The sequence below is a fragment of the Arachis hypogaea genome, chromosome 19, assembly GCF_003086295.3.
Source record: "Arachis hypogaea cultivar Tifrunner chromosome 19, arahy.Tifrunner.gnm2.J5K5, whole genome shotgun sequence".
In the NCBI taxonomy this organism is placed as follows: Eukaryota; Viridiplantae; Streptophyta; class Magnoliopsida; order Fabales; family Fabaceae; genus Arachis; species Arachis hypogaea.
In genome coordinates this window covers 88,949,417-89,021,505 of record NC_092054.1, presented here as the reverse complement: position 1 = coordinate 89,021,505, position 72,089 = coordinate 88,949,417, and the positions used below count along the sequence as shown (strand labels likewise).

Genomic DNA, 72,089 nt, shown 5'->3' with positions numbered 1-72,089 from the left:
GGATTGAAGGGGAATCCAGCCCCTGAGGGGAACTTTGACCTTTTCATTTTTGCTAGTTTTCATATCTTTGTAATTGAATTCAGAGCTATGACTCACTAAACCCCCTTTCATTGGGTTAGGGAGCTCTATTGTAATTCAATGAATCAATAATAGTTTATCTTCTTCTTCAATCTTTTCTCTTGAATTTTGTTAGAAAGCTTCTCGATCTAATTCCATTGGGTAGTTGTCTTGGGAAAGAAACTACCCATAATTGGAATCCTTCGGAACCTTGGGAAAGGAATGGAGGATTCATGCTAGAGAAGCTTTCTCACAGTGAATTGGATTGGGGTTTGGATGGATATTGTGACATGTAATCCTACCAAATTGTGGTTCATGAAACTGTGTGGTATAATCAGTGATCGAGCATCATCTCTTCTTATGAACATTTAAACCAAGGGATTGGGAATTTGTTTGTTTTTAGAGAGAATTGGTGAGCCAAGGGATTGGGATCCAATCATATAAGATTGCCAAGCAAAATTCAATGAACGCATTGGTTGAGGAAGAGATAAACATGTTTTGATTCGGAGATCTCAATATCTCCTATAACCCAATGAATTCCCCATTTCTGATTTCCACTTTCTCTTTACATTCTGCAACTCAATTCATGCAATCACCCCCATTCCCTTTTAATTTCAGCAATTTAGCTTCTGCTCTTTAATTCATGCAATTTAAGATTCCGCCATTTAATTTTCTTGCCATTTACGTTTCCCGCCAATTTTACATTCCGCAATTCTCATCTAAATCTTGATTCCGCTCAACTAGAACATACTTCTAATCCGAATTGCTCACTCAACCAATCCTTGTGGGATTCGACCTCACTCTATTGTGAGTTTTTACTTGACGATAACCGGTGCACTTGCTGGAAGGAATTTTGCCGATCGTGCAATTTCCTAAATCGTAGCATAACTAGTTTATGCGCATCACGTGGCACGCCAGAAGCTGGGCGTGGCATGCCGGTACAACTTTCTAGAGAGCAACAATGAAGGCCACCAAAGGGGTGTGGCAGGCCTAACCCATCACTTGAGCCATGGGCGTGCCACTTGGTATCGAAGAAGTGGCACACCAACTTGAAAATCACCTGGGCGTGCCACTTGAGGAGCCAAGTGTGGCACACTATGCTAAGAAGGCAACAAATGAATGGACGTGCCACTTGAGCAGTATGGCGTGGCACCCTAGTACAAAATTTCAGAGAAGATGTTGAAGGCTAAAAAGGCTGGGCGTGCCACTTGAGATTGAAGGCGTGGCACGCCAGCTTTAAAAATCACTTGGGCGTGCCACTTGAGCATCTGGGCGTGGCACGCAAAGGTAAAAAGAAGGCCAAAGCAAAGGCTGGGCATGCCACTTGGTGTCGAAGGCGTGGCACCCCAGCTCAAGATTCTCACTTGGGCGTGCCAGTTGAATGCTGGGCGTGGCACGCCAACTACTAGAACCAAGGCAAATGAAGGCGCACGCCATCATCACCAATCAACCAGGAGAAGACCTGGGCGTGACACTTGAGTTCTGGGCGTGGCACGCCAAGTAAAGGAGCCAGGCACATGATGGGCGTGGCACGTCAGACCTTGGGCGAGCCATGCTAGTTAAACTTTCCAGAGAGATAGATCAAGTACATAGCATGGGCGTTGATGACAAGTCATCTTAGCCTAGTTTCACTAGTCTTTTCTTTTGTTTTCAATTGATTTTATGCACTTTCTTGAACCATAAGTAAGCCAATTGGGTAGAATTTCATGTTTCCGTGATTCAATCAACCATAGATAAATTAATGCATTTTCATGAGATTTTGTGCTATAATTGTCATATATTATGAAAAAAACACAATCTCATGATTTGGAGCATAGCTTTGATTATTCTGATTGATTGATGATAGGTGAAAAGAGTTTTGAAGAAGGTTGAAGAAAGAAGGAATGGCTAGGAGCAAGAGAGAACAAAAAGCTTGAGCCAAAGCTTGCCTCAAGCTTTAGCTCAAACTTTTGGAAGAGTTGAAAACACCCTGTATGGAGCAAAAGCTTGCGCCAACGTTTGCCTCAAGCTTTTTGGCAAACGTTGGCACCACAAAACAAACACCCTGGAGGAAAAAGCTTGCGCCAACGTTTGCCTCAAGCTTTTTGGCAAACGTTGGCGCCACACACCAACACCCTGGAGGAGAAAAGCTTGCGCCAACGTTTGCCTCAAGCTTTTTGGCAAACGTTGGCGCCACACATGCATACAAGGTGATCCATGTTTGGCTTAAAGTTTGACCTCAAACTTTAGCTCAAACGTGGATAGCAGCAAAAGGGGGTGGCTGGTATAAAAAGCTTGAGCCAAAGTTTACCTCAAACTTTGACTCAAGCTTTTGTGCTTTATGTCCCGATTCACAATGGGTTTCTCTCCAACTCCAAGTACAATCAACAGAGGCTTTTATCAACCCAATTCCATCAAGAGCAAAGGCCCAATTCAAGGCTTGAAGACCATTTGAAGAAAGTGTATAAATAGCTTAGGATTTAAGTTTTCCGGGAGCTTTTCTTTTAGAATTCTTAGAACACTTAGAGAGAGAGCTCACCTTTACATTTTAGTTGTTGTTTTTTAGAATTCAAGAGAATTAGGAAGGAGAATTGATCTCTCTTCTTCCTTGTTCTTGCTCAGCACTCTTTACTTTTCTTGCTTTGGATCTTGGGTGGAGAATTGAAGAACTTCTGTTTCAATCTCACCTTGAGATCTTATTTAATTTTCTGCATAATTGAATTTCCATCTCTGTTAATTGCTTCTTCTTCTACTACTTCTGCAATTTACTTTTCTTTATTTCCTTTGCAATTGTTCTTGCTAGATCTAGGAAGGCAGTGAGATCAAGACTTGGCTATCTAGTCTCTTGAGTCCTGAGATCTACAGCTTTCAATTTCAATTTCCTTGTTTCATTGCTACACCAAGCTTATTTTCATTTTCATTCAAGATCCGGTTTAATTGAGTCCATCTGTTACATTTCTGTTTGTTAAATCTTACTTTCTCTTGTTTAATATATGCAAATCCAATTCCCAATTCCCTTTACGATTCAAGTTATTTAAATTTCTTGCATCTTAAGATTCTGCAATTTACATTTCTTGCAATCTAAGTTTCTGCAATTTAATTTCTTGTTCTTTAAGATTGAGCACTTTTATTTTCTGCCCTCTTTAATTTCTTGTCAATTGTCCCTCTCCCTTTTAAATTTCATGCAATTTAGCTTCTGTCAAATACAAACCACTCAAATCAACTGTTGATTCGCTAGACTAAGTCATCCACTAAACTAAAATTGCTCAATCCTTCAATCCCTGTGGGATCGACCTCACTCCCGTGAGTTTTATTACTTGATGCGACCCGGTGCACTTGCCGGTTAGTTTCGTGTTGGATCGTTTTCCACACATCAGGCGTGGCACGCCAGACCCTTGGTTCAAATTTCCAGAAGCTGAAAAGAAGAAGGAAAAGGCCTGGGCGTGCCACTTGGGCTCGAAGGCGTGGCATGCCAGGCTATCCAAGGCTTTAAAAAGGCCTGGGTGTGCCACTTGGGCTCAAAGGTGTGGCACGGCAGGGTGGTCAATGAAGGGAGACGTGCCACTTGAGGATTGGGCGTGGCACGCCAAGGCAGAATCAGAGCAAGGCGTGGCACGCCACTGAAGTGCCAGCCACACGCCAGCTGTGAGATCACATTTATTGAGTTTCTTTTCCCTCCAAAAATGTAATTTTCTTTTCAATTTTGTATTTTTCTTTAATTGCTAGTGCTAGGAGTAGTATAAATACCCCTTGAAAGTACTGAAGAAGGGGTTAAGCAGTTGAGCTATTAGTTGAAGCATAGTTAAAATCACTTTTTCCATTTCTTACTTTTTCTTGAAGCTTTGAGTAGCTAAATTCCTTTTCATTGAGAGAGGGAGCTCTGTTGTACTTGATGGGTTAATGATAGTGAATTTCTTTTTCTCTTTATCTTCTCTTTGATTTTCTAGAAGGAATTTCGTTCTTCATACTAGTGTTCAATCACCTTGGAAAAGGGGTTGATTGCAAAATGGGTTTCATGGGAACCTTGGGAAAGGAAACATGAAACCATGCTAAAAATCCCTTCTCATACTTGAGTAGGATATGGATTTTGGTGTTTGGATATGGTAACATAAAATCCTCCCTCTACTTGGACCTATGATGATGTGTGGTGTAATCAGGGACCAAGTATATCTCTGTTCATGAGCAATTAGACCAAGAAATTGGCTATTGATCAAGATCTGAGAGATTGAGTTACCAAGGGATTGGGGCTCAATCAATCATGATTCCCAAGAGGTCAATGAGTTGCATGATTGAAGAGGATATGAGCTAGATTTAATCCAAAGAGAGAACATCTCCTGATCTCAATGAATTCCCCTATTCTTATCTTCCACTTTCTTTATAGCTTTCTTTACATTCTGCAATTCTCCGTCCCCATTTACAATTAAGTCATTTAAGCTTCTGCTCTTTACTTTGTTCTCATTTCCAATTCTGCCATTTAATTCTTTCATTTACTTTTGAGTCATTTATATTTCTGCACATTTAGAATTCTGCAATCACAATCTATTTGCTTAGCTTAACTAATTCAGCAATTGATTAAAATTGCTCGAATCTACCAATCTCTGTGGATACGATCCCACTCCACTGTAGGTTATTACTTGACAATAATTTTGGTGCGCTTTCCAAAAGAACGGATTCACCATTTTTTTATATGGGGGGTGAATTCGGCTCATCAAGTTTTATGGCACTGTTGCCGGGAATTGGTTTGAATTTGACAATGATTAAATTGATTGGGAGAGCTAGATTAAGCATTTTTTTTACTTTGTTATTTTTTTTAGCTCTTCATTTTTCTGTCCACTCTGTTTTCTTTGTTTTTACTTTGATTATTTTAGCTATTCATTATTCAAATTTCCATTCTTCGAACTGTTTGATTAATTGCATCAACCAAGTTAACCATTAATCTTAACTATAGTGATTTTTTCGCTTGTCCTCTACTTGCTGTTTGATGAATGTATGACAGGTAGAAGGGGAGAAACTTCATCCTTTTTTGATAGTGAACCTGAGAGAACCTTCCTTAGATTAAGGAGGGAAGCAAGAGGCAAAGGCATAGTTGGAGAGGAACTAGTGGAGGAAGATCTGAGGACCACCATGGATGACGAAGTGCAAGACAATGTTGGAGGGGATGCCGGAAATCATGTTGGGCAAGAGAGGAGAGTCTTAGGCTCCTACATCAACCCAAATCCAGGAAATTGTGGCAGCAACATCCTCAAACCAACAATCCATGCTAACAACTTTGAGTTGAAACCTCAACTCATCACACTCGTTCAGAATAATTGTTCATATGGAGGAGGAGCTCAAGAGGACCCAAACAAACATCTCACTATATTTTTGAGGATTTGTGATACTGTAAGGTCTAATGGTGTGCACCTTGACACCTACAAGCTACTTTTGTTCCCTTTCTCACTCAGAGATAAGGAAGCAAAGTGGTTAGAAACATTTTCCAAGGAGAGCCTAACCATATGAGATGATGTTGTAAACAAATTTCTAGCAAGATTCTACCCTCCACAGAGAGTCAACTGGCTAGAGCTGAGGTGTAAACTTTCAGACAATAAGATGGTGAAACACTTTATGAGGCCTAGGAGAGGTTCAAAGATTTGACGAGAAAATGCCCACTGGATATGTTCAATGAGTGGGTGCAACTACACATCTTCTATGAAGGGCTGTCATATGAGTCAAAGCAAGTAGTAGATCATTCTTCTGGAGGCTCGCTCAACAAGAAGAAAACCATTGAAGAAGCCATAGATGTCATAGAGACTGTTGCTGAGAATGAGTACTTCTATGTGTCAGAAAGAACTCAAAAGAAAGGAGTAATAGAGCTCAACTCAATGGATGCCTTGCTGGCCCAAAACAAATTGATCACTACTGCACAACTAGCAGCCTTGACCAAGAAGATGGAGAGTAACCAAGTCTCAGCCATCCAAGCCCAAGCCCCTCAACAAGAAGGAGAAGCACCAGAGGTTGAAGGTGAATGGGAGCAAGCTAATTATGTGAACAATTCTAGACCACCATATGATCCAAACTCCAAGACATACAATCCAAGTTGGAAGAACTACCTAAATTTTGGGTGGGGAAACAAACAAAACCACAATTAAGATCATACCAAGCCATACCAAGCCAATCAATACCACAATCATAACCCCAACCATCAATCAAAAAATAACAGACCCTACCACAATGCACAAAACACATCATATTATTCCACTCAATAAATACACAATAACCACCATCAAGACACATCAACCTCAACCATGCAACCATGTGAGATCAAGAGTAACTTTGAGAGAGTAGAAGCTGCAATAGCACAACTGTCATCACAGCTGACAGGAGCTATTTCCACTCTTTTACAAAGGCAAACACAAGCTGACAAGAGGATAGATGCCAACCAAGAAGAGTACAGATTAAATTTGAAGAATCAAAGAGCAGCTATTTCAAAATTTGAAGCACAAGTAGAGATTCTATCCAAGTAAATTCCTATGTCTATACATACATTTCCCAGTGATACCATGGCTAACCCAAGAGGGGAGTGCAAGGCCATCACACTTAAAAGTGGAAAGTTATAGAAGAAGCAACCCCAAGCTAGAGCAACCAAGAAAAAGGAGCTACAGAAAAGCCTAAAAACAAAAATGAAGAAGAGACCCCTACCTCATCATCACCGAAGCCAGTCTTGAAGCCTTATGTGCCAAAGGCACCATATCTACAAAGACTGAGGAAGGATGGGAAGGATGGCCAGTTCTCTAGATTCTTAGAGATCTTCAAGAAGCTCCAAATCAATATACCATTTGCTGAGGCATTGGAGCAAATGCCACTCTATGCAAAATTTCTGAAGGAGCTCATGACAAGAAAAAGAAATTGGGGAGAAAAAGAGACAATAGTGCTAACTGAGGAGTGTAGTGCCATAATACAAAAGAAGCAATCCCAAAAAATGAAAGACCCAGGGAGTTTTCAAATCCCCTGCATCATAGGGGATATCAACATCAAGAAAGCCTTGTGTGACTTAGGGGCCAGCATCAATCTCATGTCCCTAACCATGATGAAGAGGATGAAGATTGAGGAAGCCAAGCCAACAAGAATGGCACTCCAGTTGGCTGACAGAACATTCAAGTTCCCACATGGGGTAGTGGAAGACTTGTTGGTGAAGGTGGGAGAGTTTATTTTCCCAGCTGACTTTGTTGTGCTAGATATGGAGGAAGAGACTAGCACATCAATCATCATAGGAAGGCCATTCGTAGCTACTGCTGGAGCCATCATTGATGTTCATAAAGGGGAACTAGTCTTGAGATTACATGAAGAGAAGATGGTCTTCAATGTCTTCAAGGCAATGAGTTACCCCAAGGAATCCATAGGAGAATGCATGATGGTAGACACCATAGAATAGATATTTCAAAGAGTTTTGGAAGAAGAACAATGTGGAGAAACTATGGAGTTAGAGCAGCAAGCATTAAGTGGAGAACTACCACAAGGAACCATGAAGAATTCAATCATGTTGAACCCTAAAGACAGCAAGGAAGCGGATGCACCAAAGCTAGAGCTGAAGACCTTACCACCAAGCTTGAAATATGCATATTTGGATGACAACAACACCTATCCAGTGATCATCAATTCAAGCTTGAGTGAGGAGCAAGAAGAGGAACTTATCCAAGTAATGAAACAACATAAGCATGCCATAGGCTGGACACTTGCAGACTTAAAAGGAATCAGTCCTTCAATGTGCATGCACAAGATACTACTTGAAGAAGGTGCTAAGCCCTCAAGATAGCAACAAAGAAGGCTGAATCCAACCATGAATGAAGTGGTCCAAAAAGAAGTATTAAAGTTGTGGCAAGCAGGGGTGATCTACCCCATGTCAGACAGCCCTTGGATAAGCCCTGTGCAAGTAGTTCCAAAGAAAGGAGGGTTCACTGTTGTACCGAATGAGAAGAATGAGATGATACCCACAAGAACGGTGACTGGTTGGTGCATGTGCATCGATTATAGGAAGCTTAATAAGGCCACCAGGAAAGATCACTTACCCCTACCTTTCATGGATCAGATGCTTGAAAGATTGGCAGAACATGAGTATTATTGCTTCTTGGACGGTTATTCTGGCTACAACCAAATTGTTGTAGACCCCAAGGACCAAGAAAAAACTTCATTTACTTGTCCATATGGTGTCTTTGCTTATAGGAGAATGCTCTTTGGATTGTGCAATGCACCTGCAACATTCCAAAGGTGCATGCTCTTCATATTTTCAGACATGATTGAAAGATTCATTGAAGTGTTTATGGATGACTTCTTTGTATTTGGCAACTTATATTCTAATTGCTTACACCACTTAGCCTTGGTGTAAAGAGATTCCAAGAGACCAACCTTATTTTGAACTGGGAGAAATGTCATTTCATGGTTACAAAGGGGGTGGTCCTTGGTCACATGATCTCTAAAAGGGGCATAGAGGTGGACTAGGCTAAAGTGGAGGTGATTGAAAAGTTACCCCCACCTTGTAATGTCAAGGCAATTAGAAGTTTTCTAGGACATGCTGGCTTCTACAGGAGGTTCATTAAAGACTTTTCCAAGGTTGCCAAACCTTTAAGCAACCTACTTGTCTCTAATGTACCTTTTGTTTTTGACAATGAATGCATGCTAGCCTTTGAAGAACTTAAAAACAAACTCTCCTCTGCACCTATCATAGCACCACCATGCTAGAATTTACCTTTTGAATTGATGTGTGATGCATCATATTTTGCTGTGGGTGCTGTTTTAGGACAAAGGAAGGACAAATTGGTGCATTTCATGTATTATGCTAGCAAAGTTCTTAATGAGAATCAACGAAACTATACCACTACAGAGAAAGAATTACTTGCCATAGTCTTTACTTTTGATAAATTTAGATCATATTTTATTGGCTCTAAAGTAATTGTATTCACTGATCATATAGCACTCAAATACTTGCTCACCAAATAAGAGTCCAAGCCCAGACTAATAAGATGGATCCTGCTGCTCCAAGAGTTCGACATTGAAATTAAAGATAGGAGAGGAGTAGAGAACAAAGTGGCTGACCACCTCTCAAGAATCCCACAAAAAGAAGATGGGGCACACCAAGTTGCAGTGAATGAAAATTTTCCTGATGAGCAGTTGATGATGATTCAAGAGGCCCCTTGGTTCGCTGATATAGCCAACTTCAAGGCTATTAGGGAACTACCAACTAACATCAACAAAGTTGTAATGAGATTTTTGAGGAAGAACATCTTCAGCAGATTTGGAGTTCCTAGAGCCCTCATCAGTGATGGAGGGACTCACTTCTGCAATAGACAACTTGAAGCACTCCTCTCTACGTATAGAGTCAAGCACAAGGTGGCAACTCCATACCACCCACAGACCAACGGGAAAGCAGAGATTTCAAATAGAGAGCTTAAAAGAATTCTTGAAAAAACTGTTGGAAGCTCAAGAAAGGATTGGTCTAAGAAGCTGGATGATGCATTATGGGCCTAAAGGATAGCCTTCAAAACAGGGAGATAAATAATAGAGGCTGGGCACTCTTGTGCAACGTACCAAGGAAGGTGGTGGAAAGCTTGGTGAGAGAGTTGTATGCTAATGCCATGCCTCAGCCAGGACAACCCTATGGCTATCTTAGCTATGTTAGGGAGAAGTCCATTGATTACAGCCCCACTAACATAGAGAGGACGCTGATAGTGAAGCAGACAACCTCCACCCAAAGCTATGAGGAAAGAATGAAGCAACAAGACCCAGGATTTGATGAGATCCTAAATGAGATATGTGTGTTGAATGTGCAATGGATAAATGAGCCCCCAAGCTAGAGGGTGGCTGGATTTTATGAGGAGGTCCATAATCCCCACATCCAACACTTCAGAGGTGACCAAAGAAAGAGCTGTGCTCATATACAGCATCATGAGAGGTGAAAATGTCAATGTTGGGGAGTTGATTGCCAACAACATCAACAAAATTCTAAAAAGCACCAAGGATAGCTTAAGATTGGCATTCCCCAGCATCATCCAGAGGCTGTGCGATGAAGCAGGGGTGGAAAAAGTTATTGATGAAGTGCTAGTGGAGCAAGAAAAGCCCATAACTGCCAAGAAGATGGCCAAAGTTGTAGCTGTCAACCCACTTCAGAGGGCCAGGGAGCATAGAGCTCATGCCCATGAGCCGCATGTGCAACAACAACAAGAAAAAGAAGAGGCAGAGGAGCAACCACACTTTCTAGCACTCCAACCACCACCATATCAGCAATACCAACAATTCCAGAGGGATTCAATTGGGAGTAAGTACAAGGAGATATACACCAAATGAAGGGAGACCTACACCATCTGAGGAAGGATGTCAACCAACTCAAGGATACTCAACAATAACAATAGAACTAAGTGAACCAGAACATCCAAAAACTCTAAGGGAGTTGGGAGCACATGAGGAAGGAGTAGCAGGAACAGTTCGACTGGGGGGAGGTGCGAAGTGCACTCGACAAAATAGTAGAGCAGGGCAAATGGCAACAGAGGAACCTTGCTAAGTTCAGACATCTCTATGATGCCAGAACTATTTCAAGGAAGCAATATGATATCAACACACAAGCGAAGCTGAATCACTTGTGTAATGCTGTGGCCGCTCTAAACCCAGGATACCAAACATTCATGCAAGGAATGGAGAAGTTGATTGCAAGACAAGAAGAAATTCTGGCCAAGCACAAGGAGGATGAAAGGAACTACATGAGAAGGTTGGGATTTTGGAAGCCCAAAGATGCTAAGGCACAAGAGGGATCTTCCAAAAAGGATGAAGATGACTCCTCCCCTTCCAAGAAGAAAGACAAAGGCAAAGGGCCAATGAACTGAAGTTGAAGCTGCTCAAGGTTGTTAAGTCCCATGGTTGACACTCTCTAATTTCTAAATCATGTTTAAGTTTTTCTCTATGTTTTAAATTTTGTCTTCGAAAAATTGCAACATTAGGATAGTTTATTTTCAATGCTTAGTTTATATATATATATATATATATATATATATATATATATATATATCCTGAAGTCTTTTGTGAGTCCTTTTTAATTTCAAGAAAGAAAATGCAATGTTATTTTAAGTTTTTGCAATATCAATAAAAGCATAGTTTGTTTCTATGAGAGTTGTTGTGAGTTGTTATAAGAACAAGAGTAAAAGAGACTAAGACCAAGAGAGATCATCCAAAAACTAAGAGACAAGGAACCAAGTGTAGAACCTTGAATGAATTAAAAAGAAAGTAAGTCATGAAAGGCAACTAGTCTTAGAAGGTATGACAAGTAAAGGTTAAGGGATGTTCCTTGAATATCTATAAAACCAAGAAGTAGTAAGCAATAAAGACTTAAGACTCTGAACATCAACTACTAGGATGGAAAGAAACATTAAAAAGCTCAAAAGAGTTAGAGAACCTAGTAGATGCTTGTGGTGAAGATGTGTCAAGAAGAGACCTGGGCAAGTAAATTCTTAGGGGTGTTTCAACACCTAGTACCCTAAAGCCAACTGGTTTGGGAGTGCTAATTGAAAGCCTAACTAAAGGGTTGTCTTGAGACAAAACACTTAGAGTTGTGGTCAATAAATAGAAAAGAAAGAACAACCAAAAAAGAACATGAAACAACCCTTGCTACTTCAAGGTGACAATCAATAAAAAGGACCCCTGAAGCTTATACTTGAAAGAACCCTCAAGGATCTAGGAATCTTTGTGACATTGAAACCAAATTATTCATGCATGTGTTAGGCACCTAGTCCTACTCTTAGTCATGTTTGCATCTATTCAAGGTCAAAGTCTCAGATCATAAAAGGGCCACTCACACTAATTTGCTTGGGACAAGCAAAGCTTAAGTATGGTGTTGTGATGACTTGCATCATCTACCCTTTTTTCTTGTATAAAAAGGAACATAAAAGAGCATAATCTGATTAGATCATTGCAATTCATGCATTATTTGATGAACATTATAAGTACATTACTTTGAAATTAGTTTGTGCTGAATTTCAGGTGAAAAAGACATCAAAAAGGGGAAGAAAACAACAAAATAAGCTGGGCGTGTAAAACTGGCGTGCCACTTGGAGCAAATGCCACAAAATTGTATTAGTGTGGCACGCCAGAAGCTGGGCGTGGCACGCCAGTACAACTTTCCAGAGAACAACAATGAAGGCCACCAAAGGGGCGTGGCATGCCTAACCCACCACTTGAGCCATGGGCGTACCACTTGGTATCGAAGGCGTGGCACGCCAGCTTTAAAATCACCTGGGCGTGCCACTTGAGGAGCCAGGCATGGCCTACCAAGCTAAGAAGGCCACAAATGAATGGGCGTGCCACTTGAGCGGTATGGCATGGCACGCTAGTACAAAATTCCAAAGAAGAGGTTCAAGGCTAAAAAGGCTGGGCGTGGCACGCCGGCTTGAAAAATCACTTAGGCATGCCACTTGAGCATTTGGGTGTGGCACGCCAAGGTACAAAGCAAGCCAAAGCAAAGGCTGGGCGAGCAACTTGGTGTCGAAGGCATGGTACGCCAGCTCAAGATTCTCACCTTGGCGTGCCACTTGAATGCTGGGCGTGGCACGCCAGCTACTAGAACCAAGGCAAATGAAGGCATGGTATGCCAGCTTTAAAAATCACTTGGGCGTGCCACTTGAGTCCTAGGTGTGGCACGCCATCATCACCAATCAACCAAGAGAAGACCTTGGCGTGCCACTTGAGTTCTGGGCGTGGCACGCCAAGCTTGGTTGCCAAGCACATATGGGCGTGGCACGCCAGACCCTAGGCGTGCCACGCTAGTTCAACTTTCCAGAGAGATAGATCAAGCACATAGCATGGGTGTGGCACGCCAGACCCTGGGCGTGGCACGCCAGACCCAATTTCCAGAAGCTGAAAAGAAGAAAGAAAAGGCCTAGGCGTGCCACTTGGGCTCGAAGGCGTGGCACGCCAGGCTATCCAAGGCTTTAAAAAGGCCTGGGCGTGCCATTTGGGCTCGAAGGCATGGCACGCCAGGCTATCCAAGGCTTTAAAAAGGCCTGGGCGTGCCACTTGGGCTCGAAGGCGTGGCACACTAGGCTATCCAAGGCTTTAAAGAACCCTGAGCGTGCCACTTGGGCTCGAAGGCGTGGCACACTAGGCTATCCAAGGCTTTAAAGAACCCTGAGCATGCCACTTGGGCTCGAAGGCGTGGCACGCCAGGGTGGTCAATGAAAGGAGACGTGCCACTTGAGGATTGGGCGTGGCACGCCAAGGAAGAATCAGAGCAAGGCGTGGCACGCCATTGAAGCGCCAGCCACACCCTAGCTGTGAGATCACGTTTATTGAGTTTCTTTTCACTTTTGTATTTTTTCTTTAATTGCTAGTGCTTGGAGTAGTATAAATACCCCTTGAAGGTACTGAAGAAGGGGTTAAGCAGTTGAGCTATTAGTTGAAGCATAGTTAGAATCACTTTTTCCATCTCTTACTTTTTCTTGAAGCTATAGGTAGCTAAATTCCCTCTCATTGAGAGAGGGAGCTCTGTTGTACTTGATGGATTAATGATAGTGAATTTCTTCTTCTCTTCATCTTCTCTTTGATTTGCTAGAAGGAATTTTGTTCTTCATACTAGTGTTCAATCACCTTGGAAAACGGGTTGAATGTAAAATGGGTTTCATGGGAACCTTGGGAAAGGATACATGAAACCATGCTAGAAATCCCTTCTCACACTTGAGTAGGATCTGGGTTTTGGTGTTTAGATATGGTGACATAAAATCCTCCTTTTACTTGGACCTATGATGATGTGTAGTATAATCAGGGACCAATCATATCTCTGTTCATGAGAAATTAGACCAAGGAATTGGCTATTGATCAAGATCTGAGAGATTGAGTCACCAAGGGATTGGGGCTCAATCAATCATGATTGCCAAGAGGTCAATGAGTTGCATGATTGAAGAGGATATGAGCTGGATTTAATCCAAAGAGACAACATCTCCTAATCTCAATGAATTCCCCTATTCTTATCTTCCACTTTCTTTATAGCTTTCTTTACATTCTGCAATTTCCCGTCCCCATTTACAATTAAGTCTTTTAAGCTTCTGCTCTTTACTTTCTTGTCATTTCCAATTATGCCATTTATGCTTTCATTTACTTTTGAGTCATTTATATTTCTGCACATTTACAATTTTGCAATCACAATCTATTTGCTTAGCTTAACTAATTCACCAATTGATTAAAATTGCTCGAATCTACCAATCTCTGTGGATACGATCCCACTCCACTGTGGGTTATTACTTGACGATAATTTTGGTGCGCTTGCTAAGAGAACGGATTCACCATTTTTTTATAGGTGGTGAATTTGGCTCATCATTCAAGCTCCTGTTTGAGTTGTTTAAGGTGATTTTGCTGTTCACGTAGGGCCTCTAAGATTTCTGTGTTTGGAGACTGATGACAAGTCATCTTATGCTAGTTTTACAAGCATTTTTCATTAGTTTCATTAGGTTTTATGCACTTTCTTGCACCATAAGTTAGTAATTGGAATGAATTTTCATGATTATCTTGAATCAATCAAACATCATTCATTTTACACAAAATCATAAGTTTTATGCTAGAATTAATTGATTAATTAAAAGATGCAAAGATCTAGTGATTTTGGTGGGACTTTGATTAGTTGTTTGGTTGCTTGTAGGTGAAGAAATGATGGAAAGAGGAATTTTTGGCACACTTTTGAAGTTTGAGCATGCTTTGGACCTTAGGCCATGCTTTTAAAAGCGTGGCCCATGACATTCAAGCAAGGAGTGCTCAACCAAAGGGAACGTCCATGAACGGAGCGCTCAACCAAAGGGAGCGCTCAGCTAGGCAGCACTCAAAGGAAGCACCAAATGGTGCAGCAAAAAGCAAGGCATAGCATTCAAAGAAGAGAACGCTACGCTGCCTTTCTTTCCCTTTCTCGTGACTCAAAGCTGGAAACTAGACAGGCCAAGGGTAGCGTTCCAAAATGAGAATGCCACGCTCACATTCCCTACCTTTTTCGTGCCTCTCATCAAAGAGGAAGCATGCACAATGAAGAGTAGCGCTAAAAAATTTGAGCGTAGCGCTCCCTTTTGCCAACTTTTTCGTGCCTCAACCAAGGAAAGCAAAGCTCACCCAGGGAAGCAAAGGAATGTAGCGCTCAAAGAGTGAGCAGAACGTTCACAAAATGAATGCTAGGCCAAGGAGCGATTGCAACCAAGGCTCACCAACAAAGAGTGAATGCTAAGTTCACTACACCAAACGGAGCGCTCCCCTGGGAGCTGACCCATGCCTCCAACTCAATTGAACCAAGGCCAACCGGACCCATCTCTCTTCAAATCCAAAAACCAAAAGGCCCACTCCAAGCTATGAAGACCAAAATAGAAAGTGTATAAATAGGAGTTAATTCAATTTGTAAAGGACCTTTAGCTCATTTTTAGTTTTCACTTTTGAATTTTCATTTGGGAATTTGGGAATTGGATTTAGTTTTCTTTCTGTTTTCATTTTCTTTTCTTCTGCAACTTCTGCTATCTGTTCTTGGAATTTAAATTGAGATTGAAGAGCTCCATTGATTCTAAATCTAAGAATCATCTTTTACTTTCCTGCTCAATTGTTCTAAGAATTAGATCTGAGTTTAATTTTGTGTTTTCATTTTCTTTTTCTGCAACTTCTACTTTTGGGTTTTTGAATTAAGATTTAAGAATTCCATTGAATCTGGATCTGAGAATCATCTTTGCTTTTCTTTCATATAGTTTTGGGAATTGGAGAATTAGATCTAAGTTTCATTTACTGTTTTCCTTTTTATTTCTTCTGCAATTACTTTTCTGATTGGTCAAGGGAGCAATTGAGATCTAGATCTGCTTTCTAATCTCTTTGCTCTTCTTTGATCTTCAATTTCTCTTTAAAAATTTCATAATTGAATCAAGTCTTCCTGCTTTTTGTTTCTTCAAGAAATTTTCCTTTCTATTTTGCTACTAAATTGAATCCCTTCATCTAATAGCTTTCTGATTTGCTTCAATTTACATTTTCTTGTCGAATTTTGGATCCTAGCACCCAAATCCCTTTTACTCTTCAAGCAATTTACATTTCTCAGCAATTTAGATTCAGCAATTTACATTTCTTGCACTTTAAGTTTCTGTAATTTACTTTTCTTGCAATTTAAGTTTTAGCTCTTTTACTTTCTTGCTCTTTAAGTTTCTACAAATTTACTTCTTCAGAACCTTTAGATTCAGTCAATTTACCTTCTGCACTTTTAATTTCGTACAATTTAGCTTCTGTTAATCAAAATCACTCAAATCATCAACTATTCGCTTGACTAAATTCATCACCTAAATAAAATTGCTCAATCCATCAATTCCTTTGGGATCGACCTCACTCTTTTGAGTAATTACTACTTGATGCGATCTGGTACACTTGCCAGGGAGTTTTGTGTGGAATCATTTTTCCCTCACCAGAGACTGCTTGTCTCCCTTAGTTTGAGGTGCATCCTTTGATGTGGCATCCGTATTTTTAAGCGGGGTTCTTTCTTCCAAACCCAAGTTGTGATCATAGTCAAGGTTGTCCGCCATGATGATGGGATGACTTCCAGGTTCCCCGGCAACGGCGCTAATGTTCCGAGGGTTACCTGAAACTGAAGGTCGATCTCGGATGAGATCTACTGTGGTGGCCAGAGCTGTCGTGTTCGACTTGTTGTCTTTGGTGGTGCTGCTGATCCTTGATCACCGGAGGGTGGTGGTACCTGCAAGAGGCTTTGATGCTAAAGTTAGCATGGGCTTTAAACAGGTTTTTGTGTAGAATCAGAGTATGAGTTATACCTGGGTGCTCCAGTGTATTTATAGTAGCGGGGAGTGACCTTTCTTCAAGATAAGTTAGTTATCTTATCTTATCTTTGAGTGAAGTCATCTTATCTTTTAAGGGGAACCGCCTTTATCTTTCTAGGCTTTGGCTGCCTTTAGATTGGGCTGTGTCCCTTCGTTTGGGCCTGCTTGGGCTTCTTATGTTGATTTGGCTGAACTCTTTAAAGGAGAGGTCAGGGCCACCCAACCTGAAGAGGTCGGTCACTTTTATCTTTAATCAGTCCGGGTCAGATAACTCGACCCAGGGTATGAACAACGACCATAAGCCTTTTTCATTGACATGTCTGCCATCTCTAGTGAGATTTTTGCAGCTTGTACCTCAAAGATTCCCAACTTCTCCATTACCGAGAGTGGCATAAGGTTTATGCTTGACCCTAGGTCACACAGAGCCGGTGCATGTGGTGTAGGGAATCAGAAAGCGTCCGGTATTTAGCAGCTTCTGAGGTAGTTTCTACTGAACCAAGGCATTGAGTTCCTTGGTGAGAACTGGAGGTTTTTTCTCCAATGGTTCTGTGCCAAACAACTTGGCATTCAGGTTCATCTGAATTCCTAGGTACCAGACAACTTGCTCCCCCTAGTTTCCTCTTCCTCATCAGAGGAGGAGTACTCTTCAGATTCTAAAAATTTTAACCTTGTATTTAAGGGAACTTCAATGGGCTCCTCATGAACCTTTGGTTCCTTTAGTTCTTTAATAGGGAAGTTCTCAGTGGGCTTGCGGTTGCCAACTATTCCCATTGTGGTGTTCAACGCCAGGACTTGTGTTTTTTTGTGCGTTGAATGCCCAGCTTGAATACCTTCACTGGCGTTCAACGCGAGCTTTTGTGCTGCCTTGGCGTTCAACGCCAGTGATGGTGGCTTTTTGGGCGTTGAACACCCAGTAAGGACCTCCTTACTGGCATTCAACGCCAGTGATGGTGGCTTTTTGGGTGTTGAATGCCCAATAAGGACCTCCTTACTGGCGTTCAACGCCAATGATGGTGGCTTGCTGGGCGTTGAACGCCCAGTTAGGTCTTCCTTACTGGCCTTCAACACCAGTAATGGTGCTTCTATGGGCGTTGAACGCCTAGTAAGGACTTCCTTACTGGCGTTCAATGCCAGATTACTCGCTTCAGGTTCGGCCTCAGTGATAGGTGAGGATTTATACCGGTTCAGAATTTAACAAAATAATTTTGTTGTGAGCATAGTCTAAACCGATAATCGATCCTCACATCAAATTTTAAATATTTTGGTTGTCACATGTACAAACCCCAATGAGAATTTAGCAAAGTATTCAAACCTCGGGTCGTGTCACAAGAAATTGCAATGAAGTGATCAATTATTGGCTATGAAGGAATAATGGGGTTTGATTTGTAGTTGGCAAGAAAAGTAAATAACAAGAAAGTAAATAACAAGAACTAATAAAGAATAGGGAAGAACTCTTGGCTAGGCATAGGAATTGAGATCACCCATCCTTGTCTACACACTATGTATTGACAATTATGAGGGACCAACCCATTTAGTCTACTTCTATGCTTGAAGTACGTACAATGTCTACTTCAAGATTGAAGTACGTCAAATAGACTTGATCAACATCAATCCATAAGTCCTAACCTAGCTACTAATTGACTTAGTAGTAGGCTAGTGTCAATGGTTATCAAATTGACCACTAAGGGTTCTCAAATCACAAATTCAATGAGACCCAATGACTCAAGGTCACTCAATTCCCTTATCCTAGGCCAAGAGTAAAGAAAACTACTCTAAAACTAGTGAAAACATTTTAACAAATACCTAGTGTGAAATAAAAGTAAACATCACAAAATGCAAGAATTAATGAGACCCATAACTAACACAAGCAAGAAATCAACAATAGCAAGTAAGGTAAACATCATGAGACAGAGAAATATAAAATTGCATTAAAAGGAAATTAAAATCAACAAGAGTGTATCAACATAAAAATGACATGAAAGGGAAATTAACAAGAACTAGAAGAGCAAATGTGTAATAACAAGGAATTAAAAGGGAAAACTAAATCAAAACAAGAATTGAAACTTGGATCTAGAAAGTTTAACCTAAACAACCCTAAATTCTAGAGAGAAGGGAGCACTTCTCTCTCTAGAATTCTAACCTACAACATGACGAAAACTATACTATGATTGCTCCCCCCTCATTCCCTTGCAATCCTTAGGTTCAAAAGCATCAGAAATTAGTTGGATTTGGGCCTCCTTGAGCTCAGAAATCGCCCCCAGTGTCTTGCCTTTAGTGAAGTCATGTGCAGCTTGTCACGCGTACGCGTCGTATTGCAAAAATACACTTCACGCGTGTGCGTGGGTGATGCGTGCACGTCGCTGGCGAATCTTCTTCTCACGCGTACGCGTGGGTGACACGTGCGCGTGACCTTGAGTTTAGCAAATCCTCATTTCTTCATGAATTCTCCATTTTGGCATGCTTTTTCTTCATTCCTTCAACCCAATATTTTCCTTCTAATCCTGAAATCACGTAACACACATATCAAGGCATCGAATGGAATTAAAGTGAATTAAAATTAGCGATTTAAAGGCCTAAAAAGCATGTTTTTACTCTTAAGCACAAATTAGGAGAAATTCACAAAACCATGCTATTTCGTTGAATAAATGTGAGAAAACTAGATAAAACACTACAAAAAAACATTTGCGACACTTTTAAAGCGTGGTAAAAAGTAAAAAAAGCGTAGTGATAGCTTTTTAACACGCTTTTTGAGCTACGGGCACACTTTTGAAAAGGGTCACAACTGCAAGGGTGCCAGTTGCTCTACCGCCAGGCTTTTGGTGACCTATCGCCACACTATTTTTTGCCACGCTTTTAAAGATCGCCATGCTTTAAAAGCGTTGCAATAGCAAGATATGGATACGCTTTTAAAGCATGCCAATAGAGAGTCATATGGCTATGCTTTTAAAACGTGCCAATAGAGAGATACAGCTACGCTTTTAAAGCATGCCATTAGCAAGACATACAGTTACACTTTTAAAGCGAGGCAATTGATGACTGTTGTACAATATGGCTACGCTTTTAAAGCGTGGCAAAAACTTTGTTCAGTAACGTATAGTTTTTTTTAATCTTTTTTAATCTTTGTAATAAAACCTTAAAAATTAATAGATAATTTTTAAATTTAGACAGTGGCCAATAATTTTAAATCCACTAATCCAACATAAATAAACTTGTCACAAAAAAAATGTTTAATCACATGACAGTATAACAAAATATAAGAAATCAAAATGATAACAACTACACAATGTATTCCTAAGACATGAATTACAATTCCAATAACTTTTCCATCCTATCTAACAATAATTTTGATCAACCTCCTCACATATGTACATCCAATTCACCAAACTAATCATCAGCCTCCACTATGTGCTCAAAGACGTAGAACATGCATCCAGCTTCTTCTTCAGGATTTCAATGGCATTTAGCAACAATTGAGAAGCTTTTATGGCTCTGGTAGTTTTCACAGTAGCTTCTTCTTCAGGATTTTTGGGCTTCCCCGTTGCTTCAGCTTTCTTGATGATGTTTTATGGCTCTAGTAGTTTCCATAGTAGCTTCTTCTTCAGCATTTTCGGGCTTCCCTATTGCCTTAGCTTTCTTGATGACCTCATCATCATAGGTGTATGCCTCAGCATCAACCACCATAACCTATTAAATACTAGTAGTGATAACCAAAAATCAACATGGTATTTGAATGCACTGCTCTTCATCATCATCATCAATAGAAAGTAGATCGAGCATGTCCTCATTCTCAAGCTATAAATAATAAAAATTAATATTAAATAAATGGATAAAGAAATCAAACTTTTAGTTAATTATCATATCAAAGCCAACGCCACACTCTGTCGAATTAAGAATAAACACTATCAAAATTAATAATAAACACTATCTTCAACTGAGAGGTAATAACCACCAGCAAGTTCAGTTTTATTTGAGTTTTAGAGCTTTCTTCATGCTAGAAGAATCCTTGAAGTCGATGTAGGCAAAACTGTAAATTACACCTGGTGTCAATTTGCTAAACTTAAAGCAACACGTAACACAATCATTTTGAGAATCCAACTTGAGAAACAAAAGGATACACAAAAAATAAAATAGCAAATCTTTCACACTAAAAATAAACAAAAAAGAAAAAGGATTTGAAGAAGAAACAAACCATTTAGGACCTCTAGACTCGAAATCTTTTTGGACTGACACCCTCGAGATCTCCCTGCAGGAATCAAAATGCTCATTTAGGCTAGCTCTTATCTGCAACCACAATTTTGGCAGTATTCAAATATGAATTGCAAAAAGAAATACATGCAAGGGAAGCAGCAGCAGACATGATAGAAATAAAATTACCTCTTCTCCAAGAGATTTATCAAAACCCCTTATGTATATAGTTTGACTAGTTTGACGCTGATCACCTTTCTGGAAGGAATTGTTGAAATTGAAACAACCATCTCGACATCCTTAGCCTGTTTCACAAGAGAAAAATACATTTAGTGCACAATCACAAGACAAAGCAAAATAAGTCTTCAAACAACGATATTAAAATACAAATCGAAATACTTACACTTTTCTGAGGAGTTTTAGAAGGTTTTTCTTCTACTTCATCACTGTCATCTGAACTAGAACTGCTTTCTTTTGAAACTTCCACAGGCTGCAGTGTATAGCAAAAGAAATTCAACACAGCAAAATAATAAACAATGGTTCACATAGTACAAAATATTTAAAAAAAAGTACATAATTCAGATATCTAAATTGAGAAATTCAAGTTGAATATAATGGAAGAGAGAACAGTAGCAATTAACACTACATAATGCAAGTAGGAAACTAAGACCTAGAAATAAATGACACAAACAATCAGATGGTGATTACAAAAGAAAAAGATAAATACTGGAAATTCTAATCTAACAAAAACTTATAAACTAAAAAAAATGCCTTGAAAATAATAAAATTACTAGTCATGCTTATTTAATTAAAATGAAACATTATACCAGGAACAAGGGCGAATAAAATAATGAAGCGCTGGCTGAGCTTCTCTCTACGCTTCCTCTCAGCAATTGCCACCTGGGAATAGAACCCATACAAGATGCGGTAACTCAATTCAATTACTTTTCCATCTAACTCAATTTGATCCTCCTAGTTCCTAATTTAGGATATAATTTCACTCACCAATGTTGAATCAAAAGAGATATTACCCGAGACAAAGAACAACTATCCAAATATTTATAACCTGAATTGTCTACAATCAACCTTAATATAATTTGTTATGAGAACAGTACACTACATAGTATATGCATGCTGTTCATACAAAAGTAGGAGGAAATATGGTATATATTAGAAGGAGAAACTGGAAGTAAAGCAATAGAATAAAAGTCAAGGTAATTAACATGCATAACAAGGAATAAGCTTGGCATAATCGAAAATGTTTGAGCAGCATAACAAATACTAACCTCACTCCAAATAAGATCTTAGCACAGTAAACATGGTATAAAGTATAAACTCTACAATGCAAACATTACCCTCTCTGCAGTCTATAATAATTAATGATCACAATAAGCATGCAAAGTAGCTCCAAGTTGGTGAATTGCAATTTGGAAAACTAAAGTTGAGCAACAGTTTGCCGAAATAAGATATAAATTGAGTGATCTCAAAGCATCAAGGGAATGTGTTCCCCCAAGTTCTCCTTCAGCCAGGTGGAAAGACTGGATAGAAAATACTAATCTACTGGAAGATGAATTCGCAATGAAGTATATGATATGCTGGCAATGATGTAGACATCATTTTCAAAGCCTAGAATAGGATTATAACTAACTCGTCCATATGTTTTTTTCCGCCACTGTGAAAAATGGTAGATTTTAGAAATTGTACAGCATTAACAATCTGAGAAAACTAACTGCTTACACCCAATTTCATAAGCAATCCAAGAGGAAAATTACGTAAATCTTGTGAATTGGAAATAGGAAACACAGAAATCAAGTTCCACTTTTTTCCATCTCTCTCAGGAAATTCATCAAACAAATGGCAAGCATAACAATACTGAACCGAAATACAGCTAGAAAACAAGAAAAAATGGATCACAATTAAACAAAGAAATGAACAGTTTTCATCTTCTAAAATCCCTGTATCTTAATTCTAAATTTCTGCTCCCAATAAAGGTCAACAAAATCGCATTGAATTTGTGGCATTTAGAGTAAGAAATGGATGTTAAACTTGAGGGAAGAAGTTCGAGATGTCGAAGGCTTGTGCGATGAGAGGGAGTAAGCGCTTGAGTCGTGGAGGCGAGCTCGTGATAGAATCGCGAGCGAAGCAGAGACAGAGAGCTGGTGGATTCAGCGAGAGGCGCGGCGACGAAGGTGAAGGTGCAGTAGCACCGTAGCGGTGATTGGAGGTGATAGTGACAAAGCTGGGGTGGTTGTCCAGAGGGCCATCACACGAAGCTCAAAGGAGGGTTACGGGTGCTAGAAGAGGGATTGCCGACGGAAGCATCACGCGCGTCGGCGACGTTCTTCGCAGAGTACACAATGAAGAGAGGTTAGGGTTCTTCGATATGATGTTCTTCATCGCGATTAGGGGGTTCTTCGTGAGGCACAATAAAGAGTGGGTTGGGGGAGGCACAATGAAGACAAGGTTAGTGTTAGGAGCAATCATCACTTCGTGCATGGAGGGCTTAGAGTTCTCTGATCTGAATGAGCTAGTGCAATTCAAAGAAGGGGAAAGCTATAGTTTGGAAGAGTAAATGGTGTATTGCAATTGTAACTTAGTAATTTCGAACGGAGCTTTCTAAAAATTTTTTTCTTTGGGGAACCTTTTGGGCACACTTCAATTGGAGGAAATGGCCATGCTTTAAAAGCGTGCCTGTTTTTCTCTATGGCTACGCTTTTTGAGCGTAGAAAAAAAAGCATGGCCAAATCTTGAATCAATTGCCACCCTCATAAAAGCGTGGCCATTGACCCTTTTCGCTACGCTTTTAAAGCTTAGCAAGGAAAAACGTGGCCAAATCTCTATTCAGTCACTACCCTCATAAAAGCGTGGCCATTGACTACTTTTGGCCACGCTTTTAAAGCGTAGCAAGAAAAAAGTGTGGCCATATACCTTTTTTCTTGTAGTGAAATCCCCTAAAATCAACACAAGATAAACCACAAAATTGGAGTTTATCAAACCTCCCCACACTTTAATAAGCATGTCCTCATGCTAAACCAAGAAAGACAAGAAAATGGGTATGAACATTTATTCAATGCAAATAAACTATATGCACCTACCTATATAAATCCAACTAAATACAAGATGCTTCTACCTACTTGGTTAAAAGTAAATCAATCTCCAAGAGCATATATGAACAAGTAGGGCTAAGATCATATAACCATTCATGAATCCCACCAATTCAAATGTAAAAATTGAAGTTCAAATAGACTTGCAAGAAGAAAGCTCATGAAAGCCAGGAACAAGGAATTGAGCATCAAACCCTCACCGGAAGTGTATCCGCTCTAGTCGTTCAAGTGTATATGGTTGATTCACTCAATTCTCTTCAAATCATGCTTTCTAAGATTTATTTTTCATCTAACAATCAACAATTATTCAATGCATGCATACATTTATCATGAGGACTTATTCATAGGTTGTAATGGGGCTAGGCTAAAGGTAGGGATGCATATGGTTAAGTGAGCTTGAAATTGGCATCTTTGATTAACCTAAGCTCTCATCAAACACATATAACAACCTACAACAATTATAATACACCACATAACTACCCATTTATTCCCACTTTTCTCACATACTCATGCATTCTCTTTAATTCACATTCCATATGCATTGTTATTATTACTTTGCTTTGGGGCATATTTGTCCCCTTTTTATTGCTTTTCTTTTTTTCTCTTTTTTTTTTCTTTTGTATATTTTTTTTCTTTTTTATTTTTTCTTTATCATTTTTTTCTTTAAAGTATATACAAACATATTAATGCATATGGTTTTAGGTATTTATGTACCCAATTCCTAAAATCTTCAATAAAAATATAAAAACACACTTTTACCTCAACCAATGTTCCCAAGTTCCCTATACCCAAATGGTACACACCCTCTCTAGCCTAAGCTAATCAAAGATCCAAATTAAGGGACATTTATTTTTCACTTAGGGGTAGTGATGTGCTAAAATTAAGAACAAAAGGGATTAAATAGGGTCAAAATTGGCTAACAATGGTTGATGAAAGGTAGGCCATTTGGGTAAGTAAGCTAAATGAAACGATGGCCTCAATCATATAAATGCATGTATACATGGAATAATGGACATAAAGAATCAAACAAATCAAGGATTACAATCATAGAAAGAGAATAATACACACAAGAATGGAAATAAGTGGTTATATGATGTAACCAAACGATAAGGCTCAAAACTCACATACTTATGTGTTCTTAGCTCAAAAATCATGTTCCAAAGTAAATTCTTCAAGCAAGTTCAACACAAATTTTTTTTTTCAAATTGGTAGGGTGCCTTAAAACAGTTTTCTTGGAAGGGAAATCATCACCTCAACTAAGTAGTCCTATCATAAAAAGAAGTGGTAAAAATATGTACAAATTCTAACTAACATGCAACCTATCATGCAATGCAACAACTAACTAACAAAGAAAATTAAGAATTGGTATTGGAAAAGGAAATTGTTACCCATGGAGGTTTGTCCTCGACCTCCCCACTGATACGTAAAAATTTAATTTCACGTATAACTACCGGCAAGTATATCGGGTCGTATCAAGTAATAAAACTCAGTTAGAGTCAGGTCGATCCCACGAGGATTAAAGGATTAAGCAATCAATAGTTAGTTGATTATCCTAGTTAGACGGTTCATATTGGAGCGATAAATAAACAAGGAATGTAAATGGCTAGAAATTGAAAGAAATCAATATAGTGCAAGGAAAGTAAATGACATGAATATAAAGTGCTGGAAAGTAAAAGTGCAAGAAAGTAAAGAACATAAAAGAAAGTGCAGGAAAATAAAGTACTGGAAAGTAAAAGTACAAGGAAATAAATTGCTAGAAAGTAAAATACTAAAAAGTAAATGATAGAAAGTAAAGGTGGCAAACATAAGGGATTGGAGATGTTGATTTATCTTGAATCAATGGGTCTCATTCGTTCTCAATCATGTAAGATAGATCCATGGCAGACTGAGTAATTAAACCCCAATCTCTTGGTGATTTAATTTCTCTTCACATAATCAATCGCCAACCGCTTGATTTAATTGCTCATGAGAAGAGGTGAAGTTCAATTTCTAATCCAAAAGCCACACAACCCTCAAGACCTCCACTCAAAGAGGTTACATCTCACATACCAGCTAAGAGTGTATTGATCAGGAAGATTATGAGACAAGAGCCTCAAACTGAATTCCATGATCCCACTCTCGAGGCTCACATGAAATTCTAATAGACTCAATCCCTCTCTCAATGGTGATTGAATCTTTGAAGCACAAAAACCCTTTCTTAGATAAACAAATATGATTTCTAATCTCATACTACATAAATCCAAAGACCCCAATAGTAGAGGGGTTATATGTCACGTACTAACTCTAAATCAAGAATCAACTTCATTATGCCAAGAGAGCTTAAACTGAATCCTATAATCCCTCCCTAGAGGTTCACATTAGGATTCTAATATATCCAAGGATCTTTGAAGAACAAAACTCTCTTGCAAGGATTCTAACAGATATCCAAGTATGAACATAGAATGAAGAAGAGAAGGAGAAATAAACATCAATTCAATCAAAATTGAAACAGAGCTCCTTTCCCAAATGCGGAGGGAATTTAAGTGGTCATTGCTCTCAAACAAAAACTAAATTGCATGAAAGTAACAATGAAGATCAAGGATTCAAAACATAAAATGACAATTCAAGATTCATAACTGAAAATTACAAACTAAAAACTAAACTACTACTAAGAAAGAAAAGAAGAGAAAAGGGAGAAGAGTGTGTGAGGGGAGGGGTCCGAAGACCCACTCCCCTTGGAGTCCCAATTCTCAAAATTCCAAATTGGTATTCACTCTCTCCCCCTCTGTCCCGAATCTAGCCTTTTTAATTCTATGAAACTAAGGCCTTTATATAGGCTTTCCTAAATTACAAATTGAAATGAAATTGAAAACAAATTACAATCAAATGAAAATTAACTATTCTAGATGATTCATGTGGCCTTCATTGAGTGATATGAGTGGGCTTGCTTGCTTCTAGTTTAAATGGGCTTGGAATGAGATTAATTGAACTAGAATTCTGCTCCCAGGATAACGTAGTGCTTTTGAGGAGAGTGGAGCGCTGTTGCACCAACGTGTACGCGTCACCCACGCGTGCGCATCGTTCAGCTTTTTGTCACTTGTGATGCGTACACTTCGCCTTTGGCGCTCTTGAGAAAAGCGTAGCGTTCACGCCAAGAGCGCTTTTCCACGCGTACGTGTGGCCCTTCAATATTGCCACTTTCATGCGTAAGCGTTTTCCACACATACGCATCACTCTTCAAAATATATTTTCACGCGTACGCGTCCCATACGCATACGTGTCGCGAGCTAATTTTTCCCACTTCTTATCGCAAGCGCTCTTGGTGAAGAACGGAGCTTCTCCTCTGCGTATGCACCAAACACAGAGTGTTCTTTGAGAAAAATAGAGCGCCAAGCTTCCATGATTTAATCATGGGCTATGCTTTTAAAAGCATGGCCTAAGGTTCCAAAAACTTGCTCCAAGTTCAAAGTGTATCAAAAAATTCTTCTTTTCTTCTTTTGAGCTTAATTTGTGCTTTTTGCTTTTTTTTCTCTATCGTTTTCTATAAAATAGATCAAAATCAAAGAGATGAAAGTAATATATGATTTAAGCATAAAAACACTTAATAATTAAGCACGATTAATTAACTTTTAATGTGAAAAAGCATAGAAAAACCTAACATGATGCGCAGTCATCACCCACACTTAGAAATTTGCACCGTCCTCGGTGAATGCAAAGAAGAGCAAGGTGGATGGGTTGCTACAACTGATGACATCCTTTAAAAGATTGTGCCGATGAACTTGTTTGTTGCCCCTATTTAGAAGCTTTTCCTTTCCCTTTTGGTGGCCAACCTAAAAGGAGAGAAAAAGAAAGAAAATTAAGCCCAAAATAAAGATATCAAAGCAAATAGAACATAGGCGGGGGCTAATGCCAAATAAGAGTAGGGTTCTCAACTACATGGTAGCTACAACATGTAAGTGAGAGAGCAATGTATGCGAATGGCATATCAACTACTACTTGATGCAAGAGCGAAATCAAAGCAAAAGTAAATGGCATGAAAAGAACACTCAGAAGCATCAAGTTCAAGCAAGAATTGACACAAATAAGATTAGTGATAAGTATGAGAGCATTTGGTCCCATCCTAACTCGATGATAATGACGTACAAAAACAAGGAATAATGAGTTAGGAAGGACTAAAGCACTAATCTTGTGTGTGGAACAAATATTACAATTAATGCTAAATAAGTCACGAAGCACCAAAATAATGCGAGAAATTCTCAACAATTGAGTATGAGAATTCAACACCAATGTTGAAATAAGAAACTTAGCAAAGAAAATAAGAACAAGGTATAAAAAAATAAAAATGCAATGAATGAAAATAAGGAAATGCAACACACAAAAGAAAATGAAAAATGAGAAAAAAATGAGAAGTGAAAACTTAAAAAGAGGGAAAAGAAGAAATAAAAAGAAGAAATAAGAAAGAAATGATGAAAAAGGTGAGAAGAAAATAGAAGAGAAGAAAGGGAAGAAAAGAAATAGAAGAAGGGAAGCGAGAAGAAGAAGAAAGAAAGAAGGAGAGAAGAGAGAAGAAGAAGGAACAATAACAGGGCAGCTAAGGTGCGAAGGTCACGCGCATGCATGAATGATGCGCGTGCGCGAAATGCAGAAAGTGGAAGTGACATGTAAGCATCGACCACGCGTACGCATGAGATGTAGAAAAGAGAGGTGATGCGGACGTGTCATTTACGCGTACGCATGGGCGTCAATCATGCTCTCAGCACAAACGCAGCACCACTCTAGCGCAACTCTCTAGTTTTTGTACCAGGAGTCCCAACATTAGCCTTTCGACGCGTACGCGTCGCTCACGCTCACACGTGGGTGTGCGACAAAGACCAGTGACACATACACGTCGCCCACGCTTAGGCGTGGATGCCCTCTTTTTTTTTTTAAAGCATAAAGCAGAAACAGGGCACTCTCCTAACCTACATACATTCTAAAGCACCCAAAATTCAAATTTAACAAAAATCTTTTTAGTTTTTTTTTTTTGAAAAATTTTAAAAGACGAACAACCAAAACTTGCACTTCAAGCAAAATGCAATTCAAAACAACTATTCTAATCAAACATGAATTCAAAAAGAAACCTATCAATCAAACCAATATGTACAAGGGTATAGAAGATAAGAAAAACTACCTATAATGGCAACTTGGTGCGCGCGTACGCAAAACCCACACTATTTCGTACAGCAGCAGTACCAGCAAGTCCACTGGGTCGTCCAAGTAATACCTGAGCGAGTCAGGGTCGATCCCATGAGGATTATGGCTTGAAGCAAGCTATTGTTTTCCTGCAGGTCTTAGTCAGGCAGAATCATAAGAAGTTAACTATTAGGAATTATATGCTAGGAATAGAGTTGAGAGTCGGAGTTGCTTTGTCTTTCTGAAGTCACTCTGGTACTACTGTATTCTTTGCTTGTGAATGATCTTCTTCTATGGCAAGCCATAAGTAATAAAAGCCATTGCCGTGGTCATTGATCTCCTTTACTACAGACTGAACATGGCCGTGGCCTTTGGCCGTGGTTACTCAATTTGACGAAGGGTGAAGCGCATAGCAGTCCATTCTCTTGGCGATCCTACTCAAAATGCCACAGACAAGGTCGAATCTTTCGGATCAGAGAACACTGCTTCTTGATTCTAGCCTATACGACGGAGACCCTAATCTCCCTGGAAATCGGCTAAACTGGTGTCTCAAGAAGTCCCCGACGAAATCGTGGATTGACCGTCTGAGAGATATATAAACATAGCTGTTGGCTCGTGCTTTTCTTCCAGGTACTCATACGAACCCAAGTAGACGCGGGTGTTTGTTAGGCACGTTCGTCTTAATGTGATGAAAAAAGCTAATTTGTCAGATCATCCTGCTCACCACGATGAAGATCGGAATATACGTCTTAGAGATAGATTAAACACAGATCAAATAAGAAATAGAAATACTTTTATTAATTCATAGGACTCAGCAGGGCTCCTCCCCTCAACCTAGGAGGTTTAGAAACTCATACTGAAGTAAAAACAATGGTAAAATAAAAATATGGTAGACCTCCCTCCTCGGGAGGTGTAAAAGGTTCTAAAGTCTCCCCTCTCCTCGTTGAATAACATGAATATAATCCCTTAAATACTAAACAAATGACTAGTAAGGGTAAAACAGTCTACTTAGTGCTAAAATCCACTTTTATGGCCCACTTGGTGAGTGCTTGGGCTGAGCTTTGATGAGATCCACGTGCTATGAGTTCTCTGGGATGTGGAACACCAGCTAGGGGGTCCACTATGGGCCTTTGGATGTTGGGCTCTGCTCTTTGGGCGCTGGACGTCTGGAAGGGGGCAGGTAGTTGGCATTGGACGCCAGTTTTGGGCCTTCTAATCCGAAGCAATGTATGGACGATTATATCTTGCTGGAAAGCTCTGAAAGTCAGCTTTCCAAAGACGTTGAGAGTGCTCCATTTGGATTTTGGTAGCTCCAGAAAAGCTCTAACAAATGCAAGCAGGTCAGATTTGGACAGCATCTGCAGTGCTTTTTTTGTCTCTGAATCTGACTTCTACTCCAGCTCCTCAATTTCAGCCAGAAAATACCTAAAATTGTCCAAAAACACAAAAACTCATATTAGAATCCAAAAATGTGATTTTAACACTAAAACCTATAAAAATTTAATAAAAACTAAACAAAAACTACCAAAAACTATATGAAAATGATGTCAAAAAGCGTATAAAATATCTGCTCATCACAACACCAAACTTAAACCGTTGCTTGTCCCCAAGCAACTAAAAACACAGTAGGATAAAAGGAAAATTAAGATACAATAAATTTCTAAGTTTCAAATGAAGCTTAGTTAAAATTAGATGAGCAGGACATAGTAGCTTTTTTCTTTTGAATAGTTTTGGCATCTCACTATCCATTGAAACTCAGAATGTTAGCATCTTTAGGAACTTAGAATCCAGATGATATTATTGACTCTCCTAGTTAAGCTTATTTGGATTCTTGAACACTGATGCAAGAACTATTGTCGGTCTAGAATTTCTATTAATAAGAATTCATCAATGATTAACAAGAATTCATCCTATTTAGTCATCTCCAACATGAAAGAAAGTACAATGTTAACTTCACACGAGAGAACGTCAAATAAGACTAATTAATCATCAAATCACAATAATTAACAAGAGTTTATCTTATTTTTTCATCTCCAACATGGATGAAGGTATAATATTATCTTCACATAAGAGAAAGTCAAATAAGACAAGTTAATCTCAATCCAAAAGTCCTAACTAACTTACTAATTAAATTAGCAAAAGATTAGTATCAATGGAAACAATATTAACTAATAACTCTAGATCACTAACATAAGTTAGGTATTAATGACTCAAGATTGCCTAATTCCTTCTTCCAAGCCAAGAATGCTCAAAAACTCTACTCTAACATCCAACTAAGCATTTTGTCAAACACTTGGAAGGCATAAAGGGAAAGCATAATAAATTGCAAGGAAATGTAAATTTACAATCACCCAATTGCAAGGAAACAATAACAACAACTCAATTAACAATAGGAGAACATCAAATATGAAATTGCATTAAATGAAAGCCAAATCCAACAAGGTGCTCATTAATGAGATCTACTACTATCCAATACACGAAATTAACAACAACTAAGGAAAGCACATTGAGTATGAAATACCTCAGAATTTCATTAAAGAGAATGGAAATTAACAAGAGTTCAAGACATAAAAATAACCAAAATGAGAAATTAACATGAGAAAAGAGAAGAATTAAGATAATACAACAAGGAATTGTAAAGAAGACAAGATGAAAACAAGGAATTAAACCTAGATCTAAGAGAATTTTACCTAATCCTAACCTAATTCTAGAGAGAAGAGGGAGCTTCTCTCTCTATAAACTAACTACATGCTTCTTAGTCTACAACTAATTGCTCCACCCTTTGTCCAAGCTTGAATTCTGCATGAAATAGCCTCAGAAACGAGTTGGATTTAGGCCTGGGCAACTCAAAAATTGCCCCAGTGAATTAACTTTAATGGGGTCACGTGCGAGCTATGACGCGTATGCATGGGTCACGTGCGAGCTATGACGCGTATGCATGGGTCACGCATACGCGTCGTCTGGAGTTTTCCTTCTCACACATACGCGTCGCCTGGCGACCTCATATTCACGCGTGCGCGTCATGCCACGCACTCCAAATCCTTGATTTTCCATGAATTCTACACTTTGCATGCTTTTCTCTTCACTTCTTTGATCTATTCCTAGCCTTCTCAACCTGAATTCACTAACAAACACATCAAGGCATCTAGTGGAATCAAAGGTGAATTAAAATTACCAATTTAATGGCCTAAAAAGCATGTTTTCACACTTAAGCACAAATTTAGGGAGAATTACAAAACCATGCTATTTCATTGAATAAATGTGAGAAAAGGTGATAAAATCCCCTAAATTAAGCACAAGATAAACCACAAAATTGGGGTTCATCAAACATAGCTTTCTGAGTCTTGGCCGTGACCCTAAGCACTTTTTTTCCAGTATTACCACCGGATACATTCATGCCACAGACACTTTAACTGGGTGAACATTTTCAGATTGTGACTCAACTTTGCTAGAGTCTCCAGATAGAGATGTCCAGAGTTCTTAAGCACACTCTTTTTGCTTTGGACCATAACTTTAACCGCTCAGTCTCAAGCTTTTCACTTGACACCTTCACGCCACAAGCATATGGTTAGGGACAGCTTGGTTTAGCTGCTTAGGCCAGGATTTTATTTCTTTGGACCCTCCTATCCACTGATGCTCAAAGCCTTGGGTCCTTTTACCCTTGCCTTTTGGTTTAAAAGGTTACTGGATTTTTCAATCTGCCCTCCTTTTCCTGGATTTTTGGGCAGTAATGGATTTTTCTGCTTTATTATTTCTTTTCGCCATTTTTTTCTTTCTTTTGCAGAACGCCCTTTTTTTTTTTGCTTTTTTACTGTTTCTCTTGCTTCAAGAATCAATTTTTAGATTTTTCAGATTATCAATAATATTTTTTATTTTTCCTTATTCATTCAAGAGCCAACATTCTAAAATTACAACTTCAAATATGCACTGTTTAATCATACATTCAGAAAATAAAAGCAAATGACACCACATCAACTAATTAAACTAATCTTATTTTAAACTTGAAATTCATGCATCTCTCAATTTTTTTCAATAAAAATTTTTATTTAAGCAAGGTGAGAGATATATGGAACATTTTACAACTTAAAGACATCAATGCAAATGATCATGCAACTAGAGCAACAAAACAAAAAATAAAACAGACAGAAAATAGAAAAATAACACGAAAGGGGTGTAAAGAGAACGAATCCATCTGAATGATGGTGGCTAGTACTTGATGAGCGGATAATTTATACGCTTTTTGGCATTATTTTTAGTATGTTTTTAGTATATTTTAGTTAGTTTTTATTATATTTTTATTAGTTTTTAAATAAAAATCACTCTTCTGGACTTTACTATGAGTTTGTGTGTTTTTCTGTGATTTGAGGTATTTTCTGGCTGAAATTGAGGGACCTAAGCAAAAATCTGATTCAGAGGCTGAAAAAGGACTGCAGATGCTGTTGGATTCTGACCTCCCCACACTCAAAGTAAATTTTCTAGAGCTACAGAAGCCCAATTGGCGCGCTTTTAATTGCGTTGGAAAGTAGACATCCTGGGCTTTCCAGTAATATATAATAGTCCATACTTTGCCTGAGATTTGATGTCCCAAATAGGCGTTCCAAGTCAGCTCAAGAATTCTGGCGTTTAACTCCGAAACTGGCACAAAAGCTGGAGTTAAACGCCCAAACTGGCACAAAAGCTGGCGTTTAACTCCAAGAAAAGTCTCTAAATGAAAATGCTTCAATGTTCAGCCCAAGCACACACCAAGTGGGCCCGGAAGAAGATTTCTGCATTAATTACTGATTTCTGTAAACCCTAGGCTACTAGTTCTCTATAAATAGGACCTTTTGCTATTGTATTTTCATACTTGATATACTTTTGATCTTTGAGAGTCTTATGCACGTTTGGAGGCTGGCCTCACGGCCATGCCTAGACCTTGTTCTTATGTATTCTCAACGGTGGAGTTTCTACCCACCATAGATTAAGGTGTGGAGCTCTGCAGTTCTTCATGAATTAATACAAGTACTATTGTTTTTCTATTCAACTCAAGTCTATTTCTTCTCCAAGATATTCATTCGTTCTTCAACTTGATGAATGTGATGATCCGTGACACTCATCATCATTCTCACCTATGAACATGTACCTGACAACCACCTCTGTTCTACAAGCAATGGCTTGAATGCGTATCTCTTGGGTTTCTAATCTAAGATTGGAACCTTCGTGGTATAGGCTAGAATTATTGGCGGCCATTCCTGAGATCCGGAACGTCTAAACCTTGTCTGTGGTATTCTGAGTAGGATCTGGGAAGGGATGACTGTGACGAGCTTCAAACTCGCGATTGTGGGGCGTGTGACAGACGCAAAAGGATCAATGGATCCTATTCCGACATGATCGAGAACCGACAGCTGATTAGCCGATGTTGTGACAGAGCATCAGGACCATTTTCACTGAGAGGACGGGATGTAGCCATTGACAATGGTGATGTCCAACATAAAGCTTGCCATGGAAAGGAGTATGAATGATTGGAAGAAGGCAATAGGAAAGCATAGGTTCAAGGGAAACAAAGCATCTTCATACGCTTATCTGAAATCCACCAATGAATTACATAAGCATCTCTATCTTTATTTTATGTTTATTTTCATCACCTTAAACTCCATAACGATTTGAATCCGCCTGACTGAGATTTACAAGATGACCATAGCTTGCTTCAAGCCGACAATCTCCATTGGATCGACCCTTACTCACGTAAGGTTTATTACTTGGACGACCCAGTGCACTTGCTGGTTAGTTGTGCGGAATTGTGACAAAGTGTGATTCACGTTTGAGAGCACCAAGTTTTTGGCGCCATTGTTGATGATCGCAATTTCGCATACCAAATTTTTGGCGTCGTTTCCAGGGATTGTTCGAGTTTGGACAACTGACGGTTCATCTTGTTGCTTAGATTTGGTAATTTTACTTTTTATTTTCGAAAAAAAATATTTTTTCTATTTTGTTCTTCAGAGTTTTTAAGAATGAATTCTAGAGTTTCATGATGATCTGTTGAAGTCTGGCTGGCTGTGAAGCCATGTCTAATCTTATTGGACCGAGGTTTCAACTTATCATCACAAGAGCTTGTTGATTTCTATCAATTTTGCTGTTGTTAGCAATGATCTGCTAAAGCTTGGCTGGCCATTGGCCATGTCTAGTGTTTTGGACCGGAGCTTTCACTGAAAGCTTGGCTGGCTAGTAAGCCATGTCTAATTCCTGGACCGGAGTCTTAGACTAACATTGCAATGATTCCTGGAATTCTTATTAAAAATTTTGAATCCCTTCTATTTTCTTTTCCACTCAAGTTTCTAAAATCACAAAAAAAATTTATAAAACCATAAAAATAAAAAATATTTTATGTTTCTTGTTTGAGTCTAGTATCAATTTTTAAGTTTCGTGTCAATTGCATGTTTCTGTTCTTCTTGAATTTTTCGAATTCATGCATGTTCTTCATTAATCTTCAAGTTGTTCTTGATGATTTCATTGCTCTGATCTTTAAATTCTCTTGTTTTGTGTATTTTGTTGTTTCTCATATGCATTCTCAATTTGTTAGTGTCTCCTATATGAAAATTTTTAAGTTTGGTGTCCTGCATGCATTGTTTATTTGATCTTAGTTGCATTTTTATTGATTTCCATCATCAAAAATTCAAAATTATTTTTTAAAACTATGTCTTTTCAAGTCAATAATACAGAGAATTGAAGATTCAGAACATTCAGCAGAGGAATCAGACAGAAAAAGCTGGGCGTTCAAAACGCCCAGTGAAGAAGGAAAACTGGCGTCTAAACGCCAGCCAGGGCACCTGGCTGGGCGTTTAACGCCCAAAAAGGTAGAGTTTTGGGCGTTAAACGCCAGAATGGGCACCATTCTGGGCGTTTAATGCCAGGATGACACTAGAGGGAAGATTTTGTTTTTAATTCACATTTTTTTCAAGTTTTCATAATTTTTCAAAATCAAATCTTTTTCAAATCATATCGTTTCAATCATATCTCTTTCAAAATCAATTTCTTTCCATTTTATATTTATTTTTGCTATTTTCAAAAATCCTTGCTATAATTAAAGATTTACTTCAAAATTTTCAAGTTGTTACTTGCCTATTAAGAAAGGATCAAACTTTAAATTTTAAAGTCATATCTTTTAATTTCTTGATAGTCAAGTAATCAACTTTAATTTTAAAAACCTTCTTTTTCTAAATTGATTTTCAATCATATCTTCTCAATCATATCTTCTCAATCACATCTTTTTCAAAATTAATTTTTTTCAATCATATCTTTTTCTAATTTCAAAATCTTTTTCAAAAAAATCATTTTATTTCTTTCCCAATCTTAGTTTTCGAAAATCTCAATCAAATTTTCAAATTTCTTTTTAATTATTTCAAAATCTTTTTAAATTATTTTCGAAAATTCTTCCCCTCTTCTCACATCCTTCTATTTAAAGGACTAACACTCCTCCTCAAGGTACAATTCGAACTCCCTCCTTCTTTATATGTTCGAATTCTCTTCCATCTACCTCCTCCTTCCATTCTTCTTTTCCTCTGACACCTCAAGGAATCTCTATACTGTGACATAGAGGATTCCCTACTTTCTTGTTCTCTTCTCTTTCATATGAGCAGGAAGAAAAATAAAGGCATACTTGTTCAAGCTCATCCTGAACCTGAAAGGACCTTGAAGAGAAAGCTAAGAGAAGCTAAAGAACAATTCTCTTTAGAGGGCCTAACAGAACTCTTCAAAGAAGAAGAAACCATGGCAGCCGAAAACAACATCAATGCCAACAATGCAAGGAAGGTGCTTGGTGACTTTACTGCACCTACTCCTGATTTCTATGGGAGAAGCATCTCTATCCCTGCCATTGGAGCAAACAACTTTGAGCTTAAGCCTCAATTAGTTTCTCTAATGCAACAGAATTGCAAGTTTCATGGACTTCCATTGGAAGATCCTCATCAGTTCTTAGCTGAGTTTGTGCAAATCTGTGACACTGTCAAGACCAATGGGGTTGACCCTGAAGTCTACAGACTTATGCTCTTTCCTTTTGCTGTAAGAGACAGAGCTAGAACATGGTTGGATTCACAACCTAAAGAAAGCCTAAACTCTTGGGAAAAGCTAGTCAATGCCTTCTTGGCAAAGTTCTTTCCACCTCAAAAATTGAGCAAGCTTAGAGTGGAAGTCCAAATCTTCAGACAGAAGGAAGGTGAATCCCTCTATGAAGCTTGGGAAAGATACAAGCAATTGATCAGAAGGTGCCCTTCTGACATGCTTTCATAATGGAGCATCATAGGTATTTTCTATGATGGTCTGTCTGAACTATCCAAGATGTCATTGGATAGCTCTGCTGGAGGATCTCTTCATCTGAAGAAGACGCCTGCAGAAGCTCAGGAACTCATTGAAATGGTTGCAAATAACCAATTCATGTACACTTTTGAAAGGAATCCTGTGAATAATGGGACAAATCAGAAGAAAGGAGTTCTTGAGATTGATACTCTGAATGCCATATTGGCTCAGAATAAAATATTGACTCAGCAAGTCAATATGATTTCTCAGAGTCTGTCTGACATGCAAGCAGCAATAGGTAGTACTAAGGAAGCTTCCTCTGAAGAAGAAGCTTATGATCCTGAGAACCCAGCAATGGAAGAGGTGAATTACATGGGAGAACCCTATGGAAACACCTATAACCCTTCATGGAGAAATCATCCAAAATCTCTCATGGAAGGATCAACAGAGACCTCAATAAGGTTTCAACAACAACAATGGTGGAAGAAACATGTTTAGCAATAGCAAGCCTTTTCCATCATCTTCTCAGCAACAGACAAAGAATTCTAAGCAAAACCCCTCTGACTTAACAACCATTGTCTCTGATCTAATCAAAACCACTCAAAGTTTCATGACTGAAACAAGGTCCTCCATTAGAAATTTGGAGGCACAATTGGGTCAGCTGAGTAAAAAAATTACTGAACTCCTTCCTAGCACTCTCCCAAGCAATACATAAGAGAATCCCAAAAGAGAGTGCAAGGCCATAACAACATCTCACATGGCCGAACATGGAGAGGAGGAAGAGGCAATGATTCCCGCTGAGGAAGACCTCAATGGACGTCCACTGACCTCCATGGAATTCCCTAACAAAGAACCATGGGAATCTGAGGCTCAGACTGAGACTATAGATATTCCATTAAAATTACTTCTGCCATTCATGAGCTTTGATGAATATTCTTCCTCTGAAGAGGATGAAGATGTTACTGAAGAGTAAGTTGCTAAGTACCTTGGAGCAATCATGAAGCTAAATGCCAGGTTGTTTGGTAATGAGACTTGGGAGGATGAACTTCCATTGCTCATTAAAGAACTGGATGACTTGACTAGGCAGAAATTACCTCTAAAGAGACAGGACCCTGGAAAGTTCTCAATCCCTCGTACCATAGGCACCATGACCTTTGAGAAGGCTCTGTGTGACCTAGGGTCAAGAATAAACCTTATGCCTCTCTCTGTAATGGAGAAGCTAGGGATCATTGAGGTATAAGCTGCAAGAATCTGACTAGAGATGGCAGACAATTCAAAGAAACAGGCTTATGGACTTCAAAGAAACAGACAATTCAACTTTACTCTAAGATTGAAAGAAAAACAAAATGAAAATAAAATCAAGTTGAGTAAAGTTGGGTTGCCTCCCAACAAGCGCTCTTTTAAAGTAACTAGCTTGACAGTGAATTTTCTTCCTTTCCTCTCATGAATGAGCTCTACATGCTCTAGAGATAGGACACGGTTCACTGTATGTGGTAGGACTGGATTCTTAGTGAAGATAACTCTCATGCCAGGTGAGAGGCCTTCAGTTGGGACTTTCTTGTCCCTCAAGCCTTGAAGTACTTTCTTTTTAGTACCTCTGTGCTTAGAGCTTGTTGAGGGCTGCCCAACACCAAACTTAGAATTGATGTTTGGGGGCTCTGTAGAGCTCTGCACAAAAAGAGAGGGTTGGCATACTAGGTGTTGCACTACTATCTCTCTTTTAAAGGGTGAATTAGGATGAGGCATTGGTGCACGAATTGTAAATCACACTTTTCACAACTCGTACCACTAACCAGCAAGTGCACTGGGTCGTCCAAGTAATACCTTACGTGAGTAAGGGTCGATCCCATGGAGATTGTCGGCTTGAAGCAAGCTATGGTTATTTTATAATTCTTAGTCAGGAAATCAATGATAAGAGTAATTATATTTATGAAGAGTAAATAGCCTAAATTAAATAATACTTGTTATGCAGTAATGGAGAACAGATTGAGGTGTTGGAGATGCTCTGTCTTCTGAATCTCTGCTTTCCTACTGTCTTCTTCTTCACGCACGCAGGTCTCCTTCCATGGCAAGCTGTAGGTTGGTGGATCACCGTTGTCAATGGCTACCATCCATCCTCTCAGTGAAAATGGTCCAAATATGCTGTCACCGCACGGCTAATCATCTGTCAGTTCTCACTCATGTTGGAATAGAATCCATTGATTCTTTTGCGTCTATCATTACGCCCAACACACGCGAGTTTGAAGTACGTCACAGTCATCCCTTCCCAGATCGTACTCAGAATACCACAGATAAGGTTTAGACTTTCCGGATCTCAGGAATGGCCGCCAATAATTCTAGCCTATACCACGAAGACTCTGATCATGAACCAGAAGGCTAAGAGATACACACTCAAGCTAGTGCAGATAGAACGGAGGTGGTTGTCAGGCACACGTTCATAGGTGAGAATGATGATGAGTGTCACGGATCGTCACATTCATCAGGGTGAACTGCGAATGAATATCTTAGAATAGAAACAAGCGTGATTGAATGAAAACAATAGTAATTGCATTAATTCATCGAAACACAGCAGAGCTCCTCACCCCCAACCATGGGGTTTAGAGACTCATGCCGTTAGAAATACAATGTAAAGTGTAAAATTGTCATGAGGTGCAAAATAAATCTCTAAAAGTAGTTTTTATACTAAACTAGTAGCTAGGGTTACAGAAAATAAGTAACTAACTGCAGATAGTGCAGAAATCCACTTCCGAGGCCCACTTGGTGTGTGCTTGGGCTGAGCATTGAGCTTTAAACGTGCAGAGGCTTCTCTTGGAGTTAAACGCCAGGTTGTAACCTGTTTCTGGCGTTTAACTTCAGAATATGGCAGGAAGTCGGCGTTTGAATGCCAGTTTGCATTGTCAAAACTCGGGCAAAGTATAGACTATTATATATTTCTGGAAAGCCCTGGATGTCTACTTTCCAACGCAATTAAGAGCGTGCCAATTGGGTTTCTGTAGCTCCAGAAAATCCATTTCGAGTGCAGGGAGGTCAGAATCCAACAGCATCTGCAGTCCTTTTTCAGCCTCTAAATCAGATTCTTGCTCAGGTCCCTCAATTTCAGCCAGAAAATACCTGAAATCACAAAAAAACATACAAACTAATAGTAAAGTCCAGAAATGTGATTTTTACATAAAAACTAATAAAAACATAGTAAAAATTAACTAAAACATACTGAAAACTACCTAAACACAATGCCAAAAAGCGTATAAATTATCCGCTCATTAGGCATATTGAATAAGATGTGACCCTCCCCTATCTTTAGGGTTAGTTATCCCTTAGCCACATCTATGATAGCATTAGCTATGGCTAGGAAAGGTCTTCTAAGGATGACACAGTCATCCTCATCCTCTCCTATGTCCAAGACAATGAAGTTTGCAGGGATGTAGTGGTTTTCAACCTTAACCAAGACATCCTCCACTAAGCAATATGGCTTCTTCATGGTCTTCTCTGCCATCTCTAAAGAGACATGTATAGCTTGTACCTCAAGGATTCCCAGCTTCTCCATTACAGAGAGTGACATGAGGTTGATGCTTGACCCTAGGTCACATAGAGCCTTTTCAAAGGTCATAGTGCCTATTGTGCAAGGAATCAGAAAGCGTCCAGGGTCTGGAAGCTTTTGAGGTAGCTCTTGCTGAACCAAAGCATGGAGTTCTTTGGTAAGCAATGGAGGTTCTTCCTCTAGAGGCTTTGTACCAAATAGTGTGGCATTCAGCTTTATTAGAGCTCCTAGGAAACGAGAAACTTGCTCTTCCCTAGTGTCTTCATCCTCACTTGAGGATGAGTAGTAATCAGAACCTATGTATTGCAGAAGTGCATTCAAAGGAACCTCAATTGTCTTTATGGTTTCCTTTGGTTCTAGGCTAGAGGGTTCTTGAGTGGGATTTAGGCACTCATAGGGTGTGCTTTGGTTGGCATTCTACGCTAGCTTTGTCAGCTTATTGGGTGTTGAACGCCCTTGCTGTCCACCCTGACTGGCGTTAAACGCCAGTCCCTCTAGTACTCTGCGTGTTGAACACCCAGCAGGGATGTCCTTGCTGGTGTTCAACACCAGCTTCCCTGGGCTAGTGGGCGTTGAACGCCCAGTGAAGGCTTCTTCACTGGCGTTCAATGCCTTCCCAATCTCCTCCAATTCGGCCATGTCTTCCATGGTTATGGCCTTGCACTCTTCTCTAGGATTAATCTCAGTATTACTGGGAAGAGTTTCAGGAGGAATCTCAGGGATCCTCTTGCTCAGTTGACCAATGATGAGCGGATAATTTATACGCTTTTTGGCATTATATTTAGTATGTTTTTAGTATATTTTAATTAGTTTTTAGTATATTTTTATTAGTTTTTATTTAAAATTCACTTTTCTGGACTTTACTATGAGTTTGTGTATTTTTTTTTATTTTAGGTATTTTCTGGCTGAAATTGAGGGACCTGAGCAAAAATCTGATTCAGAGGCTGAAAAAGGACTGCAGATGCTGTTGGATTTTGGCCACCTTAAATCAAAGTGGATTTTCGGGAGCTACAGAAGCTCAATTGGCGCGCTCTCAATTGCGTTGGAAAGTAGACATCTTCGGCTTTCCAGCAATATATAATAGTCCATACTTTGCTCGAGATTTAATGGCCCAAACAGGAATTCCAAGTCAGCTCAAGAATTCTGGCGTTTAACGCCATAACTGGCATAAAAACTGGAGTTAAACGCCCAAACTGGCACAAAAGCTGGCGTTTAACTCCAAGAAAAGTCTCTACACATGAAAGCTTCAATGCTCAGCCCAAGCACACACCAAGTGGGCCCCAGAAGTGGATTTTTACACTAAACACCCTAGCTTACTCATTTTCTGTAACTCTAGGTCACTAGTTTACTATAAAAACTACTTTTAATGATTTATTTTGTACCTCATGACACTATACACGTTTCATATTGTATTCTCTACGGCATGAGTCTCTAAACCCCATTGTTGGGGGTGAGGAGCTCTGCTGTTCTTCATGAATTAATGCAATTACTACTGTTTTCCATTCTATCACACTTGCTTCTATTCTAAGATATTCATTCGCACTTCAACCTGATGAATGTGATGATCCATGACACTCATCATCATTCTCACCTATGAACGCGTGCCTGACAACCACCTCCGTTCTACCTTAGATTGAATGCATATCTCTTAGCCTCATGATTCAGATCAGAGTATTCGTGGTATAAGCTAGAATTATTGGCGGCCATTCCTGAGATCCGGAACGTCTAAACCTTCTCTGTGGTATTCTGAGTAGGATCTCGGAAGGGATGACTGTGACGAGCTTCAAACTCGCGAGTGTTGGGCGTCGTGACAGACGCAAACGGATCAATGGATCCTATTCCGACATGATCGAGAACCGACAGATGATTAGCCGTGCGGTGACAGCGCATTTGGAACATTTTCACTGAGAGGACGGAAAGTAGCCAGTGACAACGGTGATGCCCAACATAAAGCTTGCCATGGAAGGAGCCTTGCGTGCATGAAGAAGAAGATAGTAGGAAAGTAGAGATTAAGAAGACAAAGCATCTCCAAAGCCTCAACCTGTTCTTCATTACTGCATAACAAGTATTTATTTCATGTTCTTTTACTTTTTACAATTAAATCTGAGAATTATTGATATCCTGACTAAGAGTTACAAGATAACCATAGCTTGCTTCAAGCCGACAATCTCCGTGGGATCGACCCTTACTCACGTAAGGTACTTCTTGGACGACCCAGTGCACTTGCTGGTTAGTTGTGCGGAGTTACAAAAGTGTGATTGTAATTTCGTGCACCAAGTTTTTGGCACCGTTGTCGGGGATTGTTCGAGTTTGGACAACTGACGGTTATTCTTGTTGTTAGATTAGGAATATTTTATTTTTGTTGGTTTAGAGTCTTTTATTTGAGTTTAGTTTTATATTTTAAGTTTGGTGTCAATTGCATGATTTTATTTTCTTTTAATTTTTCGAAATTGCATGTCTTTAGTTCTTTCTTGATTTTCAAAATTCTAGGTTTGGTGTCTTCTTTGTGTTTTTCCTTTAAATTTTCGAAAAGTTGTGTTTGATTTTCTAAAAATTTTAAGTTTCGTGTGTTTTTGTGCTTTTATTTACTTAAAAATTTTTCAAAAATTTGTTCTTGGTGTTCATCTTGATCATCAAAGTGTTCTTGGTGTTCATCTTGACATTCAAAGTTTTCTTGTTTGTTCCATTTGTTTTGATCTAAAATTTCTAAGTTTAGTGTCATTTTGTTGTTTGTCTCTTTCCTCATTAAAATTCAAAAATCAAAAAAATATCTTTTCCTTATTTTACTCATAATTTTCGAAATTTGGCATTAAAGTAGTCAAAGATTTTCAAAATCATATCTTTTTTTTAGTCAAGTCAATATTCTAATTTCAAAAATTGATCTTTTCAAATCTTTTTCAAAAATCAAATCTTTTTAATTTCTTCAATCATATCTTTTCAATCATATCTTTTTTTAATTTGCAATCATATCTTCTCAATCATATCTTTTTCAAAATAATTCTCAATCATATCTTTTTTTTTTAATTTACAATCATATCTTTTCAATTATATCTTTTTCAAAATAATTTTCAATCATATCTTTTTGATTGCTAATTTCAAAATCCTTTTAATTAATTAATTAATTTAGTTTTCGGTTACTTTTAAAAAAATATATAAATAAATAAATAAATAAATAATAAATATATAATTGCAATTCATATCAATTCCCTTTTCTCCATCATGGACATAAGTGGAAATGAACAGTCCAGAAGGACTCTGGGGTTATATGCTAACCCCATTACAGCTGCATATGGGAGTAGCATCTGTATACCTCCCATCAAAGCAAGTAGCTTTGAGATAAATCCTCAGCTCATTATCATGGTGCAGCAAAATTGCCAGTATTTCGATCTTCCACAGGAAGAACCTACTGAGTTTCTGGCACAGTTCTTACAAATTGCTGACACAGTACGTGATAAAGAAGTGGATTAAGATATCTACAGATTATTACTGTTTCCATTTGCTGTAAAAGATCAAGCTAAGAGGTGGTTAAATAACCAACCCACAACAAGCATAAAAACATGGAGACAGTTATCAGACAAATTCCTGAATCAATTTTACCCTCCAAAAAGGATGACACAGCTAAGGCTGGACATCCAAGGCTTTGAACAAGAGGATCATGAATCCCTTTATAATTCCTGGGAGAGGTACAGAGGGATGCTAAGAAAATGCCCCTCTGAAATATTTTCCGAGTGGGAACAGTTAGACATCTACTATGGGCTTACAGAAAAAGCTCAGATGTCCATAGACCAATCAGCTGGTGGATCTATACACATGAGAAAAACAATTGAAGAAGCTCAAGAGCTCACAGATACAGTTGCTAGAAATCAACATCTGTACTCAAACAGTGAGTCCTCCATAAAAGAAGAGGCTATGGCAGTAACTACTGATCCCAATCCTCAAGAACAGATTGTTGAACTTAATCAGCAATTACTCCTTATGACAAAACAATTAGCAGAATTCAAAGAGATGGTCCAAGACACTAACAAGAATATAGAAGCACAATTGAATCAGACAAGATAGTAGCTATCTAAACAGATAACAGAAGAATGCCAAGCTGTCCAACTAAGGAGCGGGAAGACATTGAATAACTCAGCTCAAAATAGCAAAAAGTCAAGAAAGGAACAAATGACAGAGGATGCCCAAACCAGAGTCCTCCATAAAAGAAGAGGCTATGGCAATAACTACTGATCCCAATCCTCAAGAACAGATTGTTGAACTTAATCAGCAATTACTCCTTATGACAAAACAATTAGCAGAATTCAAAGAGATGGTCCAAGACACTAACAAGAATATAGAAGCACAATTGAATCAGACAAGACAGCAGCTATCTAAATAGATAACAGAAGAATGCCAAGCTGCCCAACTAAGGAGCGGGAAGACATTGAATAACTCAGCTCAAAATAGCAAAAAGTCAAGAAAGGAACAAATGACAGAGGATGCCCAAACCACTACCCAAGATCCCTCTGAGGACATCAAGAGCCCAGAGAGGAATAACTCTGGCGTTCAAACGCCAGAAAAGGGGGAAAAGTTGGCGTTAAACGCCCATTCCTTGCCTAGTTCCGGCGTTCAAATGCCAGAAAAGGGTGGGAAGCTGGCGTTAAACGCCCATCCAGCACCCAATCCTGGCGTTCAAACGCCAATGAAGAATCAGACACCTGTAAGTGCTGATAGTAACCCCTCTAAGAAGGCTTCTCCAACCACTTCTGTAGGGAATAAACCTGCAGCAACTAAGGTTGAAGAATATAAAGCCAAGATGCCTTATCCTCAGAAGCTCCGCCAAGCGGAACAGGATAAACAATTTGCCCGCTTTGCAGACTATCTCAGGACTCTTGAAATAAAGATCCCGTTTGCAGAGACACTTGAGCAAATACCCTCTTATGCTAAGTTCATGAAAGAGATCTTAAGTCATAAGAAGGATTGGAGAGAAACTGAAAGAGTGTTTCTCACTGAAGAATGCAGTGCAGTCATTCTAAAAAGCTTACCAGAAAAGCTTCAAGATCCAGGAAGTTTTATGATACCATGCACATTAGAGGGTGCTTGCACCAAGACAGCTCTATGTGACCTTGGAGCAAGTATCAACCTAATACCTGCATCCACTATCAGAAAGCTTGGGTTGACTGAAGAAGTCAAACCAACCCGGATATGTCTTCAACTTGCTGATGGCTCCATTAAATATCCATCAGGAATCATTCAGGACATGATTGTCAAGGTTGGGCCATTCACCTTTCCCACTGACTTTGTAGTGCTGGAAATGGAGGAGCACAAGAGTGCAACTCTCATTCTAGGAAGACCTTTCCTAGCAACTGGACGAACTCTTATTGATGTACAAAAAGGGGAAGTGACCCTGAGAGTCAATGAGGATGAGGTCAAGTTAAATGCTGTCAAAGCTATGCAGCATCTAGACAAATCAAATGACTGCATGAGCACTGATATTATTGACTCTTTGGTGGAAGAGATCAATATGACTGAGAGTCTTGAATCAGAGCTAGAGGACATCTTTAAAGATGTTCAGCCTGATTTGGAGGAACCAGAGGAAATAAAAGAACCTCTAAAAATCCCTCAAGAAGAGGATAAACTTCCTAAACCAGAGCTCAAACCACTACCACCATCCCTGAAATATGTATTTCTGGGAGAGGGTGACACTTTTCCAGTGATCATAAGCTCTGCTTTAAATCCACAAGAAGAGAAAGCACTAATTCAAATGCTAAGGACACACAAGATAGCTCTTAGGTGGTCCATAAGTGATCTTAAGGGCATTAGCCCAGCAAGATGCATGCACAAGATCCTATTGGAGAATGACGCTAAGCCAGTGGTTCAACCACAGAGGCGGCTAAATCCAGCCATGAAGGAAGTGGTGCAGAAAGAGGTCACTAAGTTACTAGAGGCTGGGATTATTTATCCTATTTCTGATAGCCCCTGGGTGAGCCCTGTCCAAGTTGTCCCCAAGAAGGGAGGCATGACAGTGGTTCATAATGAAAAGAATGAACTGGTTCCCACAAGAACAGTTACAGGATGGCGTATGTGTATTGACTACAGAAGGCTCAATATAGCCACCAGAAAGGATTATTTTCCTTTACCATTCATAGACTAGATGCTAGAGAGACTAGCAGGCCATGAATATTACTGCTTTTTGGATGGCTATTCAGGCTATAACCAAATTGCAGTGGATCCTCAAGACCAAGAGAAAACAGCATTCATTTGTCCATCTGGAGTATTTACTTACAGAAGAATGCCTTTTAGTCTGTGCAATGCACCTGCAACCTTTCAGAGGTGCATGCTCTCTATCTTCTCTGATATGGTAGAGAAGTTCCTAGAAGTCTTCATGGATGACTTCTCAGTATTTGGAGACTCATTCAGCTCCTGTCTTGATCATCTAGCACTTGTCTTGAAAAGGTGCCAAAAGACTAACCTGGTCTTAAACTGGGGAAAATATCACTTTATGGTGACTGAAGGAATTATCCTTGGGCACAAAATTTCAAGCAAGGGAATAGAGGTGGATCAAGCCAAGGTAGAGGTAATTGAGAAATTACCACCACCTGCCAATGTTAAGGCAATCTGAAGCTTTCTGGGGCATGCAGGATTCTATAGGAGGTTCATAAAGGATTTTTCAAAAATTGCAAAACCTCTAAGCAACCTGCTAGCTGCTGACATGCCATTTGTGTTTGACACAGAGTGTGTGTAGGCGTTTGAGACCCTGAAAGCCAAGCTGGTCACAACACCAGTCATTTCTGCACCTGACTGGACATTACCATTCGAATTAATGTGTGATGCCAGTGACCATGCCATTGATGCAGTGTTGGGACAAAGGCATAACAAGCTTTTGCACGTCATTTTCTATGCCAGTCGTGTTCTAAATGACGCACAAAAGAATTACACAACCACAGAAAAGGAGTTACTTGCAGTGGTTTATGCCATTGACAAGTTTAGATCCAATTTAGTAGGTTCAAAAGTGATTGTGTATACTGACCATGCTGCTCTTAAATATCTACTCACAAAGCAGGATTCAAAACCCAGGCTCATAAGATGGGTGTTGCTTCTGCAAGAGTTTGATATAGAAATAAGAGACAGAGAACCAGGTAGCTGATCATCTATCCCGGATAGAACCAGTAGCAGGGGCGTCCCTCCCTCCTACTGAGATCTCTGAGACCTTTCCGGATGAGCAACTTTTTGCCATTCAGGAAGCACCATGGTTTGCAGACATTGCAAATTATAAAGCTGTGAGGTTCATACCCCAGGAGTACAGCAGGTTGAAAAAGAAAAAACTAATTTCTGATGCAAAGTACTACTTATGGGATGAACCATATCTCTTTAAGAGATGCGCAGACGGAATGATCCGCAGATGCGTCCCTAGAGAGGAGGCACAGAAGATCATGTGGCATTTCCATGGATCACAGTATGGAGGACATTTCGGAAGTGAGCGAACAGCCACTAAAGTCCTCCAATGTGGCTTCTATTGGCCTACTCTCTATAGAGATGCCTGAGAGTTTGTGCGTAACTGTGACAGTTGCCAAAGGGCTGGTAACCTGCTTCATGCTTATGCCATGCCTCAACAAGAGATCTTAGAGATTGAGTTGTTTGATGTATGGGGTATTGACTTCATGGGTCCTTTCCCACCATCATACTCAAACACTTACATTCTGGTGGCAGTAGACTACGTATCTAAATGGGTGGAAGCAATTGCCACACCCACTAATGATACCAAGACTGTGGTGAAGTTCCTCCAAAAACATATTTTCAGCAGATTTGGTGTTCCCAGAGTACTAATCAGTGATGGGGGCACCCATTTCTGCAATAAACAGCTTTACTCTGCTATGGTTCGATATGGAATTAGCCACAAAGTAGCAACTCCGTATCATCCACAGATAAATGGACAGGCTGAGGTCTCTAATAGAGAATTAAAGAGAATCCTGGAACGGACTGTAATTGCCCGTAGAAAGGATTGGGCAAAGAGCTTGGATGATGCTCTGTGGGCATACAGAACAGCATTCAAGACTCCTATAGGAACCTCTCCATACCAGCTTGGGTATGGCAAGGCCTGTCATCTGCCCGTGAAATTGGAACATAAAGCCTACTGGGCAACCAGATTCCTAAAGATGGATGCTAAGTTAGCTGGTTAGAAAAGATTGCTCCAGCTAAATGAGCTAGAGGAGTTCAGACTCAATGCTTTTGAAAATGCAAAAATTTATAAGGAAAAAGCAAAAAAGTGGCATGACAAGAAATTGTCATCCAGAGTCTTTGAGGCAGGACAAAAAGTTCTGCTGTTCAACTCTAGGCTTAGATTATTCCCCGGGAAATTAAAATCCCGGTGGAGGGGACCATATGTGATTACAGGAGTGTCACCATATGGATATGTTGAGCTTCAAGATATTGATTCTGACAAAAAGTTCATTGTTAATGGACAGAGAATCAAACATTATCTTGAAAGCAATTTTGAGCAAGAATGCTCAAAACTGAGGCTTGAATGAAGCTCAGTAAAGGTCTAGCTAAAGATAATAAAGAAGCGCTTGCTGGGAGGCAACCCAGCGATTAGCAAGTTATTTGTCTTAATTAATACCTGTAGAAGTTTGATATACATTTTTCTTCAAAGGTTAATCATCAAAATTGAAGGAATTCACAGAGTTACAGAAGGATTCAGTGCAAAAATCAGAGAAAAGGATCTTGCTGGCAAGAAAACGCCAGTAAAGGGCATTTTGGGTGTTAAACGCCAGAATGGGTACCATTCTGGGCGTTTAACGCCAGAATTGCAGCATCCTGGGCATTCAGCAAAATGCCCAGTGATAAAGGGGTTTCTGGCATTTAACGCCAGCCAGGGTACCTGGCTGGGCATTAAACGCCCATAATGGCCAACAATTGGGCGTTAAATGCCAGAATGGATACCATTCTGGGCGTTTAACGCCAGAAAGGCAGGGGGAGGAGATTTTGTTTCCAACTTCAAATTTTTTCAAATTTTCATGTTTTGATTCATACTTTTCTGCATAAACATGTTTCAAACTCTCATCATTCACCCTCAATTTTCAAAAATTCAAACATCTTCTAAATCTCTTTTCAATTTTTTTTCAAATCCTTCCCAAATCTTCTTCAAAACTCAATTATATTCTTAATTTCTTTCCAAATCTTTTTCAACTCATCATATCATCTCTTAATTCTTAGATGCATAACCAAATTTTCAGATTTAACATCTTTATATCTTTTTCAATTACAAATCTCATCTTTTTCATATCATGATTTTATTTTCTTCCATCAATCATATCTCTATGTCATATCTCTTTCAAATTTTTCGAAATCCCTCCCCTCCTCCTATAAATATACATTCGGCCATCTCCTCATCTCCACCATTCGAATTTGCCTCTTCTCCTCTCTCTTCCCTTTCCTTTCTATTGCTTGAGGGCAAGCAAACCTCTAAGTTTGGTGTGTTTTTCCGTGATCACTGAGCTAAGACTCATCAAGATCATGGCACCTAAGGGAAAACAAACCAAATCAAGAGGCAAGAAAGAGAATACTCCAAAGAGTCTTTGGAATCAAGAGAGGTTCTTAACCAAAGAACATGCAGACCATTACCACAAAATAATGGGTCTGAGGTTAGTGATACCGGAAGTTAAATTCAATCTGAAAGAAGATGAATATCCTGAGATCGAAGAGCAAATTCAAAACAGAGGATGGGAAATTCTAGCTAATCCTGAAACAAAGGTTGGAAGAAACATAGTTCAGGAATTCTACTCAAATCTGTGGCTAACAGATAAGCAGAGAATAACTGGAACCGCCTTTCATACCTACCGAACCATAGTCAGAGGGAGGCTTATTTACTTCCATCTGGACAAAACAAGAGAGGTCTTCAAATTGCCTCAACTACAAGATGATCCAGAATCCTTTAATAGGAGAATGGTGAAAGTAGATAAGGGGTTGGATCAAGTTCTAGAGGACATATGCCTCCCTGGAACTAAGTGGATAACCAATTCAAAAGGTGTCCCAAACCAACTCAAGCAGGGAGATCTCAAACCAGTTGCAAGAGGCTGGTTGGACTTCATTGGGCATTCTATATTGCCTATTAGCAACCGCTCTGAGGTCACTGTCAAAAGAGCAGTGATGATTCATTGTATTATGCTTGGAAAAGAAGTGGATATTCATCATCTGATTTCTTGTGAGATTTACACAATTGCAAACAAGAACTCCACCGAAGCCAAACTGGCCTACCCAAGCTTAATTTCAATGCTATGTAAAGATGCTGGGGTAAGGATGGGAGTAGATGAATTCATCCCAATCGAACACCCAATCACCAAGAAGTCAATAGAAGGACAAGTTCAAGACAACTCCATAAAAAGGAGGGCGCAGGAGGTCCTCCTAGAAATTCCTGAAATTGACTACTAGACCCGCCTAGAAGTATCTGTTACCAAGCTGCAAGAAGCTATGGAATAACTTAAGGAAGAACAGCAGAATCAAAACTGCATGCTCTGCAAACTGCTGAAGGAATAGGAGAAGTAGGGGCGTGAGCTAAAGGAGTTGAAGCGCCAGAAGCTCTCCCTTGAAGGACCAAGCACCCCACAGATTGAGGGAGCATCCACTTCTCAAAATCAAGGTTGTTGAGTCCTAACTCTGTGATAACCTTTATTATTAAGATTCTATTTTAAGAGTCATTTATTTTTCTGTTTTTATTTTCTGCCTTCTATTATTATTGGTTTGCTCCTATATTTATTTTTGAGTCTTATTGTCATTCCATGATTAATAAAATTTAAAGTTTATGTCTTAAAGCTATGAATGTCCCATGAATCCATCACATCTCTTAAATAAAAAATGTTTTTAATTGAAAAAGAAAAAGAAGTGCATGAATTTCGAATTTTAAAACAGATTAATTATTTTGATGTGGTGGCAATACTTTTGTTTTTCTGAATGAATGCTTGAACAGTGTATTTTTTTGAATTTGTTGATTCATGAATGTTAAAATTGTTGGCTCTTGAAAGAATGATGGAAAAGGAGAAATGTTATTTGGTAATTTGAAAAATCATAAAATTGATTCTTGAAGCAAGAAAAAGCAGTGAAAAGCTTGCAAAAAAAAAAGAAGAGAAAGCGAAAAAAAAAAGAGAAAAAGAAAAACCGAGTAGAAAAAGCCAATAGCCCTTTAAACCAAAAGGCAAGGGTGAAATAAAAAAGGATCCAAGGCTTTGAGCATCAGTGGATAGGAGGGCCTACAGGAATAAACTCCTTTCCTAAGCGGCTGAACCAAGCTGTCCCTAACCATGTGCTTGTGGCGTGAAGGTGTCAAGTGAAAACTTGAGACTGAGCGGTTAAAGTCGTGGTCCAAAAGCAAAAAGAGTGTGCTTAAGTGCTCTGGACACCTCTAATTGGGGACTCTAGCAAAGCTGAGTCACAATCTGAAAAGGTTCACCCAGTTATATGTCTATGGCATTTATGTATCCGGTGGTAATACTGGAAAACAAAATGCTTAGAATCACAGCCAAGACTCATAAAGTATCTGTGTTCAAGAATCAACATACTTAACTAGGAGAATCAATAACACTATCTGGATTCTGAGTTCCTATAGAAGCCAATCATTCTGAACTTCAAAGGATAAAGTGAGATGCAAAAAGCTAAAAGCCCCGCTCATCTAATTAATACTGATCTTCATAGATGTTTTTGGAATTCATTGTATATTCTCTTCTTTTTATCCTATTTGATTTTTAGTTGCTTGGGGACAAGGAACAATTTAAGTTTGGTGTTGTGATGAGCGGATAATTTATACACTTTTTGGCATTGTTTTTAGTATGTTTTTGGTATATTTTAATTAGTTTCTATTATATTTTTATTAATTTTTATTTAAAATTCACTTTTCTGGACTTTACTATGAGTTTGTGTGTTTTTCTGTGATTTCAGGTATTTTCTGGCTGAAATTGAGGGACCTGAGCAAAAATCTGATTCAGAGGCTGAAAAAGGACTACAGATGCTGTTGGATTCTGACCTCCCTGCACTCAAAGTGGATTTTCGGGAGCTACAGAAGCCCAATTGGGACGCTCTCAATTGCGTTGGAAAGTAGACATCCTGGGCTTTCCAGCAATATATAATAGTTTATACTTTGCCCGAGCTTTAATGACCCAAACAGGCGTTCCATGTCAGCTCAAGAATTCTGGCGTTTAACGCCAGAACTGGCATAAAAACTGGAGTTAAACGCCCAAACTGGCAGAAAAGCTGGCGTTTAACTCCAAGAAAAGTCTCTACATATGAAAGCTTCAATGCTCAGCCCAAGCACACACCAAGTGGGCCCCGGAGGTAGATTTTTACACTAAACACCCTAGCTTACTCATTTTCCGTAACCCTAGCTCACTAGTTTACTATAAAAACTACTTTTAGTGATTCATTTTGTACCTCATGACACTTTACACATTTCCTATTGTATTCTCTATGGCATGAGTCTCTAAACCCCATTGTTGGGGGTGAGGAGCTCTGCTGTTCTTCATGAATTAATGTAATTACTACTGTTTTCCATTCTATCACACTTGCTTCTATTCTAAGATATTCATTCGCACTTCAACCTGATGAATGTGATGATCTGTGACACTCATCATCATTCTCACCTATGAACGCGTGCCTGACAACCACCTCCGTTCTACCTTAGATTGAATGCATATCTCTTAGCCTCATGATTCAGATCAGAGTCTTTGTGGTATAAGCTAGAATTATTGGCGGCCATTCCTGAGATCCGGAACGTCTAAACCTTGTCTGTGGTATTCTGAGTAGGATCTGGGATGGGATGACTGTGACGAGCTTCAAACTCGAGAGTGTTGGGCGTAGTGACAGACGCAAAAGGATCAATGGATCCTATTCCGACATGATCGAGAACCGACAGATGATTAGCCGTGCGGTGACAGCGCATTTGGAACATTTTCACTGAGAAGACGGGAAGTAGCTATTGACAACGGTGATGCCCAACATAAAGCTTGCCATGGAAGGAGCCTTGCGTGCATAAAGAAGAAGATAGTAGGAAAGCAGAGATTCAGAAGACAAAGCATCTCCAAAGCCTCAACCTGTTCTTCATTACTGCATAACAAGTATTTATTTCATGTTCTTTTACTTTTTACAATTAAATCTGAGAATTATTGATATCCTGACTAAGAGTTACAAGATAACCATAGCTTGCTTCAAGCCGACAATCTCCGTGGGATCGACCCTTACTCACGTAAGGTACTTCTTGGACGACCCAGTGCACTTACTGGTTAGTTGTGCAGAGTTGCAAAAGTGTGATTGTAATTTCGTGCACCAACCAACCTGTCCCTCCAAATTTCTGATGGAGGACCTTGTTTCATTAATAAAACTGTGGGTGGTCTTAGTGAGGCTAGAGACTAGAATGGCTAAGTTAGAAAGGCTCTGCTTAGAGGTCTTCATATTCCCTTGAGAAGATGGGAATGGTGGTCTGTTATTGAACCTATTCTAGTTCCTACCACCTTGGTTGAAACCTTGCTGAGGTTTCTGTTGATCTTAATATGAAAGATTAGGATGGTTCCTCAATAAAGGGATGTAAGTGTTTCTATAGGGTTCTCCCATGTAATTCACCTCCTCCGTGGTGGGTTGATCAGGATCATAAGCTTCTTCTTCAAGAGAAGCTTCCTGATTACTACCAGCTACAGTTTGCATCCCAGTGAGATGTTGAGAGATCATGTTGACCTGTTGGGTCAAGATCTTATTCTGGGCCAAGATGGCATTCGGAGTCTCAATTTTATGAACTCTTTTCTTCTGAGAGGTCCCATGGTTTACAGGATTCTTCTCAGAGGTGTACATGATTTGGTTATTTGCAACCATCTAAATGAGTTCTCTAGCTTCTGCAGGCATTTTCTTTATGTAGAGAGATCCACCTGCAGAGCTGTTCAAGGAAATCTTGGATATCTCAGACAAGCCATTATAGAACACGCCGATGAAGGACCATTCTGAGAGTATATCAGGAGGACATCTCTTGATCAGTTGCTTGTATTTTTCTCACGCTTCATAGAGAGATTCAACTTCTCTTTGTCTGAAGGTTTAAACTTCCACTCTAATCTTGCTCATCCTTTGAGGAGAAAAGAACTTAGCCAGAAAAGCATTTACAATCTTTTTCCAAGAATCAAGACTCCCTATTGGTTTGGCATCCAACCAAAACTTTCTGTCTCTTAAAGCAAAGGGGAAAATCATCAGCTTGTAGACTTCAGGATTAACTCCATTAGTCTTTACAGTATCACAGATCTGTAAGAATTCTGCCAAGAACTGATGTGGATCTTCAAGTGAAAGTCCATGGAATTTGCAGTTCTATTGCAGAAGAGAGACTAACTGAGGCTTAAGCTCAAAATTGTTAGCTCCAATGGCAGGTACAACAATGCTTCTGCCATAAAAGTTAGAGGTAGGCATGGTGAAGTCACCACGGACCTTTCTAGGCTCCTTTTCTGGTTTGGCCATATCCTCTGTTTCTTGTTCAAAACTTTCTAAAAGGTATCTTCCGTAATGTTGTGCTTTAGCTAGTTGTAAACGCCTCCTTAGAGTCTTCTCAGGTTCAGGATCAGGAGTCAAGAGGGGCTCTTTATCCCTGTTCTTGGTCATAAACAAGAAGAAAAGATAAAAGAAAAGAAAGAGACTTCCAATAGGCAAGAAGCTCCTCCTTAAAGTCAGAAATAGAGAAAGAAGAAAGAAAATAAAAATAAAAATAAAAATAAATAAAATAAGTAGAGAAAAAATACCTTGGATATAGTAGATAAGAGTAAATAAAGAAAGGAAATCACAAGAGAGCTTTCTATGCCAATTGGCAAGAAGCTCCAAGTGAGATGTAAAGAAGAAAGGAAAGAAGATAAAGAAGTTGAGGTAGAGCAAGGGAAGGAAGTAGAGTTCGAATAATATAGGTGTGAGATGAAGAGCAGTGTAAATAGAAAAAGTAAATAAGAATTAATATATTTTTTATTTTTATTTATTTAATTATTTTCAAAAATATGGTTAATAATTTAAAAATATTTTAAAATTGGTTAGTGAATTTTTGAAAATAGAAGAGTGAGAAGAGAGAAAGAAAATTTAAGAGAGAAGAGAGTTAGTTAGGTAGTTTTGAAAAAGAAGAGAGAAAGAAGAAGATAGATATTTTCGAAAATTAAGGAAGAGAAGAGTTTGTTAGGAGGTTTTGAAAAATTAAAGAGAGAATATAAGAAGTAGTTTTCGAAAATTTGAGAAGAGAGAGTTAGTTATGTGGTTTTGAAAAAGATGAGAGAGAAGATAAGATATTAATTAAGAAAAGATAAAAAATAGAAATAAAAATAAAAGATAAGATAAGAAAATATTTTAATTAAGATAAAGTAGAAGATAAGATATGAAAAATATTTGAGATTAAAATTTAAAATTAAAAAAAGATAAGATACGATTTTAAAAAGTTTTGAAAAAGATATGATTTAAAAATTAGAAGTTAGAAAAGATAAGACAAGTACATTGATTTTGAAAAAGATTTAATTTTTTTCAAAAAATTTAAAACTTGAAAAAGATAAGATGAGATTTTTGAATTTTGAAAAAGATATGATATGATTTTGAAAAAGATGAGATTTTTGAAAAAGATAAGATTTTTAATTTTGAAAATTTTGATTTTTGAAAACTTGACAACTAAAATATAATAAGATAAAAAATTTAAAATTAAAATCAAAATTTTTTTTGGTTAATTTTCGAAAATTAAGCTAAAAATTAGTTAGAAGAGATATTTTTTATTTTTTTCAATTTTATGATGAAAGAGAAAAACACAACAAAGACACAAGACTTAAAATTTTTAGATCTAGCATCCTTTGTTTTTTCAAAAATTTGGAGGGAAACACCAAAGGACACCAAACTCAAAAATTTTAAGATCAAGACACACATAAGACTCAAAAACACTTTGATGACTCACAAGAACACAATGAACAAAATTTAAAGACTCAAAGAACACAAGAACACAACAAGAACGCCAAACTTAAATTTTTTTGGAAACCAAAACACAATTTTCGAAAAACACAAGAAAATAAACAAGAAAATACCAAACTTAAAGAGTTGACACAAGATTTAACCAAGGAAAATATTTTTGAAAAAATTTTTTAGAAAGAAAGGCTCATAAAAATCGAAAAACACAGTAAGAATAAAAACAAAAGACTCAAAACAAGAACAAAGATCAAACAAAGAAAATAAAAATATTTTTGAAAAAGATTTTTGAAATTTTCGAGAATTTTGAAGAAGAATAAAAATAAAAATAAAGGACTTTAATCAAAGTTATATTCTTGCAAAAATCAGAGACTCAACAAGAACATAACAAAGAGTTTAACTAATAACATAAATTGAATATAGAAAAGAAAAATATTTTTGAAAAAGTTTTAAGAATTTTCGAAAATTGAAGAAGAAGAAAATAAAATTTAAAGACTCAATTAAAATAATGTAAAATAAACTTACCTGATCTAAGGAGCAAAACAATCCAGCAGTTTGTCTAAACTCAACAATCCCCAGTAACGGCGCCAAAAACTTGGCGAGCGTGTACGCAAAACCCACACTATTTTGTACAGCAGCAGTACCAGCAAGTGCACTGGGTCGTCCAAGTAATACCTGAGCGAGTCAGGGTCGATCCCATGAGGATTGTGGCTTGAAGCAAGCTATGGTTGTCTTACAGGTCTTAGTCAAGCGGAATCATAAGAGGTTAACTATTAGGAATTATATGCTGGGAATAAAGTTGAGAGTCGAAGTTGCTTTGTCTTTTTGAAGTAACTCTGGTACTACTGTCTTCTTTACTTGTGAATGATCTTCTTCTATGGTAGGCCATAAGTGATCAAAGCCATTGCCCATGGTCATTGATCTCCTCTACTACAGACTGAACACGGCCGTGGCCTTTGGCCGTGGTTACTCAATCTGACGAAGGGTGAAGCGCATAGCAGTCCATTCTCTTGGCGATCCTACTCAAAACGCCATAGACAAGGTCGAATCTTCTAGATCAGAGAACGCTGCTTCTTGATTCTAGACTATACCAAGGAGACCCTAATCTCCCCGAAAATCGACTGAACTGGTGTCTCGAGAAGTCCCCAACGAAATCGTGGATTAACCGTCTGAGAGATGTATAAACATAGCTGTCGGCTCATGCTTTTCTTCCAGGTACTCACATGAACCCAAGTAGATGCGGGTGTTTGTCAGGCAAGTTTGTCTTAATGCAATGAACAAAGCTAATTTTTCAGATCATCCTGCTCACCACGATGAAGATCGGAATCGGAATATACATCTTAGAGATAGATCAAACACAGATCGAAGAAGAAACATAAATACTTTTATTAATTCATAGGACTCAGCAGGGCTCCTCCCCTCAACATAGGAGGTTTAGAAACTCATACTGAAGTAAAAACAATGGTAAAACGAAAATATGGCAGAACTCCCTCCTCGAGAAGTGTAAAGGGTTCTAAAGTCTCCCCCTTATCTTTGAATAACATGAATCTAATCCCTTAAATACTAAACAAATGACTAGTAAGGGTAAAACAGTCTACTTAGTGCTAAAATCCACTTTTAGGACCCACTTGGTGAGTGTTTGGACTGAGTTTTGATGAGATCCACGTGCCATGAGGTCTCTGGGGCCTGGAACACCAGCTAGAGCGTCCTCTGTGGGCCTTTGGACGTTGGGCTCTGCTCTTTGGGCGCTGGACGCCTGGAAGGGGGCAGGTAGCTGGCGTTGGATGCCAGTTTTGGCCCTTCTAATCTGAAGCAAAGTATAAACTATTATATATTGCTGGAAAGCTCTAGAAGTCAGGTTTACATAGCCATTGCGAACCTTCCATTTGGACTTCTGTAGCTCCAGAAAAGCTCTTCTGAATGCAAGCAGGTCAGATTTGGACAACATCTGCAGTGCTTTCTCTATCTCTGAATCAGACTTCTGCCCCAACTCCTCAATTTCAGCCAGAAAATACCTGAACACAAAAACTCATAGTAGAATCCAAAAATGTGATTTTAACAATAAAACCTATAAAAACTTAAAAAAACTAAATAAAAACTACTAAAAATTATATGAAAATGATATGAAAAAGCGTATAAAAGTATTTACTCATCACAACTTAATTCATCCATTGATTATATATACAAGAGAATGGAAAGAGTTTACCATGGTGGGGTGTCTCCCACCTATCACTTTTATTTATTGTCCTTAAGTTGGACAATTGGGAGGCTCCTTGTCAAGGTGGTTTATGCTTGTATTCATCCTTAAACTTCCACCAATGCTTGGATTTCAAGTAAGCTCTAAATTTCAAAATCAATGGCACCAAGCTTTGATGAAGTTCCACACAAGCTAAGGGCTCCTAAAGTTGATCCTCATATATACCCGGATCCCAAACCTTATATCTACACCTATCTTCAAGTTGATAAAGACAATTTCAATTGGGCGGCAAGTGATCCGAATTCTCAAGTGAGCACCAAAGCATCTTCATAGACCTATTCAATTGAGAACTATACTAACCATTGTACTTAGACTTTGAGTTTCCAACCATAAGGAACCTTGATTGGCATTTCCACCCACTAACCAATTCTCTCTTGCTCTTAACTCCACAAAGAGCTGTAAGTTGCCCATCCGTCTCAAGAAAACCATATCTGTAACAGCCCAATTACCCTAAGCCTTACCTCTAGCCGTCAGGGAAAGGTTAATCAGAGGTTACGACAATCCTAAGGCTTATAAATATTTATATATAGAAGGAAATAATATAATCTAGAAGCCTGATGAAGGAGTAAGCTCAAAACAGAATTTTAGAAGCGCGAAATGTTCACACGAAGCTAACGCACAAGATACAAGATATAGGTGCAAGAGAATAGAACAAATGTATAGATATAGTAATATAAACATAGGGAACTAGCCGTAGCTTGCAAAGTTTGAGCCGACTTATCAATATAAAAATACAGAGTTTTAGAATTGAAACAGCTTATACAACCTATCTCTCAACATAGCCTCTAAGGCCATAAAGATAAAATACAAAATGATGTGAGAGTAACTATAACAAAGTAAAATAAATTAAACCAAGGAGGAACCATACTCAGCTCTGTCACCATATCCGCAATCTCACCGAAGTAGATTACGACCTGCATCTGAAAAACAACAACAAAGTATGGAATGAGAATCAGAGGTTCTCAGTATGGTAACAGTGCCCAATGATGTAAGATATAAGGCTCTGGGACGCCGAAGGCAATCCTCGAACTTCACATCACATACTGATATTCAAGCTTAAAAAAAAATAAAAGAACTTAAACCATAAACCAGGGTTATCTAAACTTAGGGGGATTCTAACTGACACTAATCACACCGCTGTATCCCACAGTCTTCGCCAACCTTACCTTCGTGCGATCCCATCCCCACCACCTACCTAACCTCCTCAGCACCAGACAATCACAATAAATGCAAACAAATAAAACACAAGTAGAAGCATGTAAAGCAAGTAGTTCAAGTAAGCAAATAGGCATGTTATACAATTAGGTAAACTCACGTAATCAAAGAAAACAAGCACATAAAAGATGCATATCTTGAATGCCTATCCTATTGGCTCATGATATCACTTGTCGATCCATAAATGCCAACCCGACACATCCTTTCGGATGTCGCTTTTCTGCCGCACCCACGAATATAGTGTCGGGCACACTCTATTGACCCACGGATATTGTGCCGAGCACACTCTATTCACCCACGGATATAGTGCCGGAAACACTCGCATGCGTAACCCAATGATATAGTGCCTGGCCCACTCTTGTAGTAGAAAAGATTATCAATCATAGTTCAATCCCAATGACATAATACCCTGTACACTATCATACTTAACCCAAGGATATAGTGCCTGGCACACTTTCGTTATTCAACAAGATCATCATTCCTCTTTGATTCTTCAACTCATCATACCCATCATCAATTCCTCACTTCCATTCCGAGCTCATTAGTTCATAAATTTCCCAATTCATTGTCAACAATCACCATATGCACCACTCTTCCTTCTCTCTCAACTAACTCATCCGCAACACACCAGAAACATAAACCTCCGTTTGCTAACTTTTCAAAGGAAAACCCAACTTAAACCTCTAGGACCTTTCCCATAGTTAAATGCTCTAAAATAAGCCCAAGAGTCTTAAAATGGTGTTATAGAAGCTTACAACATTGTTGGGAAGGTAGAATAGTCGAAAACAAAATAAAATTTGAGAAACAAGGCTTGTGCGTCCGCACAGGGGTGTGCGTGCACACGCCCAAGGAGATTTTCAAAGTGTGCGTATGCACAGGGGTGTGCGTACGCACAGGTACTGATCCTTCCCAACTTGTGTGTGCGCACAGGGCTATGCGTCCGCACAGGTCATAATTCTTCATTGATGTGCGCACGCACAACCTATGCTAGCACTGCTACCAGAACCCTTTCCCCTGTCTGTGCGTACGCACAGGTCTGTGCATTCGCACAGAATAACATTTTCGCAGGGTTGTGCGTGCACATAAGACTGTGCGTACGCACATATCAGAAATCTTGAAATTCTGCAACTTTGCAGAATTTCAGATTTTCAACACCAACTTTGAATGATCATAACTTCCTCTATAAAATTCCAAATTTTACAAACTTTATATTGAATTAAAGGGTTTTCAATGAACTTTAATTTCAATCAATTTTCAACCGATTTTGAAAATCAAGGTAAAGGTTATGATCAGACAAAGTTCACCAAAAATCAACTTTTACCAAAAGCCTTAAAGACTCAAAATTCACCAACTCTCTCAATTAAAAACCAAACCAACCACAACCCAACAATACCAAACAACTTAAAAGCCCATACCCTTTCTTTTCCAACTCAACCATCCACAACATCCCAATTACACTACTCAATATTATCAAATTCCTTAATCATCAACATCCAACATCATCATAAATAATCTTTAACCAACAAACAAACATCAACAACCACTTTAAATCCTCATCACTTAACCTTAACATTATCAATCATATCCACATTCATATCACCACACTCAACATACATACTCACCAACATCAACCAATATCAAAATATATAATTAACACCAACAACATCAATATTCATCATCAATTATCAACATACATCCTCACACATCATAATCATCAATATCCTTTATTCCAAACCACCGCAACATTTTACATTAACTCATTACCTTAAATTCTCATAATCCTCAATATTAACCAATATAACTAATCACCAAGAATACTCATCAATACCAATAATCTCCAACAATCATCATCAACCACACTAATCCCACACAACCAACAATTACATCAATTTACATATAATTATTCATCCACCAACAACATTCAATCCTATCTTAGGGTCAACTAGCCTAAGTGTCCAAAAATATTACATATTACATAAAGAAAACCGAAACCATACCATGGCCAATTCCCAAACGTAGCAAATACCAAAACGAAGCCACCAAGCTTGATCCAAGGCCTCAACAAACTCCAACAAACACTAAAGCTCAAACTAACAACACATATATATACCAACATCAAAACCTAAGATACAAAAAGCAACTAAACACAAGGATTTAGTGAAACCTTACCTTACCCAATGTGAGTAGGGGTAAAATCCAAAAATTATCCGCTACTAGAGATCACCTAAACAAGCAAAATCACAAAATCTACTCAAAAACCAAATATAAAAATGCGCAGAACCTAGGTGATGACAAGTCATCTTAGCCTAGTTTCACTAGCTTTTTTCTTTAGTTTTCAATTGAATTATGCACTTTCTTGAGCCATAAGCAAGCCAATTGGGTAGATTTTCATGTTTCCTTTGATTTAATCAACCATGTATGAATTCATGCTATTTCATGAGGTTTTATGCTATAATTGTCACATATTATGAAAGAATGAATATCTCATGATTTTGAGCATAGCTTTGATGTGTTTGGTTGATTAATGATAGGTGAAGAAAGCTTGGAAAAAGGTTGAAGCAAGAAGGAATGGTTAGGAGGAAGAAAGGACAAAAAGTTTGAGCAAAAGTTTGCCTCAAACTTTAGCTCAAACTTTTAGATTAATTGAAAATGAACCAGGAAGCAAAAAGCTGGACTAAAAGTTAGCCTCAAACTTTTTGGCTAACTTTTGGGCAAAAAGCTGGAGCAAAAGTTAGCTTCAAACTTTTTGGCTAACTTTTGGCATCACAAATCAGCACCTTGGAGAGCAGAAGTTTGCACCAACGTTAGCCCCTAACTTTTTGGCTAACGTTGGCGCATGAAAAACATACCCTGGAGAACAAAAGTTTGCGCCAACGTTAGCCTCTAACTTTTTGGCTAACGTTGGCGCCATGAGTGTGCAAGGGGAGGCCAACGTTGGAGCAAAAGTTTGACCCCTAACTTTTGCCCCAACGTTGGTATCAGCAAAGAAGGGTGACTGATGTGAAAAGTTGGAGTAAAAGTTAGCCTCAAACTTTTACTCCAACTTTTACTCAAGCTTTCATGATTCCAACCCGGTTCAATTCGGTTCTTCTCCAAACTCCAAGAGCAATCAACCAAGGCCTCTATCAACCCAATTCCATCAAGAGCAAAGGCCCAATTGAAGGCTTGAAGACCATTTGAAGAAAGTGTATAAATAGTATAGGATTTAAGTTTTTAAAGGGGCTTCCCTTTTTAGTTTTCATAGAGCTTTCTTTTCTGGTTTGATTGGGAGCTCACTTTTACATTCTAGCGTTGTTATTTTAATTCAAGAGAATTGGGGAGGAGAATTGATCTCTCTTCTTCCTTGTTCTTGCCCAACACTCTTTAATTTTCTTGCTTCGGATCTTGGGTGGAGAATTGAAGAACTTCTGTTTCAATCTCACCTTGGGATCTTGTTTAATTCTCTGCTTAATTGAATTTCAGTTTCGGTTAATTGCTTCTTCATCTACTTTCTCTGCAATTTACATTTCCTTTGCAATTGTTCTTGTTGGATCTAGGAAGGCATTGAGATCTAGACTTGGTTTTCTAGTCTCTTGGGTCCTGAGATCCGGATTTCCCATTTCCCATTCCCTGTTTACTGTTTTCATGCTCATTTACATTTCTGTTTTAAGATCCGGTTCAATTCAAGTCCTTCTTTACTTCTCTGCTTGTTGCAATTTTACTTTTCCTTGATTAATTTCTGCAAATCCAATACCCAATTCCCTTTACAATTCAAGCCATTTACATTACTTGCACTTTAAGATTCTGCAATTTACATTTCTTGCGTTCTAAGTTTCTGCCATTTAATTTCTTGTTCTTTAAGATTCAGCACTTTAAATTTCAGTTCTCTTTAATTTGATGCAAACTACCCATTCCCTTTACTTTCTATGCCATTTAAATTCTGCAAATCACAAATCTCTCAACCAAATCTTGATTCGCTTGACTAAATCAACCACTAAACTAAAATTGCTCAATCCTTCAATCCCTGTGGGATCGACCTCACTCCCGTGAGTTATTATTACTTGATGTGACCCGGTGCACTTGTCGGTTAGATTTGGGTGTTTTGGAGAAATTCGTTTCTTCCACAAAAATATCCCATCAAGTTTTTGGCGCCGTTGCCGGGGATTAATTAGATTGACAATGATTAAGTGAGGTGGCAATTTAGATCAAGCACTTTTTCTTTAATTTTTGACTGACACACTAACTGTTTGAATTTTTGCCTTAGCTAATTGAAACCTCACTTTAGCAATAGAGTGAAGTTTTCTTGGTTTATCTTGTTGAATATGATTCTCATAGCTTGATAAATAAATGAGAGAAGTGATTTTCGTTCATTAATCTCTCAAGTTTACCAACTGTTTGACACATGGTGTCAACTAATCCTCTGACTACATTCTGGCATGAGAATATCCAATTTTCATTTGGATTGTTTGTGATTGTGCAGGTCATGGAGGAAAGGAATCCTACAGTAAGAGGAGAAAAACTGAGGCATTATGATTTCCAGCCTCCATAATCAAAGAGCAAGATGTCAAGCTAGTGACAATAAAAGAGCGCTTGTTGGGAGGCAACCCAACCGGAGGTAACCATCTCTTCATATCTATTTTAATAAAAAGGTTAATTAGTTTTATCTATATTGCAAGAAGCTAAGTTTGGTGTTGCACACCAAAACAATCTAAAGGAGAATGAAGGATTCTAAGTTTGGTGTTCCACCAAAATTCCATCATAAAACACATTCTCACTTTCTGCATAATGCTGGCTTCAAGCATGTTGGATGAACTAGTTAACTATTCTGCTGTTTCCTAGTTTTCAGTTTTATTGCTTTTGAAAAAGAAAAAAAAAAAGAGTTTCACACATGGTTAATTCAATGCATGAGAACCATTGGCAAGGTACTAAGTTTGGTGTTCCCACACCAAAGTAAGTTCAAAAGCCCACAAATAAATCATGCAAGCTAACCATTTCTTCTTTCAAGTGCTTGGGGAACAAGCAACTTTCAATATCACTGCAGAGTACCATACAAACTTTTGGAGAGATTAGGCACCATCAACCAAAGAGATGAAAGATGAATGTGAAGGCCGGCAATGATGATGATGAGAAGAAGGAAAGCAAGCGAACTCCAAAAGGTTGTATTGTTAAGTGATTATCTTACATCAAACACTGCTATGATTGAGAGTGGTTTTGTTTCCCTGATTATCTGTCTGTTTAGTATAGTTTTTTTTGTCTAAAATTCAATAAGCAAGATGCTTGATCATTTACAACATCATACTCTCCAAAACTTGTTTGCACTCAATATTTCAAAAAAAATGCATCACATGAAAGTTCTTTGAAAAGAAGGATTGAGGAATCAAACAATTTTGAGGAAAGCAAAAGATTAGGAGAAGTGGTGGTTCTAGTTGTATGATTATGTATTGAGGTTGCATGCTTGTGAAAACTTGCATGGGAGCTCATAGGCAGGACATGAAGTTCAAAGAAGTATTGTGGAGATTCTCAAAAATCTATTGATCCAAGAAGCAGCAAACAAAACAAAAGAAAATAAAGAAAATACAAAAGCAAAAAGAACATGGCCCAAGGCTCTGAGCATCAATTACTAGGCAGAAAAAGAAAGAAGAAAAAAACTCAAAGAGTTGTTAGCCTAGTAAATGCTTGTGGTTGAGTTGTGTCAAAGAAAGAGGCTTGAGCAAGTAAATCCTTAGGGGTGCTTTAACACCTAATACCTTAAAACCAACTGGTTTAGGAGTATTGATTGAAAGCTTATCTAAAGAGCCACTTTGAGACATGACACTTAGAGTCGAGGCCAAAGCAAAGAAACTACAAGCTGCTTCAAGGTGACTACATATAAAGAGATCTCCATGATACCATTTGGATGAAAATCCTAAGACCTAAGACTCCCAATATGTGAGGACTAGTAAGCACTGAAGCCCTTGCATGAGCATATAATTTAGAGTTCACCCCACTGTTACTTGATCACTTCACTCACAGGACTTTACAAGTTGTTCTTCAATCCGTCTTAATTGAAAGAACCTCTGAGCATAATTCATTTCCTGCTTGGGGACAAGCAAGCTTTAAGTTTGGTGTTGTGATGACAAGTCATCTTAGCCTAGTTTCACTAGCTTTTTTCTTTAGTTTTCAATTGAATTATGCACTTTCTTGAGCCATAAGCAAGCCAATTGGGTAGATTTTCATGTTTCCTTTGATTTAATCAACCATGTATGAATTCATGCTATTTCATGAGGTTTTATGCTATAATTGTCACATATTATGAAAGAATGAATATCTCATGATTTTGAGAATAGCTTTGATGTGTTTGGTTGATTAATGATAGGTGAAGAAAGCTTGGAGAAAGGTTGAAGCAAGAAGGAATGGTTAGGAGGAAGAGAGGACAAAAGGTTTGAGCAAAAGTTTGCCTCAAACTTTAGCTCAAACTTTTGGATTAATTGAAAATGAACCAGGAAGCAAAAAGCTGGACTAAAAGTTAGCCTCAAACTTTTTGGCTAACTTTTGGGCAAAAAGCTGGAGCAAAAGTTAGCCTCAAACTTTTTGGCTAACTTTTGGGCAAAAAGCTGGAGCAAAAGTTAGCCTCAAACTTTTTGGCTAACTTTTGGCATCACAAATCAGCACCCTGGAGAGCAAAAGTTTGCGCCAATGTTAGCCCCTAACTTTTTGGCTAACGTTGGCGCATGAAAAACACACCCTGGAGAGCAAAAGTTTGTGCCAACGTTAGCCTCTAACTTTTTGGCTAACGTTGGCGCCATGAGTGTGCAAGGGGAGGCCAACGTTGGAGCAAAAGTTTGACCCCTAACTTTTGCCCCAACGTTGGTATCAGCAAAGAAGGGTGGCTGATGTGAAAACTTAGAGTAAAAGTTAGCCTCAAACTTTTACTCCAACTTTTACTCAAGCTTTCATGATTCCAACCCGGTTCAATTCGGTTCTTCTCCAAACTCTAAGAGCAATCAACCAAGGCCTCTATCAACCCAATTCCATCAAGAGCAAAGGCCCAATTGATGGCTTGAAGACCATTTGAAGAAAGTGTATAAATAGCATAGGATTTAAGTTTTTAAAGGGGCTTCCCTTTTTAGTTTTCATAGAGCTTTCTTTTCTGGTTTGATTGGGAGCTCACTTTTACATTCTAGCGTTGTTATTTTAATTCAAGAGAATTGGGGAGGAGAATTGATCTCTCTTCTTCCTTGTTCTTGCCCAACACTCTTTAATTTTCTTGCTTCGGATCTTGGGTGGAGAATTGAAGAACTTCTGTTTCAATCTCACCTTGGGATCTTGTCTAATTCTCTGCTTAATTGAATTTCAGTTTCGGTTAATTGCTTCTTCATCTACTTTCTCTGCAATTTACATTTCCTTTGCAATTGTTCTTGTTGGATCTAGGAAGGCATTGAGATCTAGACTTGGTTTTCTAGTCTCTTGGGTCCTGAGATCCGGATTTCCCATTTTCCATTCCCTGTTTACTATTTTCATGCTCATTTACATTTCTGTTTTAAGATCCGGTTCAATTCAAGTCCTTCTTTACTTTTCTGCTTGTTGCAATTTTACTTTTCCTTGATTAATTTCTGCAAATCCAATTCCCTTTACAATTCAAGCCATTTACATTACTTGCACTTTAAGATTCTGCAATTTACATTTCTTGCGTTCTAAGTTTCTGCCATTTAATTTCTTGTTCTTTAAGATTCAGCACTTTAAATTTCAGTTCTCTTTAATTTCATGCAAACTACCCATTCCCTTTACTTTCTATGCCATTTAAATTCTGCAAATCACAAATCTCTCAACCAAATCTTTATTCGCTTGACTAAATCAACCACTAAACTAAAATTGCTCAATCCTTCAATCCCTGTGGGATCGACCTCACTCCCGTGAGTTATTATTACTTGATGCGACCCGGTGCACTTGCCAGTTAGATTTGGTGTTTTGGAGAAATTCGTTTCTTCCACAAAAATATCCCATCACTAGGGCACGAAATTGGGAACTGAGACGTGATTTCTTACCGTGTTTGCTTAGATATAAAAGTAGAGCTTGTTGAGAGCTTCGTGTGGCCTTAAACGGCTCGTCAATCGGAGCTCCGGATCAAAAGTTATGGCTCCCGAAAGATGGAGGTGAATAGTGCACTCTCTCTTCTTCCTCGCTTCCCTCTTACCAGAGCCCCTCTCTCTTTTTGGGGAGCAAATGAGCTGAAAAGCTCATTAAAGAAGCTTATATATGTTGGACCTTGGGTCCGGTTTGGGCCCGGTCCAATCCGTTAGTATTTTTGGTCCGTTTGGCCCACTTTGGGCCAAAACCTTTAAGATTAGTGACCGGTTTTCGATTCAAAATTATTTTTATCCTTTCGAAACAATAAATCACTTTTCAAAATATTATTTTTCAAACTACGCGGTACTGGATAGACTAGAGCCTGTACTGCCAGCTTAAGCGCCAGTACGCATTTTCACAGAAATTTTTCGAAAGAAAATACATTTTCCAACTTAGAAAAATTCACTGAAATCAAATTTCACATTTATATTTTCAAATTAAAACTTCTAAATTTTGAATCTATTTCGGGCACTAAAATTACTTTATTAAAATGGTTTTATGTGAAAACTCAGGTTCTTACATCCTCCCCTCCTTAAAAAGATTTTCACCCTCAAAAATCCGAGTTACACGATATATCCCCGTCAAAGCGCCCTGCTGTGTCGATGTTCCCTCTCGCTTTTCGCTGCGTCACTCTGATTATTGTCATCAAGAATCCAAAAGTTTCCTTAAAACAATTACCGATTTTTGGTAATATGTTTCCAAAACCTTCAAAACAAGTTCATTTTAAATGAGTTCATTGCTAAAGCTCTTTTAAAGGAGTCAAAAATTATTTACTAGTAAGTCAAACACTTAAAATCACAGTTTTCTTAAATAAAACTTTTCATTTTAAATTCCTTTCGATAAGATACTTTGGAAACCAAATTCACAAATGTACATAATCGGAGAACTCACTTTTCTTTTTAAACAATATCTTCCAAACCAAGAATTTTCGACGTAGTTTCAAAGCCAAAGGCTACTTTTGTAACGTTTTGCAAAGCTGTGAAAACAAGTTCAATCTAAACCAGTTCATTATGAAAGCTTTTTTAAAAGGCTCAAAAATTTATTTATTCTTAAATCAAAACCTTTCAATTTGAATCCCTTTTTTATAAGATAAATTTGCAAACCAAAATCACAAGTTATTAAAATCACACAACCCACCTTCCTTTTTAAATCGTATCATTTGATCAAAAGTTCAAATCCTAGTTTCAAAACCAAATCAGTTAAACCAAAGCTCCAAACCAGATTTGAAAATCACTCTAAATCTTAAAACAGCAAAAATCATAGTTAAAAACCGCAAGGACGTTAGTCGGTATTTCCGTTGCCACTAGTGCTAAACCGCACCTATCACCCACACAGGGAACCGCCAAGACTTCTAGTCATACCTGGTAAGCATTCTGGCACGCCAACTCAGATCATTCGTCATCACAAGTCTGAAATCCTCGGCTACCGCTGCTAGAATCCTCCTTTCCCCATGGTTTACTTCCAACAAAACTCTAAGCTCTTGAAATTCTAACGACGACTTTACAAAATATAGAACCAAACTAACCTTAGGTCCAGGTAATATAAGACTCAAAGCATACGCTTACCTCTCGTTAGAGGATCCAACCCCGTCGCCTCACGTGCCTCCAAAGCAAACACACGGCCTGGTTGCTGACTTTTACCCACACCTCGGTTCCTTCCTCTATGGAAGTCCTTAGCAAGTGTAGCATCAACCATCTCCCTTTGCCATGTGGAACTGAGCGTTGTTGTTCTTTCTGAAATCCCCTTGACCTCGCAGATGTTGAGGAGTGTGTTCATTTCTTTTAAAGTTATGTCCCCTTGGTCCAAGGTGATCGTCACACTCCCTACTAGTATTTTCTCCAGAAGTCTCCTTTGACGAGGCTACCATTTTCGCGTATTCTTCAACCACTCTTGCCTTGTTCACCTAATCAGAGAAAATACGAATCTCCATAGGAGCCCCAGCAGTCATGATGTCGTACTTCAAACCCCTTTGATACGTAATACACTTTCAACTTTCATAGGTTTCTGGGGCACCCTGACACGCCCTAGAGAACCTACAAAGTTCTTCAAATTTGCTTGTATAATCTGCCACAGACAAAGAACCTTGCTTTAGCTGCATCAGTTCAATCTCCTTTGCTTCCTGGTGGACGAAATTGTGATCACATTAATGTAGTACTCTTTGTTATTGTATGGAATCATTATTATGGCTCTTTACTATGTGTGGACACAACTCCATTCAACTAACCAGCAAGTGTACTGGGTCGTCCAAGTAATAAACCTTACGTGAGTAAGGGTCGATCCCACAGAGATTTTTGGCTTGAAGCAAGCTATGGTCACCTTGTAAATCTCAGTCAGGCGGATTTAAACATGATATTTTATTAGATTGAAATAAACAATAAAAGGGATAGAGATACTTATGTAGATTCATTGGCAGGGATTTCAGATAAGCTAATGGAGATGCTTTTCGTTCCTCTGAACCTCTGCTTTCCTGCTATCTTCATCCAATCAGTCTTACTCCTTTCCATGGCTGGCTGTATGCAAGGGCATCACCGTTGTCAGTGGCTACATCCCCTCCTCTCAGTGAATCATATGCTCACGCACCCTGTCACGGCACGGCTATTCATCTGTCGGTTCTCGATCATGCTGGAATAGGATTCACCCTCCTTTTGCGTCTGTCACTAACGCCCAGCACTCACGAGTTTGAAGCTCGTCACAGTCATTCAATCATTGAATCCTACTCAGAATACCACAGACAAGGTTTAGACCTTCCGGATTCTCTTGAATGCCGCCATCATTCTAGCTTACGCCACGAAGATTCTGGTTAGGAGATCTAAGAGATACTCATTCTAGCTTATTTCATGTAGAACGGAAGTGTTTGTCAGGCACGCGTTCATAAGGGAGAAGGATGATGAGCGTCACACATAATCATCACCTTCATCACGTTCTTAGGTGCGAATGGATATCTTAGAAGCGAAATAAGAAGAATTGAATAGAAAACAGTAGTACTTTGCATTAATCTTTGAGGAATAGCAGAGCTCCACACCTTAATCTATGGAGTGTAGAAACTCTACCGTATGAAAATACATAAGTGAAGGTCCAGGCATGGCCGAGAGGCCAGCCCCTCTGATCTAAGAACCAGGCGTCCAAAGATGCCAAATACAATGGTAAAAGGTCCTATTTATAATAAACTAGTCACTAGGGTTTACATGAGTAAGTAATTAATGCATAAATCCACTTCCGGGGCCCACTTGGTGTGTGCTTGGGCTTGGGCTTGAGTGTTACACGTGCAGAGGCCATTTGTGGAGTTGAACGCCAGTTTCTGTGCCAGTTTGGGCGTTCTACTTTGGTTTTGGATTCTTTTCTAGCGCTGGACGCCAGATTTGGGCAGAAGGCTGGCGTTGAACGCCTGTTTACGTCGTCAATTCTTGGCCAAAGTATGGACTATTATATATTGCTGGAACGCCCTGGATGTCTACTTTCCAACGCAATTGGAAGCGCGCCATTTCAAGTTCTGTAGCTCCAGAAAATCCACTTTGAGTGCAGGGAGGTCAGAATCCAACAGCATC

The 72,089-nt window shown here is 38.8% G+C and overlaps 2 non-coding genes across 2 annotated transcripts; both read right to left on the bottom strand.

Moving 5' to 3' along the window:
- Positions 1-5,590: 5,590 nt before the first annotated feature.
- On the bottom strand, positions 5,591-5,695 carry LOC112781150 (small nucleolar RNA R71). Its single transcript, XR_003191944.1, has one exon. It is a non-coding gene; the product is annotated as a small nucleolar RNA R71 (small nucleolar RNA).
- Positions 5,696-37,417: 31,722 nt separating this feature from the next.
- Positions 37,418-37,525, bottom strand: LOC112780498 (small nucleolar RNA R71). The gene has a single exon (XR_003191331.1). It is a non-coding gene; the product is annotated as a small nucleolar RNA R71 (small nucleolar RNA).
- Positions 37,526-72,089: the final 34,564 nt, after the last annotated feature.